The following is a 71860-nucleotide window of genomic DNA, read 5'->3' on the forward strand; positions in this document are numbered from 1 at the left end:
GGAGTTCTGATAGTAGGGATTCCTCTCCCCATACAGTGATCAGATCCTGTACCTCCCGTTTGGTCCATGCTGGAGCTCTTTTGCGATTCTGAGACTCCATCATGGTTCCTCTGCTGATGAGCTCTGCATGGTCACCTCTGCTGATGAGCTCTGGCCAGCGTGGCAAGCTGCAGGTGACCATGCAAACAGGAAATTGAAATTCAAAAGTTCACGGGCCTTTTCCTGTATACCTGGCCAGTGCATCTAAGTTGAGAGTGCTGTCCAGAGCGGTCACAATAGAGCACTCTGGGATAGCTCCTGGAGGCCAATACCATCTAATTGCGTCCACAGTACCCCAAATTCGACCCAGCAAGGCCAATTTAAGCGCTAATCCACTTATCAGAGGTGGATTAAGGAAATCGATTTTAAGAGCCCTTTAAGTCGAAAAAAAGGGCTTCATCGTGTGGACGGGTGCAGGTTTACATCGATTTAACGCTGCTAAATTTGACCTAAACTCCTAGTGTAGACCAGGGCATAGAACCATAGAATATCAGGGTTGGAAGGGACCTCAGGAGGTCATCTAGTCCAACCCCCTGCTCAAAGCAGGACTAATCCCCAACTAAATCATCCCAGCCAGGGCTTTGTCAAGCCTGACCTTAAAAACTTCTAAGGAAGGAGATTCCACCACCTTCCTAGGTAACGCAGTGTTTCACCACCCTCCTAGTGAAAACGTTTTTCCTAATATCCAACCTAAACCTCCCCCACTTCAACTTGAGACCATTACTCCTTGTTCTGTCATCTGGTACCACTGAGAATAGTCTAGATCCATCCTCTTTGGATCCACCTTTCAGGTAGTTGAAAACAGCTATCTGAACCCCCTCATTCTTCTCTTCTGCAGACTAAACAATCCCTGTTCCCTCAGTCTCTCCTCATAAGTCATTTGTTCCAGTCCCCTAATCATTTTTGTTGCCCTTCGCTGGACTCTCTCCAATTTCTCCACATCTTTCTTGTAGTGTGGGGCCCAAAACTGGACACAGTACTCCAGATGAGGCCTCACCAATGTCGAATAGAGGGGAACGATCACATCCCTTGATCTGCTCGCTATGCCCCTACTTATACATCCCAAAATGCTGTTAGCCTTCTTGGCAACAAGGGCACACTGTTGACTAATATCCAGCTTCTTGTCCACTGTAACCCCTAGGTCCTTTTCTGCAGAACTGCTGCCTAGCCATTCGGTCCCTAGTCTGTAGCGGTGCATTGGATTCTTCCATCCTAAGTGCAGGACTCTGCACTTGTCCTTGTTGAACCTCATCAGATTTCTTTTGGCCCAATCCTCTAATTTGTCTAGGTCCCTCTGTATCCTATCCCTACCCTCCAGGATATCTACCACTCCTCCCAATTTAGTGTCATCTGCAAACTTGCTGAGGGTGCAATCCACACCATCCTCCAGTGGGAAATAGTAGACATAGACACAAAGGAGTGCTCGTGGTCTTGACCATCAGACTAACTTGGTATGCCTTGCGGGTGACCCCCTGTCTCTCACCATTAGGTCTCTATGGATATTGTAATTGTGGAAGGACCCCTCATTGCACTCCAATGGCATCCTTGTTGGTTATTATTGACTAGTCACTGGGGTTTAGAATCTCACAAGGAGATTCCTTTATAAACATGTAAAGGGTGCTTTGTAAATTGAATTGTGATATAACGGTACCTGAAGTTAAAAATGGTGGCTGCACAGGGCTCGGTAATCCATACTCTGTGGTGGCAGGGGAGTTGATTAATCTCTGTTTTTTATTGCTGCCAAAAGGCTGCAGTAACTCAGAACTTGTACGGTTCAAGCTACCTTATTTCAGTTCCCTCAACTCTCCCAGCCTGTGATCAGATCAGTCTACCAGCAACCTCCCCCTTGCTGCTTGGTAGGTCCCGACTGGGTAACAACTTCTCGATCAGCCATCGAGTGAAGAGAGATGGAGCTGACCCCTCTTCTCTCTGCTGTTTCTTGGGACTTGTTTAAGTAATTATTGAAACCGATCAATGGGTTAATTATTTAAGGAGGGATGCCTCTAGGTATGTATCTCTATACACACATGTATAGCTTGAAGAGCTAATTAGACTAGCCAGCAGAATTTAATTGAGTTCATTTGAAGTAGGGAGTTGAAGATGAATTAAGTAGAGTTACCCAAAATTTCTGGAAACCCAGTTGTGGTTAATCAAAATATAGCATAAAAATACATTAAAAAATCACAAAGGAGGTTTAGTATGAATGCAATATAGCCAGGCTATTTTGTGGGGTTTGATTATATGTTTAACGTAATGTTTCATATGTAGTATGCTATGTGGGGGTTGATTTTGTTGAACCTCAGCCCCATCTGGTAAACTGCAGAAGGCAAACACAGGATGTGGGGAACTGGTTCTGCCTGAGTAAAGCTGCCGACAAAAGCCTGAAACCAGAAGCTGGGCTCACTCCTCAGGATGTGGGGGAGGTGAACGAGCGATACAGCTTGTAACAACTCTGATGCAATTAAACAGCGATCATAGGCTGAACGGTCCATGCCTCCGGAGTCGATCCTTCCTTTCTCTCTCACTTCTACCCCCCAAGATGCTATAGTCCGGGAAAGTACAGAAAACTGTACTTACAAGTATCACATACAGCTAACGCTCATCAGGGGTCATGAGAAGAGATGGAAACTGTCTATGTGCTGCTGTAAGTATGAGCCGCACTTCCACCAAAGCCGGCTGTTAACAATCCAGGAAACTAAATTGCATAGAAATGGTTAAATAAAATGTTCAAAGGGAAAAAAGAAAAACCCTTTACTTACCAAAAGTACTGAAAGCTCAGTCCCCCACCCCCACTGGTCATAGATACTGTAACCCAAATCTTGTACTCTGCCAGGCTGACAGTCACTGTGCTTTTAATTTATGATTTGTAAGCCAACAGGAAACAAAACTCACTGAATCTTTGACTAGCAGCTAAAAAATTGCTGTGGACACCATAGGGGAAATGCTTCTGAGCATTCGGGAGGGAAAAAAAAGGAGATGGGCAAAGTGGATTGCTTCTAACAGAATAATATTAAAAACCCACAGAACACCTAATTCAGCATCCTTTTAGACTCTTTGGGCTAAGTCTACACCTTAGGTAAAATTCAGGTATTAATATTGTTTTATTACTTGCATATTTGTATAAGTCAAATTGCAGTCACAAAACTTTGGGGTTTCAATCAGTTGCTGTGCATCATGATTCCAAAAACAGGTATTAAGTTAGCTGCTATTTCAGACATACCCAGCAATGTGTAATCTTTCTGCTTTACACAGGAATTATCAAAGCAAAAATGCAGCAGCCTTTGCTACCCACAATCTAAATCATAGATATTGTTACAATTCTTAATTCACTAAAAGAAAATATTCAGTTTATCTTGTAATTTTCCCTTTACCTAGCCTAAATAAATAAAGTTAATGTATGTTAATATTTTTCTCTCTCTTGCCCACTTGTGTTTTAATCTAGGGTTTAAAGATGCAAGAAAACGTATTTGGCTCCTAACTAGATCATTAGGTCTCTTTTATAGGCAAACCAAGGTGTAAACCTGGAACAGTTAATGATTTCAACCTTTAGGTTTCCTGGACCTGCTGTGAACAACATTTAATCCATTGGTGGTTTGGTTTGTTAGTATGTTGACATTACTTGTCTGTAAGTTCTATGTTTTGTGTCACGTGACTAAATTGTAGGGGGGGGGGTTGTGGAGTTTTTGTTGCAACAATATTTTTATTTATATTTTTATGCACACAAGTATGTGCAAAATGATTATACAAATATTAATAATAAAACATTTTCCTTTGTGATACCGCACTATTTATAATTAGGGTATAACCTAGACAAAGGTTTCTAACCATCAGAGGAGTGAAGTTTTGGAATAGCCTTCCAAGGGAAGCAGTGGGGGCAAAAGATCTATCTGGCTTTAAGATTAAACTGGATAAGTTTATGGAGGAGATGGTATGATGAGATAACATGGTTTTGGTAATTAAATATTCATGGTAAATAGGCAAAATGGCCTGTGATGGGATGTTAGATGGGGTGGGATCTGAGTTACCCAAGAAAGAATTTCCTGTAGTATCTGGCTGGTGAATCTTGCTCATATGCTCAGGGTTTAGCTGATCGCCATATTTGGGGTCGGGAAGGAATTTTCCTCCAAGGCAGATTGTAAGAGGCCCTGGAGGTTTTTCGTCTTCCTCTGTAGTATGGGGCACGGGTCACTTGCTGGAGGATTCTCTGCTCCTTGAAGTCTTTAAACCATGATTTGAGGACTTCAGTAGCTCAGACATAGGTGAGAGGTTTTTCGCAGACGTGGATAGGTGAAATTCTGTGGCCTGCGTTGTGCAGGAGGTCAGACTAGATGATCATAATGGTCCCTTCTGACCTTAATATCTATGCATCTATAACCCCATGGGTGTGTCCTTATAAAACATCAGTGATGGTTCAAACTTTGCAAAATCAGTCATAAATATAGGTGTGTTTGTCAACGAACAATTGTAACTAACATTTATATATATATACACTGTAATATAATAATATTGTTTGGTTCTTATAATCAAACAAAATATAAAATCAAGTTCTAGTTAAAGTAACATGGTGTTCGGATAATCATGAAGATTATCCCCTCCCATCAAAGGGGTGTGTATATGTCTCTACTAGAACAAATCTTGTTAACTATTTGATTTTGAATTTGCAGAACATGTGTCATTCTGAGGTTTTGTTTAGGAATAGTTAAAGGAATTACGTTATCAATTCAAAGCTAGTAAATGCCATAACATCAAGTCTCACGAAGTTGTACCAGGAAAGGGACATGTCTTTACAGGTACTCAGCAACAATGCAAAATCTTCAGTGGGGACCCAAGCCAAAACCAGCTTACAGCACCAGGTAGCTGACAGCATTGCTCCTCCTCTGCAGCAGCCACCATGTTCTAATATTTGGTTCGGGGAAACACCTCGCCAATTAAATGCAGACTACAAAGCTTTAGTGTTTTTTTACCATGTGAAGGAAGCTAAGAAAACAGACTCTGGCATAAACTTCCAAATGGTGAACTCTGTATGTTGTGGTCTAAAGCCAACGGTAGCCGCCCGGTGCAAGGACATCCTTTGGTGCACTGGTGCAAGGACACTCTTTTGTGCACTGGTATTATCTTCGGGGCAATGTAATCTTGTCCAGTGGACAGTATACAAAAGTTGAGGAAAACTGAACATGAACAGTATTAAGTTTATTGCCTGAACTGTTGGTGATGTGTGTGTGTGTGTGTGTGTGTGTGTGTGTGTGTGTGTGTGTGTGTGTGTGTGTGTGTGTGTGTGTGGACACAATACATTATTCCAGTCTATGCCTTCCTTTATACAATGCCAAAATGGCCTTCATGAAGAAACTCCTAAATCTGAGACTAAAGTGATTTTCGAATGATCACTTGCATCCCCTATAAGATGCAACTGTGTTTCACATATAATTCACTTTGACATGACAAGAATTGTGTAAACTAGGAATTCTTTTGATTCAAAACTGTACCATGTTGTATTATCCCCTTCAAAAAAGAAAGCACACCATCCTTAGCTGTTTCTTTTTTATGTCTGTGCTGGTGATGAGAAACCTACCTATCAGAGAGAATAGTTTATCTAAAATTTCTTTGGGATGATAAAAGTTTGAACATGGCAGGTCTGACTGCCCATCAGCATTGCCGTGCTGAGCCCCTTTCTGGAACTGAATAGTATGGAAATGAGCTGAAAGTAGCAATGTCAATCATTACATATAAGCAGCAGCTAATGATGGAGATTGATGTTTGTCCAGAAATTGAAAGAAGCAGGCAATGATCTGCCAGCAGGGTAAAATGTCTACCATGCAGCTAAGTACAGAATTTCCAAATTCTGAAGGTCATCCGGAGAGCTTCTCAATCTATTTGTGCCTAGTTCATCTCAGAAGTAGGGAGTGTTCATGATGGAAAGGCAGCTGGTTTCTCCATGCCATTCGCAAAAACGTGGGAAAAAACTGCACCCACTCAATATGGTGAAGCATCACAGGCCAAATGCAATGGCAGCAAAGCATCAAAGTTCATAAGAACTTCAGCTGATGCCAACATTTCCTTTGCTTCCTTAAATGCATGTTCACACTGTTGTACTTGTCACAGAGTACAAGGCTCTGGAACCACTCAGGATGAAGTTCAGACAGGACCCTCTTGCAGTTTGACACCCCTCAGGACACACTGTAATGAGGGCAAGATTCCTTGGCTTCAGCACCTCCTTGGGTCTGACCTTGGAGCATTCAGCACCCCTGTTTCATGTTGTGAGCTCCCCACAGTGAGTCCACCTGGATGGGACACCTGGGGAATCCTTACATGTCCCCCAAGGGGCCATGCACCCACACTTTGCATTCATTAGTGACTCTTAGCCAGTGAAGTAAAACACAAGGGTTTTTTAATCCTCAGGAACACAGCAAGAACAGATCCTGTTAGCACAGAAATTAGGCACATTCAGCAAAGTCTATCTTGGGGGTATCCAGAGCCCAGAGGACTGGGCTCTCCCCCTGAGTTCCAAAACAGGAGAGTGACTCGCCTCTAGCAGCCTAGCCTCAATCATGCCCTGTTGCCCCTCCTCCATCTTTGTCTCTTTTCCAGACAAACAAGGGTATGTCTACACTACGAAATTAGGTCGAATTTATAGAAGTCATTTTTTTAGAAATCATTTTTATGTAGTCAATTGTGTGTGTCCCCACACAAAATGCTCTAAGTGCATTAACTCGGCGGAGCGCTTCCACGGTACCGAGGCTAGCGTCGATTTCCAGAGCGTTGCACTGTGGGTAGCTATCCCACAGTTCCCGCAGTCTCCGCCGCCCATTGGAATTCTGGGTTGAGATCACAATGCCGAATGGGGCAAAAACATTGTCGCAGCTGGTTCTGGGTACATGTCATCAGGCCCTCCCTCCCTCCCTCCCTCCATGAAACCAACGGCAGACAATCATTTCACGCCTTTTTTCCTGTGCAGATGCCATACCACGGCAAGCATGGAGCCCACTCAGCTCACTGTCACCCTACGTCTCCTGGGTGCTGGCAGACGCGGTACTGCATTGCTACACAGCAGCAGCTCATTGCCTTGTGGCAGCAGATGGTGCAATAGGCCTGATAACCATCATCATCATGTCCGAGGTGCTCCTGGCCGCCTCGGAAAGGTCGGTCAGGAGCGCCTGGGCAGACATGGATGCAGGGACTGAAATAGGAGTGACTCGACCAGGTCATTCTCTTTAGTCCTGCCCGCAGTCCTATTGCACTGTTTTCTGCCAAGCAGCCAGGAGATGAGGATGGCTAGCAATCTTACTGCACCGTCTGCTGCCAGCCAAAGATGTAAAAAGATAGATGGAGTGGATTGTTAGGGGGCTTATTCCTTCACCCACTTACTTCCCTGGTCCTTCTCGCATGAACAGAGAGCAACAATACCCGAAGTCCAAAGGTGCAAACAATTCGATGTTTATTGGGGTGAACTTCCAGCAAGCATGATTCCAGTTTCCTTCCTTAGTATCCTCCTTCCCAGCTCTGACACCACAGAGCCTTACACCTGTGTCCCTGATCCCATTCCTACCCTTAGCCAAACATGATTCCAACTTCCTTACTCCCATTCCCTGTTCCCATTTCCCCCTTTAGCAAAACATGATTCCAATTTTCTTACCCCCATTCCCTGTTCCCATCTCACACACCCACATGCCCACCCCCACCCACACCCCCACCCCGTCACTTCCTCATTGACTACAGATTATATAGTAAAACTTGAGTTCTGCTTAGCTATACCTTAACCAATCATTTTCCTGAAATTTAACTAACCAATCCTAACATATTGTAACATGATTATGTAACCAATTATATCCCACCACCTTAATTAGTTTACACCCAGCAAAATTAATTATACAGCAGACAGGAACAATCACAGAACCAGACAGAGATTATACAGACAAACAACAGCAAAGTGGGAACTATAATGACAAAACAATACAGAAGTGAGGATTTCACATCCCAGCTATTGATAAGTGAGTTCTTGCCAGACAGGATGCTATCAAACTAAGTTTCCTTTTACATTTTCTAGGCACTTCCCTTTCTCTGGAGGTGATAGGAATACAATCCTGTCCTGATAGTGCCTAACAGCCCAATAGCACCTTATTTCAATGTGACTAGTTTGGAATGTGAGGATGTGACCGTTTGCTTCCCAGCTTATGGCTGCCTCTGCTGCTTAGCCAAAGGCCTGAGCCTAAGAACAGGGCCTCAGACTGTCACAGTAAGAGAAGGCCCTTACACCGGCAGACAGTGATTTTGATTCTTTCTTTTATACCTCTATCACTAGCCAAGTGATAAGAATACACCTAAATTCTTAGAGTACAGGCCTTTGCAGACAGGCCTGAATCTCTATATCCTAACATGGATCAAAACAAGAAATAGACCAGATTTGTTTTGTATTCATTTGCTCCCCTCTCCTTCTCTCCCTCCATGAAATCAACGGCAGACAATTGTTTCAGTGAGGTCTGTCGGAGGCACCTTGAAAAGTTTAATGGAGATTCAGTCCTGCCTGAAATACCAAGGGGAGGGATAGCTCAGTGGGTTGAGCATTGGATTCAGCATTGGCCTGCTAAACCCAGGGTTTTGAGTTCAGTCCTTGAGGGGGCCATTCTGTGTGACAGTTGTTTTTGTTTCTCCTTGATGTAAAGCAACCCCCTTTGTTGATTTTAATTCCCTATAAGCCAACCCTGTAAGCCATGTTGTCAGTCGCCCCTCCCTCCATCAGGGCAACCTCAGACAATCGTTCTGTGCCTTTTTTCTGAGCAGACGCCATACCACGGCAAGCATGGAGCCCGCTCAGATCACTTTGGCAATTAGGAGCACATTAAACACCACACGCATTATCCAGCAGTATATGCAGCACCAGAACCTGGCCAAGCGAAACCGGGTGAGTAGGCGACGTCAGCGCGGTGATGAGAGTGATGAGGACATGGACACAGACTTCTCTCAAAGCAGGGGCCCTGGCAATGTGGGCATCATGGTGCTAATGGGGCAGGTTCATGCCATGGAACGCCGATTCTGGGCCCGGGAAACAAGCACAGACTGGTGGGACCACATAGTGTTGCAGGTCTGGGACGATTCCCAGTGGCTGCGAAAATTTCGCATGCGTAAGGGCACTTTCATGGAACTTTGTGACTTGCTTTACCCTGCCCTGAAGCGCAAGAATACCAAGATGAGAGCAGCCCTCACAGCTGAGAAGAGAGTGGCAATAGCCCTGTGGAAGCTTGCAACGCCAGACAGCTACAGGTCAGTCGGGAATCAATTTGGAGTGGACAAATCTACTGTGGGGGCTGCTGTGATGCAAGTAGCCAACGCAATCAAAGATCTGCTGATATCAAGGGTAGTGACCCTGGGAAATGTGCAGGTCATAGTGGATGGCTTTGCTGCAATGGGATTCCCTAACTGTGGTGGGGCCATAGACGGAACCCATATCCCTATCTTGGCACTGGAGCACCAAGCCAGTGAGTACATAAACCACAAGGGGTACTTTTCAATAGTGCTGCAAGCATTGGTGGATCACAAGGGACGTTCCACCAACATCAACGTGGGGTGGCCAGGAAAGGTACGTGACACTCACATCTTCAGGAACTCTGATCTGTTTCAACAGCTGCAGGAAGGGACTTATTCCCAGAGCAGAAAATAACTGTTAGGGATGTTGAAATGCCTATATGTATCCTTGGGGACCCAGCCTACCCCTTAATGTCATGGCTCATGAAGCCGTACACAGGCAGCCTGGACAGTAGTCAGGAGCTGTTCAACTGCAGGCTGAGCAAGTGCAGAATGGTGGTAGAATGTGCATTTGGATGTTTAAAAGCGCGCTGGTGCAGCTCACTGACTTGGTCAGACCTCAGCAAAACCAATATTCCCATTGTTATTACTACTTGCTGTGCGCTCCACAATATCTGTGAGAGTAAGGGGGAGATGTTTATGGCGGGGTGGAAGGTTGAGGCAAATTGCCTGGCCGCTGGTTATGCACAGACAGACACCATGGTGGTTAGAAGAGCACAGGAGGGCGCGGTACACATCAGAGAAGCTTTGAAAACTAGTTTCATGACTGGCCAGGCTACGGTGTGAAAGTTCTGTTTGTTTCTCTTTGATGAAACCCCCCCACCAACTTGGTTCACTCTACTTCCCTGCAAGCTAACCACCCGCCCCTCCCCCATTCAATCACTGCTCACAGAGGCAATAAAGTCATTGTTGCTTCACATTCATGCATTCTTTATTAATTCATCACACAAATAGGGGGATAACTGCCAAGGTAGCCCGGGAGGCGTGGTGGAGGAGGAAAGCACTGGGTGGGGTGGTGGAGTAGGGAAGGACAAGGCCACACAGCACTTTAAAAGTTTAAAACTTTAAAACTGATTGAATGCTAGCCTTCTGTTGCTTGGGCAATCCTCTGGGGTGGAGTGGCTGGGTCGCCGGAGAACCCCCCACCGCGTTCTTGGGCATCTGGGTGAGGAGGCTATAGAACTTGGGGAGGAGGACGGTTAGTTACACAGGGTCTGTAGCGGCGGTCTGTGCTCCTGCTGCCTTTCCTGCAGCTCACCCATATGCTGGAGCATATTAGTTTGATCCTCCAGCAGCCTCAACATTGAATCCTGCCTCCTCTCATCACGCTGCCACCACCTATCAGCTTCAGCCCTGTCTTCAGCCCACCACTTACTCTCTTCAGCCCGCCACCTCTCCTCCTGGTCATTTTGTGCTTTCCTGCACTCTGACATTGTGTGCCTCCACGCATTCGTCTGTGCTCTGTCACTGTGGGAGGACAGCATGAGCTCAGAGAAGATTTCATTGCGAGTGCATTTTTTTCGCCTTCTAATCTTCCCTAGCCTCTGGGAAAGAGAAGATCCTATGATCCTTGAAACACATGCAGCTGGTGGAGAAAAAAAAAGGTGGTATTTAAAAAGACATATTTTATAGAACAATGGATACACTCTTTCATGGTAATCCTTGCTGTTAAGATTACATACATAGCACATGTGCTTTCATTACAAGGTCGCATTTTGCCTCCCCCCACCGCGTGGCTAACCCCTCCCCGCTTCCCGTGGCTAACAGCGGGGAACATTTCTGTTCAGCCACAGGCAAACAGCCCAGCAGGAACAGGCACCTCTGAATGTCCCCTTGAGAAAAGCACCCTATTTCAATGAAGTGACCATGAATGATATCACTCTCCTGAGGATAACACAGAGAGATAAAGAAAGGATGTTGTTTGAATGCCGCAAACATACACTGCAATGCTTTGTTCTACAATGATTCCCGAGTACGTGCTACTGGCCTGGAGTGGTAAAGTGTCCTACCATGGTGGACGGAATAAGGCTGCCCTCCCCAGAAACCTTTTGATAAGGCTTTGGGAGTACATCCAGGAGAGCTTTATGGAGATGTCCCTGGAGGATTTCCACTCCATCCCCAGACACATTAACAGACTTTTCCAGTAGCTGTACTGGACGCGAATGCCAGGGCAAATTAATCATTAAACACCCTTGCTTTTAAACCATGTATACTATTTAAAAAGTTACACTCACCAGAGGTCCCTTCTCCACCTGGTGGGTCCGGGAGGCAGCCTTGGGTGGGTTCGGGGGGTACTGGCTCCAGGTCCAGAGTGAGAAACAGTTCCTGGCTGTCAGGAAAACCGGTTTCTCCGCTGGTTTGCTGTGAGCTATCTACAACCTCATCATCATCATCTTCCTCGTTCCCCAAACCTGCTTCCGTGTTGCCTCCATCTCCATTGAAGGAGTCAAACAACACGGTTGGGGTAGTGGTGGCTGAACCTCCTAAAATGGCATGCAGCTCATCATAGAAGCGGCATGTTTGGGGCTCTGACCCAGAGCAGCCCTTTGCCTCTCTGGTTTTCTGGTAGGCTTACCTCAGCTCCTTAAGTTTCAGATGGCACTGCTTTGGGTCCCTGTTATGGCCTCTGTCCTTCATGAACTGGGAGATTTTGACAAATGTTTTGGCATTTCGAAAACTGGAACGGAGTTCTGATAGCACGGATTCCTCTCCCCATACAGCAATCAGATCCCATACCTCCCGTTCAGTCCATGATGGAGCTCTTTCACGATTCTGGGAGTCCATCATGGTCACCTCTGCTGATGAGCTCTGCGCTCACCTGCAGCTTGCCACACTGGCCAAACAGGAAATGAAATTCAAAAGTTCGCGGGCCTTTTCTTGTCTACCTGGCCAGTGCATCTGAGTTGAGAGTGCTGTCCAGAGCGGTCACAATGGAGCACTCTGGGATAGCTCCCGGAGGCCAGTACCTTCTAATTGCGTCCACAGTACCCCAAATTCGACCCGGCAAGGCCGATTTCAGTGCTAATCCCCTTGTCGGGGGTGGAGTAAATAAATCGATTTTAAGAGCCCTTTAAATAAAAAAAAGGGCTCTATTTTGTGGATGGATGAAGGGTTAAATCGATTTAACACTGCTAAATTCGACCTCAACTCCTAGTGTAGACCAGGTCTTGTCCTCTCCTGTGCACTAAGGGCTTTAGTTTCACTTTGATTTTTTTCATGTGTTCCTCTCACTGCTTTGTGACAAGCTGATCTCCACAAAATCAGTTCCTGTAAAACTCTGCTAGGTTGTTCTTCCCTTAATGGTGACTGACTGACCCATTTGTATGCATGCCTCCACACACACAGAAGGGGACTGAACTCATTCTTTGCTTTACTCTCATTCCTTTGCCACTCCAACACTTTGTGCAAGAGCATCTGAGACTGTTTTGTAAGCTGAAGAAAGCAGAGGAGCTCCCAACCCTCTGGGTAAAGCAGCAGCAGCAGCATCCTGGAAGGCTGTTGTAGAAGGCAGAAGGATTTGCAGCTGTAGGAGATACAATATGTCCTGTGAGCAGAGCCGGAAGGGGAGAGGTAAAGCACTGTGGGGGGTGAGGGGGAAGAAGAGGAGAGGAGAGGAGAGAGGGGAGGGGGGATGGTTCAAACTTGGCTACAACATCAGAAAAAAACTTGTATCAGTGAGCCTTGTCACTGAACATGTTTCCTGCGTTACAAGGGGCAATGGTTTTTCTCTCTTTGGGATCTAGATACACTAAAAACTCTCTGATCCCCATTTCTAAGGGGGGATGAGAACACACAGAGGCGATGATTAAAAGGTATAGCAGAGACTAATTTATAATATTGTTTGGGGGTAACTGAAACTTTCCTGAACTGATCTCAGCAGTAAATGTGTATGATAGTCTCAGCTCCACGCTACTCGCCCACTGTAAGTGATAGTCACCAGACAAACATATTTAATATACAGTTAAAATTGTGGCTTGATGATCTATGCACCCTTCCTAACTAGGAGAGCTCAAATTAAGGTGACCAGACAGCAAATGTGAAAAATTGGGACTGGGATGACACGTAATAGGAGCCTATATAAAAAAAAGACCAAAAAATCAGGACTGTCCATATAAAATCGGGACATCTGGTCACCCTAGTTCAAATGCCCCAACTGCAATGTTGGAAAACAAACAAATCTGGTAATAAGGTTGCCCCCTGCCCCAATCCCACTCCCCATATCCCTTATGTAAGTCCCAGAGCTAGAAGGTGTGAAGGGAAAAAAGACACTCTGTGATCTCTCTATAAAAGAAAGGGGAAAAGCTGGCTCTGACAGTCTTAACTTACATACATTCACCATAATGCAGGTCCATATGGTGTTGTCTATTTGGAGTTGATTTCTCATGTTTTTAAACTGTCATGTAACTTAGTTTATGAAAGGGGAATACACTAGAAATGATATACCATAGAAAACGTGGGGCACCCTGGGCTGAAGAGTAATGGGTTCAAATTGGGCAGCTATTATTTGTTTTACCAGAGTGCCTAGAAAGTCCTAGTCATAGACCAGGAACGCTTTTTGCGAGGCCCTGTATAAAAATGGTGCCTGCGATGTTGCACTCCATGTGTTTTATGGAATATGCTGATGAGTGTGAATATGATGGAGCTGGAATATGCTTTCTGCAAAAGGTCTCTTGTAAGGTATCATAACAAAGGTTATAACCTACTGAATATATTCCTCCTATTTGTATGCATGTATCATTCTTGTATCTGAAGCTAGAAATATGAAGTATAACTCTGAGGCCCTATTGTAATTATGCAAAGTGTGGGCCATTGATGGTGGTTGAGAATCTTGATGGCTCCCATAGACTAGAACAACTGGTTGTTGTCAAGGTTCCTCCCCCACCCTGAACTCTAGGGTACAGATGTGGGGACCTGCATGAAAACCTTCTAAGCTTACTTTTACCAGCTTAGGTTAAAACTTCCCCAAGGTACAAATTAATTTCATCCTTTGTCCTTGGAATATCCACTGCCACCACCAAACTAACTGGGTTTACTGGGAAATGTAGTTTGGACACATCTTTCCCCCCAAAATCCTCCCAACCCTTGCACCCCACTTCCTGGGAAAGGTTTGGTAAAAATCCTCACCAATTTGCATAGGTGACCACAGACCCAAACCCTTGGATCTGAGAACAACGAAAAAGCATTGAGTTTTCTTACAAGAAGACTTTTTATAGAAATAGAAGTAAGTAGAAGTAAAGGAATCCCCTCTGTAAAATCAGGATGGTAGATACCTTACAGGGTAATTAGATTCAAAACATAGAGAATCCCTCTAGGCAAAATCTTCAGTTACAAAAAGGACACAGACAGAAATAGTTATTCTATTCAGCACAATTCTTTTCTCAGCCATTTAAAGAAATCATAATCTAACACATACCTAGCTAGATTACTTACTAAAAGTTCTAAGACTCCATTCCTGGTCTATCCCCGGCAAAAGCAGCATATAGACAGACCCAGACCCTTTGTTTCTCTCCCTCCTCCCAGCTTTTGAAAGTATCTTGTCTCCTCATTGGTCATTTTGGTCAGGTGCCAGCAAGGTTACCTTTAGCTTCTTAACCCTTTACAGGTGAGAGGATTTTTCCTCTGGCCAGGAGGGATTTTAAAGGGGTTTATCCTTCCCTTTATATTTATGACACACACCCCCAAATCTCAGCTAGGGTGAAACACTGGCTGGGATTTCTTCCTGGAGCTCTAGGAAAAACAGAGTTAATAAAACACATGCATCTCTAAATATACTACCAAGTACATAGAATCATAGAATATCAGGGTTGGAAGGGACCCCAGAAGGTCATCTAGTCCAACCCCCTCTTCGAAGCAGGACCAATTCCCAGTTAAATCATCCCAGCCAGGGCTTTGTCAAGCCTGACCTTAAAAACCTCTAAGGAAGGAGATTCTACCACCTCCCTAGGTAACGCATTCCAGTGTTTCACCACCCTCTTAGTGAAAAAGTTTTTCCTAATATCCAATCTAAACCTCCCCCACTGCAACTTGAGACCATTACTCCTTGTCCTGTCATCTGCTACCATTGAGAACAGTCTAGAGCCATCCTCTTTGGAACCCCCTTTCAGATAGTTGAAAGCAGCTATCAAATCCCCCCTCATTCTTCTCTTCTGCAGGCTAAACAATCCCAGCTCCCTCAGCCTCTCCTCATAACTCATGTGTTCCAGTCCCCTAATCATTTTTGTAGCCCTTCGCTGGACTCTCTCCAATTTATCCACATCCTTCTTGAAGTGTGGGGCCCAAAACTGGACACAGTACTCCAGATGAGGCCTCACCAATGTCGAATAGAGGGGAACGATCACGTCCCTTGATCTGCTCGCTATGCCCCTACTTATACATCCCAAAATGCCATTGGCCTTCTTGGCAACAAGGGCACACTGCTGACTCATATCCAGCTTCTCGTCCACTGTCACCCCTAGGTCCTTTTCCGCAGAACTGCTGCCTAGCCATTCGGCCCCTAGTCTGTAGCTGTGCATTGGGTCCTTCTGACCCTGCACTTATCCTTATTGAACCTCATCAGATTTCTTTTGGCCCAATCCTCCAATTTGTCTAGGTCCTTCTGTATCCTATCCCTCCCCTCCAGCGTATCTACCACTCCTCCCAGTTTAGTATCATCCGCAAATTTGCTGAGAGTGCAATCCACACCATCCTCCAGATCATTTATGAAGATATTGAACAAAACCGGCCCCAGGACCGACCCTTGGGGCACTCCACTTGATACCGGCTGCCAACTAGACATGGAGCCATTGATCACTACCCGTTGAGCCCGACAATCTAGCCAGCTTTCTATCTACCTTATAGTGCATTCATCCAGCCCATACTTCCTTAACTTGCTGACAAGAATACTGTGGGAGACCGTGTCAAAAGCTTTGCTAAAGTCAAGAAACAATACATCCACTGCTTTCCCTTCATCCACAGAACCAGTAATCTCATCATAAAAGGCGATTAGATTAGTTAGGCATGACCTTCCCTTGGTGAAGCCATGCTGGCTGTTCCTGATCACTTTCCTCTCATGCAAGTGCTTCAGGATTGATTCTTTGAGGACCTGCTCCATGATTTTTCCAGGGACTGAGGTGAGGCTGACTGGCCTGTAGTTCCCAGGATCCTCCTTCTTCCCTTTTTTAAAGATTGGCACTACATTAGCCTTTTTCCAGTCATCCGGGACTTCCCCGGTTCGCCACGAGTTTTCAAAGATAATGGCCAATGGCTCTGCAATCACAGCCGCCAATTCCTTCAGCACTCTCGGATGCAACTCGTCCGGCCCCCATGGACTTGTGCACGTCCAGCTTTTCTAAATAGTCCCTAACCACCTCTATCTCCACAGAGGGCTGGCCATCTCTTCCCCATGTTGTGATGCCCAGCGCAGCAGTCTGGGAGCTGACCTTGTTAGTGAAAACAGAGGCAAAAAAAGCATTGAGTACATTAGCTTTTTCCACATCCTCTGTCACTAGGTTGCCTCCCTCATTCAGTAAGGGGCCCACACATTCCTTGGCTTTCTTCTTGTTGCCAACATACCTGAAGAAACCCTTCTTGTTACTCTTGACATCTCTGGCTAGCTGCAGCTCCAGGTGCGATTTGGCCCTCCTGATAACATTCCTACATGCCTGAGCAATATTTTTATACTCTTCCCTGGTCATATGTCCAACCTTCCACTTCTTGTAAGCTTCTTTTTTATGTTTAAGATCTGCTAGGATTTCACCATTAAGCCAAGCTGGTCGCCTGCCATATTTACTATTCTTTCGACTCATTGGGATGGTTTGTCCCTGTAACCTCAACAGGGATTCCTTGAAATACAGCCAGCTCTCCTGGACTCCTTTCCCCTTCAAGTTAGTCCCCCAGGGGATCCTGGCCATCCGTTCCCTGAGGGAGTCGAAGTCTGCTTTCCTGAAGTCCAGGGTCCGTATCCTGCTGCTTACCTTTCTTCCCTGCGTCAGGATCCTGAACTCAACCAACTCATGGTCACTGCCTCCCAGATTCCCATCCACTTTTGCTTCCCCCACTAATTCTACCCGGTTTGTGAGCAGCAGGTCAAGAAAAGCGCCCCCCCTAGTTGGCTCCTCTAGCACTTGCACCAGGAAATTGTCCCCTACGCTTTCCAAAAACTTCCTGGATTGTCTATGCACCGCTGTATTGCTCTCCCAGCAGATATCAGGAAAATTAAAGTCACCCATGAGAATCAGGGCATGCGATCTAGTAGCTTCCGTGAGCTGCCGGAAGAAAGCCTCATCCACCTCATCCCCCTGGTCCGGTGGTCTATAGCAGACTCCCACCACTACATCACTCTTGTTGCACACACTTCTAAACTTAATCCAGAGACACTCAGGTTTTTCTGCAGTTTCATACCGGAGCTCTGAGCAGTCATACTGCTCCCTTACATACAGTGCTACTCCCCCACCTTTTCTGCCCTGCCTGTCCTTCCTGAACAGTTTATAACCATCCATGACAGTACTACTTAAAGACCCAGATCATATCATGACTTAACTTTCTCCTGGAGGAATGAAATAGATTTAGCTCCTTCATTAAGGTGTTTTTTCCTCAAATCATTCTTGAGCTCTTTTCTGAACCCTTTCCAACTTACCCTCATCCTGTTTCAATACATATCTGGTCTTGATTTAAAGACCAACTCCCTCGGTAAATTATTTCAGTGATTAATTGGGGCTAATTCCCCAAAGTTGAAGAAAATAATGATAAAAATTATTGGGAGGAAAAATTTAGCCAGAAAACTATGAATGAAAAAGCAAAAGCAGAGCAAAGCAAAAGCTTTTGACATGGTCTCCCACAGTATTCTTGCCAGCAAGTTAAAAAAGTATGGACTGGATGAATGGACTATAAGGTGGATAGAAAGCTGTCTAGATTGTCGGGCTCAATGGTTAGTCATCAATGGCTCGATGTCTCGTTGGCAGCTGGTATCAAGCGGAGTGTCCCAGGGGTTGGTCCTGGGGCCGGTTTTGTTCAACATCTTTATTAATGATCTGGATGATGGGATTAATTGCACCCTCAGCAATTTCGCAGATGACACTAAGATGGGGGGAGAGGTAGATATGATGGAGGGTAGGAATAGGGTCCAGAGTGACCTAGACAAATTGGAAGATTGGGCCAAAAGAAATCTGAGGAGGTTTAACAAGGACAAGTGCAGAGTCCTGCACTTAGGAAGGAAGAATCCCATGCACTGTTACAGGCTGGGGACCAACTGGCTAAGCAGCAGTTCTGCAGAAAGGACATGGGGATTACAGTGGATGAGAAGCTGGACATGAGTCAGCAGTGTGCCCTTGTTGCCAAAAAGGCTAATGACATATTGGGCTGTATTAGTAGGAGCATTGCCAGCAGATCGAAGGAAGTGATTATTCCCCTCTATTTGGCACTGGTGAGGCCACACCTTCAGTATTGCGTCCAGTTTTTGTCCCCCCACTACAGAAGGTATGTGGACAAATTGGAGAGAGTCCAGCGGAGGGCAACGAAAATGATTAGGGGGCTGGGGCACATGACTTACTAGGAGAGGCTGAGGGAACTAGGGTTATTTAGCCTGCAGAAGAGAAGAGTGAGGGGGGATTTGATATCAGCCTTCAACTACCTGAAGGGGGTTCCAAAGAGGATGGAGCTTGGCTGTTCTCAATGGTGGCAAATGATAGAACAAGATGCAACGGTCTCAAGTTGCAGTGGGGGAGGTCTAGGTTGGATATTAGGAAACACTATTTCACGTGGAGGGTGGTGAAGCACTGGAATGCGTTACCTAGGGAGGTGGTGGAATCTCCATCCTTAGAGGATTTTAAGGCCCAGCTTGACAAAGCCTTGGCTGGGATGATTTAGTTGGTGTTAGTCCTGGTTTGAGCAGGGGGTTGGACTAGATGACTTCCTGACGTCTCTTCAAACCCTAATATTCTATGAAAATGTGGATGTCTTCAAGAGTAGTTTATTACATGGCCGCAAATCCTCAATTCCACAATCAAAAGAGGACAACTTTGGTTGAAAACCCAGTCTGGTTCAGTGGCAGAGTGAAAGCAGCAATTAGAAATATAAAGGCCAATATATAACAAATAGAAAAAGGGGAAAATAGAGAGCAATGAATATAAAGCAAAAGTTCTGATATTTAAAAAAAAAATGGATAAAGGAAGCCAAAGCCATTAAGGTAAAATCCATGGCTGGCAGAGCTAAAGACAAGAAGAAGGGGCGGCGGGGGGGATTATATTAAGAGTCAAAGAAATACTAACACTGGTATAGGCCCATTAATCGATGGAGACGATAAAGTTGTTAATGATACAGAAGAGGCAGAAGTTTTCAAAAACTGTTTAGTTCATCAAAAATAAGGGAAGGTTGGCAAAGTTGCTGCTCAAACATCCCCCCTCCTGGCTGGCTATGGCATTGCCTCAGTCCCCCAGTTGCCTTTTGGCCTAGGTAGGAGTGTGCTGGTACTCTTCCCGGACAACTTTGCAGGGTCTTGCCTTTCCGGAGCCACAAAGTCCTTTATCAAATTCCAACGGAAATGTAAAGAAAAACCAAACCTTCAGCCTGGCTGGGCTCGGATGGCTGCTTCTTCTTCACAAGCATGGCTCACCCATTACAATTGTCCCCACATCTTGTCTCAGGCTCCTGTCCCTTCACCAGCCCCTCTGTCTGGGGGCTGTCACATTCCTCCTTCACTCAAGGGTTCTGACAGGCTCAGGCAACTCAGGCTCCTGTCTCTAGTCAGGCTAATGTCTGTCAGTTTCCTGCCTTAGGTAAGTACCAGACTTTCAGCCACCTCAAGTCTAGGTCAATTTCATAGATGGGGAAACCAAGACACAGAGAAACTAAGTGACTTGCCCAAGTCTGGTTGTATTAATTTAGATGGAATAAATGGGCCCAAAGCCTCAAAGGTGTTTATATGACCCTATTTGTCTCCAACAGTAAATGGGGTTTGGGGTTCGGTTTACAGAGACTTCAGCCTTCTTAATACCATGGCAAACACACCATTAAACATCTTTTTAACCTTTTTATTAAAGATTAATTAAAAGGAGGGAAAAGTGTTAAAGCACATGGTCTTGTCAGCCACACTGAGACCTGGCAAACTTATACAATGATTAGGCTGTTATGGGCACTGCTTTTAGCTGCTTCTTGCTGGTCACAGCTTTACAGCAATGTTGTAAAATATGCAGTTTTGTCCGGCTAAGCCAGCTTCTTATTAGACAGAGAAAAAAGGGAAAGGATAGGAAAGAGGAGAAATAATGTAGGAAAGGGAAAAGACACATCTGGGAGAGGGGAGATGAAGTTGTACATCCCAGGCGCAGTTAGGGTGTAACGGGAGCCATTGGAGGTGGGGGTGTCATCTCTCTGGCCTGGTCTAATCAGGACAGATTAGGCTACAGACTGGCTAACCGACTGAAGAGGGCTTTGAACTAGGTTTGATGGGGGCAGGAGACAAAAGCCCACAGGTAAGTCAAAAACATGGAGACCTGGGAGAAGGGTTGGATTCGGGGGGGAGCATGGGCCATTATAGCAGGGACAAGGGAGAGACAAGAGATGTCTGTATTCTACCTTAGATGTCTGTATTCTAATGCAAGAAGTATGGGGAATAAACAAGAAGAACTAGAAATACTAGTGAAATAAACACAACTATGAGATAGTTGGAATCACAAAAACTTGGTGGGATAATATACAGGATGGGAATATTGGTATAGAAGGGTGCAGCTTCCTCAGGAAGGACAGGCAGAAAAAAAAAGGGAGGAAGTTAAATTTACCCTGCTTCGACTTCCAACCATTAGATCCTTTCATACCTTTTGTCTTCTAAACTGAAGAGCTCTCTACCTTCCTTTTCATAAGGGAACTCAAAGGCATTATTTAAGTCTCCCACTTCAGGCATGTCCTCCAGACCTTGAATCATTATTGAGGGTTTTTTCTGAACGCACTCTAATTTTTCAACACCCCCTTTAAAACATTTTTATGTGCAAACCTAGGGGTCAAACCATGGCTTAGATTCTGGTTCAAAGGCATATGCATCAGTTATTACTTCCAATCTACACCCAAATGTTTAGGAGAATGAAGAAATGAAGACACGTAGAGGGGATAAAAAAAAACAATGCTGGTAAGAAAATGATGTGAGAGAATCTGTTCTTTTTTCACTTCTGTGTGAAGAGCTGATCCAACCCCCATGTCTCCCATTGCTGTCAAAGGGACTGCTTATTAGAGCTGGGCGAATAATGGATTGTTCCACTCACTGGCGATTTTGAAAAGTGGGAAAAAACAAGTGAAATCAACATGAATTTGCAAAACTGTTTCAGTGTCGCTGAAACTGCATGTTTAGCTTGAAAAAGTTCACCTGAAAAATTTTGCTCTGCTCTACTGTTCGTACGCTGCAAGTTAAGGATTTGCTTATGTGCTTTGCTGGATCAGTGCCTGTGCTCCGCTCATAATTTCCTTTGATGTAAATGAGAATTGCACAGGGTATGTGGTGATTCACATTCCAGTTCAACCTGCTCTCACCCACATCTCTCTGCTCTGCCAATTCTCACCTCTTCCCAACCCCACTTCCTCTTCTCCTCTTTCAGAGGTTGATCCTTTGCTGCTCTCAAACCAGCTGTCTAGAATACCCTGCCCATCTCCCTTAGTCACACTGTTCTCTCAATTCACCTGTAAAATGCAGCTCAAAAAACACCTTTTCTCTACTCTGTATCCCCAGCAGGGCTAACTCATTATTTTATCATGAGTCTCATGCTATTTGGGGTTATTCTTAAAGCACTGGAGACTTGAGGTTAGGTGAGAAACTGTTTTTAAAAAAATGATAAATTTAAGTGGTAAAGGTTCTGAAGGAAACTAAGTAGCCATGGGATAAGAGGGAAAAACCTCTCATGGATCAGTAACTGGTTGAAAGGGAGGAAGCACAGAGTCGGTCAATTTTCACAATGGAGAGAGATGAAGAGAGGGGTCCCCCAAAGATCGGTACTGGGACCTGCACTGTTCAACATATTCATTAATGATCTGGAAGAAGGGATAAACTGTGAAGTGGCAAAGTTTGCACACGATACAAAATTATGCAAGATAGTTAAGTCCAAAGCAGACTGTGGGGATTTACAGAGGGAATTCACAAAATTGGGCAACAAAATGATGGGTAAAATACAATGTTATAAATTTAAAGCACTGCACATAGGGAAAACATAATCCCAATTATACAAATAGAATGATAGGGTCTAAATTAGCTATTACAACTCAAGAAAGAGACCTTGGAGTCATTGTGGATAGTCCACTCAATGGGCAGCAGGGGCAAAAAGGCTAACAGAATGTTAGGAACTAGTAGGAAAGGGATAGAAAATAAGGCAGAAAATATAATGCCACCATCAACATCCATGGTGCATCCATCCTTTGAATACTGTGTTCAGTTCTGGGCACCCCGTCCCAAAAAGATATAGTGGAAATGGAAAAGGTTCAGAAAAGGGGAACAACGATGATCAGTGGTATGGAACGGTTTCCTTATGAGAATTAATAGGCAGCAGGTTTAATATAAACAAGAGGAAATAGCTTTCACCCAACGCACAACTAATTTGTAAAACTCATTGCCATGGAATGCTGTGGTGGCCAAAATATAACAAGGTTGAAAAAAGAACTGGATAAATTCATGGAGAATAAGTCCATCAATGGCTATGAGCCAGGATGGTAAGGGATGCAACCCAGTGCTCAGGGTGACTCTAAGCCTCTGATTGCCAGAAGCTGAAAGTGGAAGACAAGGATGCATCACTCCATAATTGTTCTGTTCTGCACCCTCCCACTGAAGCTCTGGTATGGGACACTGTTGGAGATAGGACACTGGGCAAGATGGATCATGGTCTGACCCAGTATGGCAGCTCTTATAGCCCTTATGCTTGCAGAGAAGAGCTTGAGAACTTGAACCAAATGTTCCGTAAAGAGCCAAAAACCTAATCGCACCTCCAGCTTTCTGTGGGGGGTTCCACAGGGCTCTGTTCTTGGTCCCCTTCTCCTTGCCCTCTCCACCTTATCTCCAGGTAATCTCATCCACAAACACAGATTCAATTACCATCACTATGCTGACAGCTCTCAGATCTACCTCTCTACTCCAGACCTGACTCCATCTGTCCAAACTAAATGCTCAGCCTGTCTCATAACATCTCCTCATGGATGTCTGTCATCTCAAGCTAAACATGGTAGAACAGAGCTCTTAACTTCCCCTCCAAAAAACCCTCCCCACTACCTCCTTTCTTGATCACCCTGGACACCACCACCATTCTCCCTGTCACTCAGGCCTGCAACCTAAGAATCATCTTCAACACAGATCATAGAATCATAGAATCATAGAATATCAGGGTTAGAAAGGACCTCAGGAGGTCATCTAGTCCAACCCCCTGCTCAAAGTAGGACCAATCCCCAACTAAATCATCCCAGCCAGGGCTTTGTCAAGCCTGACCTTAAAAACTTATAAGGAAGGAGATTCCACCACCTCCCTAGGTGTTTCACCACCCTCCTTGTGAAAAAGTTTTTCCTAATATCCAACCTAAATCTCCCCCACTGCAACTTGAGACCATTATTCCTCATTATGCCATCTGCTACAACTGAGAACAGTCTAGATCCATTGTCTTTGGAACCCCCTTTCAGGTAGTTGAAAGCAGCTAGCAAATCCCCCCTCATTGTTCTCTTCCGCAGACTAAACATCCCCAGTTCCCTCAGCCTCTCCTCATAAGTCATGTGTTCCTGTCCCCTAATTGCTTTTGTTGCCCTCCACTGGACGTTTTCCAATTTTTCCACATCCTTCTTGTAGTGTGGGGCCCAAAACTGGACACAGTACTCCAGATGAGGCCTCACCAATGTCGAATAGAGGGGAATGATCACGTCCCTCAATCTGCTAGCAATGCCCCTATTTATACATTCCAAAATGCCATTGGCCTTCTTGGCAACAATGGCACACTGTTGACTCATATCCAGCTTCTTGTCCACTGAAACCCCTAGCTCCTTTTCTAGAGAACTGCTGCCTAGCCATTCGGTCCCTAGTCTGTAGCAGTGCATTGGATTCTTTCATCCTAAGTGCAGGAATCTGCACTTGTCCTTGTTGAACCTCGTCAGATTTCCTTTGGCCCAATCCTCTAATATGTCTAGGTCCCTCTGTATCCTATCCCTACCCTCCAGCGTATCTACCTCTCCTCCCAGTTTAGTGTCATCTGCAAACTTGCTGAGGGTGCAATATACACCATCCTCGAGATCATTAAGGAAGATATTGAACAAAACAGGCCCCAGGACCGAACCTTGGGGCACTCCACTTGATTCTGGCTGCCAACTAGACATGGAGCCATTGATCACTACCCGTTGAGCCCGACAATCTAGCCAGCTTTCTATCCGCCTTATTGTCCATTCATGCAGCCCATACTTCTTTAACTTGTTGGCAAGAATACTGTGGGAGACCGTGTCAAAAGCTTTGCTAAAGTCAAGGAACAATACGTCCACTGCTTTCCCTTCATCCACAGAGCCAGTTATCTCATCATAGAAAGCTATTAGATTAGTCAGGCATGACTTGCCCTTGGTGAATCCATGCTGACTGTTCCTGATCACTTTCCTCTCCTCTAAGTGCTTCACAATTGATTCCTTGAGGACCTGCTCCATGATTTTTCCGGGGACTGAGGTGAGGCTGACTGGCCTGTTGTTCCCAGGATCCTCTTTCTTCCCTTTTTTAAAGATGGGCACTACATTAGCCTTTTTCCAGTCGTCCGGGACTTCCCCCGATCACCATGAGTTTTCAAAGATAATGGCCAATGGCTCTGCAATCACATCCGCCAACTCCTTTAGCACTCTTGGATGCAGCGCATCCATCCCCATGGACTTGTGCTCATCCAGCTTTTCTAAATAGTCCCGAACCACTTCTTTCTTCACAGAGGGCTGGTCACCTCCTCCCCATGCTGTGCTGCCCAGTGCAGTAGTCTGGGAGCTGACCTTGTTAGTGAAGACAGAGGCAAAAAAAGCATTGAGTACATTAGCTTTTTCCACATCCTCTGTCACTAGGTTGCTTCCCTCATTCAGTCAGGGGCCCACACTTTCCTTGACTTTCTTCTTGTTGCTAACATACCTGAAGAAACCCTTCTTGTTACTCTTAACATCTCTTGCTAGCTGCAACTCCAGATGTGATTTGGTCTTCCTGATTTCAGGATTTCAGGATTTCCTGACTCTCAGGTTTTTCTACAGTTTCATACTTGAGCTCTGAGCAGTCATACTGCTCCCTTACATACAGTGCAACTCCCCCACCTTTTCTGCCCTGCCTGTCCTTCCTGAACAGTTTATAACCATCCGTGACAGTACTCCAGTCATGTGAGTAATCCCACCAAGTCTCTGTTATTCCAATCACATCATAATTCCTTGTCTGTGCCAGGACCTCTGATTCTCCCTGCTTGTTTCCCAGGCTGCTTGCATTCATGTATAGGCACTTGAGATAACTTACTGTTTTCCTGCTTTCTTAGTATGAGGCAGGAGCCCTCCCTTCTCATGCTTTCCTGTTTGTTCTTCCTCCCAGTATCCCACATCCCCACTTACCTCAGGACTTTGTTCTCCTTCCCCCAGTGAACCTAGTTTAAAGCCCTCCTCACTAGGTTAGCCAGCCTGCTTGCGAAGATGCTCTTCCCTCTCTTCGTTAGGTGGAGCCCGTCTCTGCCTAGCACTCCTCCTTCTTGGAACACCATCCCATGGTCAAAGAATCCAAAGCCTTCTCTCCCACACCACCTGCATAGCCATTCGTTGACTTCCACCATTCGACGGTCTCTACCCAGGCCTTTTCCTTCCAAGGGGAGGATGGACGTGAACACCACTTGCACCTCAAACTCCTTTATCCTTCTTCCCAGAGTCTGCAGTGATCCGCTCAAGGTCATTCTTGGCAGTATCATTGGTGCCCATGTGGAGAAGCAGGAAGGGGTAGCGATCCGAGGGCTTGATGAGTCTCGGCAGTCTCTCCATCGCATCGTGAATCCTAGCTCCTGGCAAGCAGCAGACTTCTTGGTTTTCCCGGTCGGGTGGCAGATAGATGACTCAGTCCCCCTGAGGAGAGAGTCACCGACCACCAACATCTGCCTCCTTCTCTTGGGAGCGGTGGTCGTGGAACCCCCATCCCTAGGACAGTGCATCTCATGCCTTCCAGTCGGTGGAGTTTCCTTCTGTTCCCGTCCCTCAGATGTATCATCTAGTCCACTCTCCGCATTAGTACCTGTGGAGAGAACATGAAAACTGTTACTTTACCTGTATCTGCGTTGCTGGTACATGGACGCTCCCCTTTCTTCTTCTGGAGGTCACATGCTGCCAAATTTCTTCACCGTCCTCCTGTCCCCGCAGTGCAGCCTGCTCTGAATCTTCAGAACATTGTGCCCGTAGAAGCATATCCTGACGTCTGTCCAGGAAATCTTCAGTTTCTCTTATGCAACGCAGGGTCGATACCTGTTGCTCCAGACCTTGAACCTTCTCTTCCAATATGGAGACCAGCTTGCACTTTGTACAGACAAACATGGCACATCCAGTGCAGGTCACAACAGCTGAACGCTCCCCATCCATATTACCTTCCTTCTACGAGCTTCCTCAGGAGTTGTAGTGACTACTCAGAGAAGCCGGCAAGATGTCAGCCTCAGTGGGCTCTCCCCGGGCGAACTCCCAGGCAAACTCCCTCTGTTAGCCTCTCTGCTGTTCACCACTCAGCTGGTTCACAGCTGACTGGCTTTTTATAACAGTCAGGCCCACTCAAGGCTCACCTGGAACAAAGCACTCCCAATTCACACTTTTCAAGCAACCAATCAAGCACATGGTCAAACTGTCAAACTGTCCCCACAACAGACACTCAGATACTCACCAACACAGCCTCCCTAATGCAGTCCTTAGCGTACCTCTTCTCAGACAGATCCCAGGCAGGATCTCTCTCTAGGTCCTCACACCTAGGCTGTGTCTAAGTCTTACTGAATCTTTCTGTGTAATATCTCTAAGACACTTCCTTTCCTGTCCATCCACACAGCTAAAATGCTCATCCAAGCTCTAGCATCTCATGTCCCAGTTACTCCAACAGCTTTTTTATCTGGCCTTGACAAATGCAACTTTGCCTTCCTCATATCCGTTCAGAATGTCATGCTCCTAGCCTATCACTGTGACCATGTCAGCTCTCTCTTTGCATCCCAACACTGGCATCTCCATGTCTATCATACCAGACATACGCTACTTGTCTTCACTTTCAAGGCCCTTCATGACCTATCCACTCCCCACCTATCATCTCTCATTTACTGTCAAGAAGTCAACTCCCATCCCCAAAGTGGGCCATGACGCCAGCCTCCATAGTCCCCTTTGTGCTTTCTCTAGTGCTGCCCCTCACATTCAGGAGGGGCTCCCTGAAAACACCTGCCAAGCTACCTTATTATCCACCTTCAAATCCCTCCTTAAAAATCTCTTTGCCACGTTGCCCACAAAAATTTCACAATGGCAAGGCTGCTGGTGCGTAGAGACCACTGCCTTCCATGCTAGCCATTATTGTCACTCCTCGCTCTGCCTGTACCCATCTATTGTTTCTTAATTCATACATATATTGCAAGATCTTTGGGGCAAGGACCACCATTTTGTACTGTTTGTATAGTGCCTATAACAAGGGGCTCTTGGGATATGGTTGGAGCTCCAAGGTGCTACAATAACACAAATAATAATAATAATAATAATTAATAATTAAACCCAGAAAGGAAATAAAAAGAACCCAAAATGTTTTCATCTTTACAAATCTCATAATTTTTAGGGCCTGACTCCTGGTGTTTGATGCTTGAGGTTGGAGATACTGTGTCTGTGAGTTCCCCACATTGCTACCTACCTCACTTTATCTACACGTAACCATTCTGCCCGTCAGAGTCGGCAGCAACAAGGGATGGGTTCAGTATCTAGGGGTTCCGTTTCCATAACACAATGCAAAACCGGCTCGAGCCTCCACCCAGTGACCTGGGACAATTACACATGACCCCCTGGGCACCTTTAAGAGGCGATACTTCCCCTCTCTCAAACACAGAGTCTGAGTGTAGCAAAACCTTTTAATAAATGGAGGGAAACAATGTGGCATTATTTTGGGAAACCAGATTCATAAACACAGATCAAGAGCCAAGAATTCCAGCAACCCAAAAGTCCCACTAATATGCCTGTCCTTTCCCTGCACCTCACTCACTGATGCTGTCCTTGGATAGTGCAGACCCAGAGTTTAGAGGTATACTCAGTTGCTGTCCCACTACATACTGGCCACATCACTCCACCAGCGATCCCACTGGCCACACCAAGATATCTTCAGGTCCCCCGACTTATCACAGCTCTCAGTGATTTCAGCTGTTAATGGGGAAAGCCTCATTGCTCATGCACACTGGGAAGTCTCTTGCATCAGAGATACTTCCCAAAGCAAGTATAATACTTAAACTTAGGTGTCAGGGGTTACTGCTCTGCAACATGTAACAATACTCTCCACTGAGTCTAAATTAGCTCTGTTATTACACAGTGGAGAGCAAAAGAGTCAAGTCAGAGTCAAGCATCCCTATCCCAGTACATAACCCCACCATCTCTCACTCACTGGGCTTTGGAACCCATGTCCCTTGCCTAGTGAGTGCCATTTAGTTGAGGGTGAGCCCCTCAATTGGAAAATACCAAGTGCAGTTCTGCTGTCCTTGGTTCCCACAACCAGGATAACAACTCCTTATTGCCCCAGCCCCAATAACAAAGAAACTGGGGATCCCACACAAGCCAAAAGTGACCATTTGGGCAAGCAATCCTATAATGCTGAACACCCAGGCAGGGTGGATGTGCCCATGCAAATGAGATCAGCCCATGAAGTCCTTTTCCACCGCTCACCACCCAATGTCAGGGGAGAGCCCATTCGGACTCTGCTTACATCCACGTCCCACCCAGAATCACACCACAGTCCTGCACCATTCCCACTATTCTAACTGCCATGCATTGTGAGATGGCTGCATGAACAACACCCCATACCAGGGGCCGGCAACCTTTCGGAAGTGGTGTGCCGAGTCTTCATTTATTCACTCTAATTTAAGGTTTCACGCGCCAGTCATACATTTTAACGTTTTTAGAAGGTCTCTTTCTAGAAGTCTATAAAATATAACTAAACTATTGTTGTATGTAAAGTAAATAAGGTTTTTTAAATATTTAGGAAGCTTCATTTAAAGTTAAATTAAAATGCAGAGCCCTCTGGACCAGTGGCCAGGAGTTGGGCAGCGTGAGTGTCACTGAAAATCAGCTCGCGTGCTGCCTTTGACATGTGCCATAGGTTGCCTAACCCTGACCTATATGATATCATTGTATTATATGAAATACATTTGCATGATCTTGTTTCCTGGGGCAGCTAAAAAGCATCCTAAGGCACTTTAAGAATCTCGTGCATAAATAAACGTAGCTAAATATTCTGGTCTTTCCTGTCCCTATAGCTGCAATGTGCTAACTGAAGGGTGCTGGTTAACTACACTGTGCTACTTTCTCGCTCCTTTCCTGTTTTTGTATCTGTATCATGCACGTACACGTCTCTGGGTGGCTGTGGTCACCAACCACACTCTGATGAGGTTTCTGTTCCCTCTCCCGTCCAGTGTCTTCCTGAGCAGCAGCTGCAGGTCTCTCTGTTTCCCACACTCAGACTAGTTTCTTTTTCCCTTCCTGTCTCTAGCTGCAGCTTTTGCAGAACATGTAGGGTGTGTGTATGCGTGCGTATGTGAGAGCGAAAGACAGCCCATGTAGGGTGTGTGTGTGTGTGTGAAAGAGAGAGAGAGAGAGAGAGAGAGAGGGAGAGAGAGAGAGCCCAGCTCCTTCATTTCTGCCCAAGGCATGAGTGTGTCGTTTGTTTTCTAGTCAGTTCAGGAACTGTCTCTTTGGTGGCTCTAACTTAGTTCTGCAAGAAATTTAGCTCTAAACAAGAGCTTTACCGTGACCATAGCCCAGTGGTCCTGAGGCCTGCACCTGACAGGCCCCCTGACTGCCCTCTGCTACTGAAACCTTCCCACCCTTAGTGAAAAGCAGCCTCACCTCTGCCAAATCTTTTCTCATCTCCCTTACAACAATCACCCCACCCCTCAAACATACCCCCTCCCTCATACACACACACACACACACACTCCAAGGGACAAGTGTCCTGACAGGCTGCAGATTTCCTACCTCAGCTCAGCTTGTGGTCCCTCGTTCTCCGGTACTGTTCCATGTGTAGGAAGTTATGTAGGAAGGAGTCGCGCTACTGTGTGTAAGGGAGTGTCTCAGAGTTTGGGCAGAAAGCTGTCGAGCCATTGATAAAAGAATGGGGCTAAACATTAGGGCCGGGGTTACAAAGCCATCTTGACTCTGGTGTATGAAGCATAAACCATTGGGAGTTTGAGGTTTAGCAGGTCATTTTCAGACATGTCCTTATGAAATTGAGAGACTTCCATGGGTTCCTGTAGAAAGAAAAGGTCACACAGCACACGGGATTTGGTCTGGGATTTTATGGTTAACTAACTAGCTCTCATTATATTTGGATTTAATATGAAGCTTCTGCAGCTGGGACATAGTCACTCAGCAGTGTCCACACGGGGCGCGAGATGCAGTCATCAGCTGCCTCGTGAGGAAGGAGGGGCAGCCAAGGCCAGCGACCAAGAACTGGTGAAATGAGTCCGTCTGGCACAGCCAGGACGGTGAAGGATCCAGTGAGCTCTACTGTGAAAAACCACAAAAATCTATTGTGCTGCAAAAAATGGATTAACACCAGTGATGTGTGTCCAGGAAGGTCTTTGGACTTTGCACTGCAGGGCCCGATTCATGAGAACCCCTTCCAGGGGATTCACCCAATGTAGGAGGCGTTTCCCACCAGAGCACAGCCAGCAGCCCTGATGTGATAATTGGGCTGACACATTTGCCCTAATTGTCAGCTCAGCTGTGAGATGTGAATGAAAGGTCACAGAAAGTCGCAATAACCAATTGTTCATAGAAAAGTTGCAAAAGCGAGACACAGACTGAATTAGAACAAACAAAAAAAGCCTCCTGATATAATTCAAGGACTGTGTAAAGATCATGCCTGGTAATCAAGAGGATCAGAAGACCGGAAATCAATAAACCAAAATTGGTATGTTGTAAATTAGGCCTAACTGGTGGACAAAGTAATGAGGGGACGGGCAGTTCCATCCATTGCTCCCTTTTGGGGTCCTTAAAGAAAGAAGACTTTGGGAGAAAAATTGGCAACTGGATGAGCTTCACCTGCATGGCGGCCGCCCGCACCATCTCCTGGGACCCCGCACCATTGTCATTGTGATCCCGAGAGTCATCCTGACCAGGCCAGGCCAGAGCCAGGGACCCAGATACCCTCACCAGCTCCACCAGCTCCAGCTGAATTCCAAACACCACTTGCTGGTCTTTTCTCTCCCCTTTGGTGTGTATTTATCTTGTTTTGTTTGCTAGGAAATGGGAGGTGATTTCTTTACCCAGTGCCCTCCTCTCTCTCCTTTGCTCTGCCAGGAATGGGAATGTGCGTCTCAGCTGTGTGTGACTATCTCAGCCCACTCACCCACTGGGGAGGATTTGCATACAAACTGAAAGCACATCACTCCCTTGAGTGAGTGGCATTGCCACCTGGCACATAGGGTCACAAAACCATTCATTCCAATTTGGCCTGGCTGCTCCTCATCAGGAGGAAGGGACTGCAGGGACAAATGTCAGTGGTGTTACAACTGTGAGTGCCAGGCCGCAACGCTGCTCATTCCACTAAATGACACGCTCTCAGTTTGTGAGCAACTCCATATCAGTTACAGAAAATGGCCTCATCACAAATGTCTAGAGTGCCTGTGCATTGATCTGCCCTGCCCACAACCCACCCCTACACTAGGCTCTACTCCAATGGAGGAGAATTCAGCACCAGATGTTTTTGTAGAACCTTCTGGGAGAGGCTCTGGGTCAAAAAATGGTGCATTTGGGGGAGTTTGCCACACATGTTTGTTGTTTGATAGTAAAGATTTGGGTAATGGGTGAGCTGGTTCTATGGCGGTATGTGTTTGGGGTTATTGGGTGTGCTGGTTTTATGGCAATGTACATTCGGAGTTATTAGGAGTTCTGGTTTTATGGTAACGTGTGTCTGGGGTTATTGGATGTGCTGGTTTTATGGTGATGTACATTTGGGGTTATTGCGAGTTCTGGTTTTATGGCGGTGTGAGTTCAGGGTTATTGGGTGTGCTGGTTTTAAGATGACATGTGTTTGGGGTTATTGGTTGGGGGGGTTATTGAGTATGCTCGTTTTGTGCCGATGTATGTTTGGGGTTATTGGATGTGCTGTTTTGGGGGGTTATTGGGTGTGCTGGTTTTATGGCAGTGTGCTATCAGGGTTATTGGGTGTGCTGGTTTTATGGTGCTGTGTGTTCAGGGGTTATTGGGTGTGCTGGTTTTAGGGCGGTATGAGATCAGGGTTATTGGGTGTGCTGGTTTTATGGTGCTGTGTGTTTGTGTTGTTGGGTGTGCTTTTTATGGTGGTGTGTTTGGGGTTATCGAGTGTGCTGGTTTTAGGGTGGTGAGCATTCAGGGTTTTGGGGTTTGCTGGTTTTATGGTGCTGTGTGTTTGGGTTATTGGGTGTGCTGGTTGGTGATTTGTGTCAGGTGGCTCCCCAGACAGGAATCTCTAAGAAACTATAAATGGATGAAAGGGGTGAATGAGTGTGTTGGGTTGTGTGTTCTTCAGGTGATGAATGAGATGTGCCTGCTGCAGTGAGGGGCTCTGGGTGTCTGGGGTTACTGGTTGTGTTGTAGTGGTTCTGAAGAATTGTGGCAGTTTGGGCCAAGTATCCACCCTCTGTGCAGTCTCCCTCATACAACGAAGGAAATTATTGTATGAAAATTAGCTATACAATAGGGGTGGGACTGGTTATGAGAGATCATAGAATCATAGAATCATAGAATATCAGGGTTGGAAGGGACCCCAGAAGGTCATCTAGTCCAACCCCCTGCTCGAAGCAGGACCAATTCCCAGTTAAATCATCCCAGCCAGGGCTTTGTCAAGCCTGACCTTAAAAACCTCTAAGGAAGGAGATTCTACCACCTCCCTAGGTAACGCATTCCAGTGTTTCACCACCCTCTTAGTGAAAAAGTTTTTCCTAATATCCAATCTAAACCTCCCCCACTGCAACTTGAGACCATTACTCCTCGTTCTGTCATCTGCTACCATTGAGAACAGTCTAGAGCCATCCTCTTTGGAACCCCCTTTCAGGCAGTTGAAAGCAGCTATCAAATCCCCCCTCATTCTTCTCTTCTGCAGGCTAAACAATCCCAGCTCCCTCAGCCTCTCCTCATAAGTCATGTGTTCCAGTCCCCTAATCATTTTTGTTGCCCTTCGCTGGACTCTCTCCAATTTATCCACATCCTTCTTGAAGTGTGGGGCCCAAAACTGGACACAGTACTCCAGATGAGGCCTCACCAATGTCGAATAGAGGGGAACGATCACGTCCCTCGATCTGCTCGCTATGCCCCTACTTATACATCCCAAAATGCCATTGGCCTTCTTGGCAACAAGGGCACACTGCTGACTCATATCCAGCTTCTCGTCCACTGTCACCCCTAGGTCCTTTTCTGCAGAACTGCTGCCTAGCCATTCGGTCCCTAGTCTGTAGCTGTGCATTGGGTTCTTCCGTCCTAAGTGCAGGACCCTGCACTTATCCTTATTGAACCTCATCAGATTCCTTTTGGCCCAATCTTCCAATTGGTCTAGGTCCTTCTGTATCCTATCCCTCCCCTCCAGCGTATCTACCACTCCTCCCAGTTTAGTATCATCCGCAAATTTGCTGAGAGTGCAATCCACACCATCCTCCAGATCATTTATGAAGATATTGAATAAAACCGGCCCCAGGACCGACCCTTGGGGCACTCCACTTGATACCGGCTGCCAACTAGACATGGAGCCATTGATCACTACCCGTTGAGCCCGACAATTTAGCCAGCTTTCTACCCAGCTTATAGTGCATTCATCCAGCCCATACTTCCTTAACTTGCTGACAAGAATACTATGGGAGACCGTGTCAAAAGCTTTGCTAAAGTCAAGAAACAATACATCCACTGCTTTCCCTTCATCCACAGAACCAGTAATCTCATCATAAAAGGCGATTAGATTAGTCAGGCATGACCTTCCCTTGGTGAATCCATGCTGGCTGTTCCTGATGTACCCAGATAATCCTCCCAAGTGACCTGCTCCCACATGCTAGAGAGGAAGGTGAAAAAACCCCAAGGTCTCTGCCAATCCGAATGCACCCTAGGATTGCATTTGCCTCTTTCACAGCCACTTAGCTTGGTGGCTCATAGTCAACCTCGGATCAATGAACACACCCAGGTGTCTCTCCTCCTCTGTCACTTCCAACTGATGAGTGCCCAGCTCGTCGCAGAAATTCTTATTAGTAGACCTTTAGTGTATAACTTTGCACTTTGTAATATACAATTTGTCACTCCAGTCTTCAAGGTCATCAGGCTTTCCTGCATAATATTCTCATCCTGCTCTGAATTGACAATGCACCCCAACTTTGTATCATCAGAAAATTACATTAGCACACTCCTACTTTTTGTGCTAAGCTCATTAATAAAAACATTGACTGATTTGTGCCAAGACTGATCCTTGAGGAACTCCACTAGTGACCTCCTTCCAGTCCAATAGTTCACCTTTCAGCATAACCTTCTCCCCTTTCTCCCAGTTTCTTACCCACCCATGCATCAATCTCTTATCTCACCCAACGGTCACTTTGACATTTACCAGGATAATGATGCTGAGCCACCTGGCTGCAGGAAGGACTCTAGGAGGGATTGTTCCTCCAACTGTCTTGGGTGCAGGGGGAATGTACACACTGTACCATCTCTTTCGATGCTAATGCCTGCTATCTCTTGTATCCCCAGTTAGGTAGTTGGGTTGGTGAGGAGGTGTACGGGGCTAGGCTCTCCCTTCTCTCTGTCTGCTTTGTAGTGACTGAGTGGCTCTAGAAAGAAGTGTCTATGCTTCGCATGTAAAGGGACTGCCATTGTGCCTGGGCCTTGAACAGCAGATGTGGGGCAGTTAGACTCCTCGCACCATCCCTCTCTTCATGCCCTAGACCCTTCATGCGAAAGGTCTAGGGAATACCTGCACTTAATCTTTGGAGACAGTTTTAACATCAGCAAACCCAGACATGATTTTAATAATAGCAAAACATTTATTGTTATCAGCAAAGTATGAAAGCAGCAGGGACCATCTATATCACCATTTGCATCTAGATCCCAGCCAGTGTCAACGTATCACTAGAAGCAGTCTGTATACACAACCAAATGTATGTACATCTTTACTTTGCGGTAACAGGTGGCAGTAAACACATTTCACAAGTACAAAAACATGCTTTGTAGGATGGTACGTGCTTTGGCAAAGGAAAAACAGCATGAAAAATAAAAATAAAATCAAAAGCAATTATTTCTGCACCTTCAGTTCTAGATGTCTATTACTCACAAACCTCACCACAAAACCTTGCATAGAATGCACACAGATGTCACATAGTAAGCTAACTAAACCCTTGGCACTCCTACCTAGCCCAATTTTGCAATAGTAAGTAATACAGCTGAATTGTTATCTAACTCCTTAATTGACTAGTGAAAGATAAATCAGAAAGAATCAGGTTTAACTTTCAGTTCCCCGGTTGGGTTTGCAGTACTAACAATGGAAAAAAATACCTAGAGTGAGCAAATTTGATCTGGAGATACGGCGAGACAAAAACATGAAACCTACAATGCGATTTTCACAGGAATTTTTAAAAAAGGGAACAAAACCTATAAATGAATTTAAATTTACTCTGATTGAAATGATTCAATTTTATACTATTGAGTACTTCACTGCAGAAAAGAGTAACAGCTTTCCATTTTTTCTGCTTTAAAAAACAAACTAACAAAGCCTTCTCAAGTATTTCCATATAAATACATTATGCAAATTGGAGTCAACCAACCACCACCTGTAATAATAGTGAGGGAAAACAATGAGTCCCAGGCACTCATGTCTAAAGGAATGTATGTAAGGGGAGTTCACACTGTGCTCTGCCTTCCCCCGGGGCCCAGCACTGGAGAGGGAGTCTTGGGCTATGTCTAACCTGCGGAGCTAGGGGTGTGATTCCCAGTTTGCACTGGCAGACTCATGCTAGCTCTCGTGCAGCTAGCGTGCTCAAAATAGTCACGACTGCATGGGCAGCAGCAGCGGGACAGGCTAGCCACCCTGAGTGCACCCCAGCGGGGTTCAGGCGGGTTTATACTCAGAGAGGCTAGCGTATGCCGCTGCTCATGCTGACATGGCTACAGTACTATTTTTAGTGTGTTAGCTCAAGGAGAGCTAGCGCGAGTATGTCTACGCAAGCTGGGAATCACACCCCAGCTCATAATATAGACATAGCCTCACTCTGAGCCTCTCATGCTGGATGGGCTGCCAAAAAACTGCTTCAGGTCTTGTGGAGTAGTGAAGAAACTCTTTCTCCCATCATACTAAGGAATGACTTTTGCAGGGTACCACACCCTTGGATTAAGTCCCTTTCTGGTAAGCAGGCGTCTATATTTATTCCACTCTGCACTTGCACTAGGTTCTGGTCTAAGCAAACACATATCTGCTCACCTTGGAATAGCAGTTTACTTGTTTATAGTTTCTCCCAGCACAAATTCTCTTTTTTGGAATCTTGTAAAGGTTATAACTAAAGTCACAGTGTCTTTTCCTTTCCATTCCATTCCATTCCTCTTCCTCATTCTCCTTCATGATTAGAAACTAATGTACAAAAACTGTGGTAATTCCTTTCCAGGCTGTTCTTCACCTGTATGATTCTCAGACTGGGTCTCCTGTTTCTATTTCCCAAATTTTCTGTTTATCTACCAAGGAATCTACAAGTCAACTATTTCTTTATTAGCTTCCTGAAGTGTTCCTGGAGCAGGAGCCCAGCAGTGCATAGTGCATAGCAGATGCGTACATGGCAATATATATTGCTTCTACCATGTATGTATATTGTTCATGTTTATACTAAGTCATGTAATTACATTGCACACATTGAATTCATGCATTATAACGGTGATAGCAATTAGCCTTTGGAACAGATTATCAAAGCATGTGATAGATTCACTAGCACAAGGGAGAAAGTATCTTAGCAATTAAGGGCCCATTTCATTCCTTGTGTAGCTCTACTGGCTTCAGTGGAGCTACATCAGGGATGAATTTGGTCCTAAAATGCAGAATGTTGGGGTCCGTACGTGTAACAAGCAGTGAAACTTCATTTGTGACTTTTATAGACTCAGAATAACAGGATAAAGAAGATAAATGTAGCTCAGTCATCATTAAACCAACGCATAATTACTGCAAAAGCAAGTGTAAAAGAATCCAAAAGCATTTTCCATATTATATCACTTTCAGCTTCTTCCCTGGCTCCTGCTTGTTTTGCAGCATAATCTCTCTCTTTTTCTCCTAAAAGTCTCAATTTTTGTTGTTGCAAAACCATCTCCTTTTCTGCCATGTCTTTCTCCCACATTATCCTCTCCTTTTCATCTGGATACTGCTTTTGTTCTTCATCCCTTATTTTTAATTCTTCCTTGAGTTGTTTTATTTGCTTCTCATAATCACGTTTTATTTTCTCTGTCTCTCTTTCCAGCTGCTCTGCATAGGCTTTTTTCAGCTCCTCTATTTTCTCTTGAAGCTTCTTCTCAGCATAGTTATACATCTCATTCGTGTGATATGTGCCTCCGTTCTCCTGCACCATCTTATCTACCATCTCCAGCAGCTCATTAACCTGGGCATCCCGTTCTTCTCCGGTTGTTCTGTTGTTGAATGCACAGTATCGTTTTCCAAATTTTCCTACCAGCTCACAAAGGCCTTGGGCAACAGAGTCTTTTATGAACTCTTCTAATTCGGTACCATCTAAATCATCTTTCCGAGTGAATAACAGGATCATGTACCTCATGGACTCAGCTCCAAAAATATCTTGTATTCGTTTGACTGCTTTTTTTTCCTCCTCAGTGTAACGGCTCAGTGGCACCACTAGAACGATGGCATGGGGCCCTGGGGAGGAGGCTACAATACAGCGACTGATCTCTCGACAAGTTTCTTCCACTGGTACATGCGTGTCAAAAATGCCAGGAGTATCAACCACCACCACATTCCTCTCATTCCAGATTCTTGCCCCCTTACTGCAGTTTGCAGTTACAGACTTTGGTGAGAGTTTGGACTCAAACACTTTCTTGCCAAGGATGGTGTTTCCTGTTGCACTTTTCCCAGCTCCAGTTTTACCTACAAGGATGATTCTCAGTTCTGATTCCCCAGTGTAGCGGCCGACATCCCCTGGGGCTGTTGGAACACGTGTGAGATATTCATGACATTACAAAGAAAACCAAGTAGAGATGGGTAGCTTTGAGGATTTCTGCCTATACAACTATAGACATTTGAATGTGCAAAGGTTAAGACGTTTTCACTTTAGAACTGAATGGCACAGTAATTGATGGCCTGATCCAGCTCCCATTCAAGTCACTCCACATTGGGAATCTTTCCACTGACTTCACTAAGAGTTGGATCAGGATCTATGGGCACTAACTTCTCACCTCTGAGGGTTTAGCTTCAGAACTAGTGATCATTGGTTTACTGGCCTCAGAGTCACTCGTGGACACTGGTCCACATCCCAGAAGACAAAGCAGTCTGGGCCATCTCTACACTTGGGAGACACAGGATTGGAAGAGCAGTGTTCCTGGCAGGTCAGGAATGTGGTGCACTGACAGTCTGGGTTAGGAGGGAATATCTTTCAGAGTGGCTGCATGCACTGTCCTTGGCTCTTCAGCCTTTATACTCATGGGCAGTAATGATTATAAAAAGTCGCCAACTATAAAAACCCATTTTAAAACCTCTTTTGTCATGAGCCCCTGCTACACTTCTGACCTTGTTCCTGGGGGGTTCTTACCCTTATTTAAGATATTTCCATCAACACTCAGTGCAGAACATTAATCTCAAATGGGAAGGAGCTCACCTACAGACAATAAACCTTTAAGTATTTATACTTATATTAATTAAGGGCAAAGAAGGGACAGGATAGAGTCCCAACTGTTATTTCCTTACCATCGGTTTGTTCTTTCTGTATCCAGCTTTCCATTTTTACTTGAAATATCTGTTGAAAAACAATTTTATTTAAAACCTAGAAGAGCCTTCACACAGAAGAACGTACTACAGATATTCAGATAAAAGAGAAACTTCAACAACCATCTATGAATACTTTTGTGTCATATATGAAGTCACCCCTCTGTCTTTCAACTGGAAAGGATTATGGCAGAAAATTAAATGCAAAAGAAGCTAAATGTGAATGACACATTTTGAAGACCCTTTACTAAAAATTGTGAAGAAAATCTGGACCTGATTTTGAATACTGGCCTCTAATTTAGCACCTGAATTTTTATAGGCATATTTAATTCATAGAATCATAGAATATCAGGGTTGGAAGGGACCTCAGGAGGTCATCTAGTCCAACCCCTTGCTCAAAGCAGGACCAATCCCCAACTAAATCATCCCAGCCAGGGCTTTCTCAAGCCTGACCTTAGAAACCTCTAAGGAAGGAGATTCTACCACCTCCCTAGGTAACCCATTCCAGTGTTTCACCACCCTCCTAGTGAAAAAGTTTTTCCTAACATCCAATCTAAACCTCCCCCACTGCAACTTGAGACCATTACTCCTTGTCCTGTCATCTTCTACCACTGAGAACAGTCTAGATCCATCCTCTTTGGAACCCCCTTTTAGGTAGTTGAAAGCAGCTATCAAATCCCCCCTCATTCTTCTCTTCTACAGACTAAACAATCCCAGTTCCCTCAGCCACTCCTCATAAGTCATGTGTTCCAGTCCCCTCATCATTTTTGTTGCCCTTCGCTGGACTCTCTCCAATTTATCCACATCCTTCTTGTAGTGTGGGGCCCAAAACTGGACACAGTACTCCAGATGAGGCCTCACCAATGCCGAATAGAGGGAAATGATCACATCCCTCGAACTGCTGGCAATGCTCCTACTTGTACAGCCCAAAATGCCATTGGCCTTCTTGGCAACAAGGGCACACTGTTGACTAATATCCAGCTTCTTGTCCACTGTAACCCCTAGGTCCTTTTCTGCAGAACTGCTGCCTAGCCATTCGGTCCCTAGTCTGTAGCAGTGCATGGGATTCTTCCTTCCTAAGTGCAGGACTCTGCACTTGTCCTTGTTGAACCTCATCAGATTTCTTTTGGCCCAATCCTCTAATTTGTCTAGGTCCCTCTGTATCCTATCCCTACTCTCCAGCGTATCTACCTCTCCTCCCAGTTTACTGTCCTCTGCAAACTTGCTGAGGGTGCAATCCATGCCATCCTCCAGATCATTAATGAAGATATTGAACAAAACAGCCCCAGGACCAACCCTTGGGGCACTCCGCTTGATACTGGCTGCCAACTAGATATGGAGCCATTGATCACTACCCTACGAACCGACTAGCAAAGGGAAGGGGAGGCACCACCTAGATCCAAGTGCTCCTTACCCCAGAGGGAGGGCTGTCTCCTCTGCACACATCTGAGTCTAGGGGAATGATGGGGGCAGGGGTGGCCTCAGCTCAGCACCATTTTATGCCCTCCCATCAGAGGGCAGGAGCCAATTTATATGATATCACAAACCTAACCATTCAAAAATCCTGAGTAAGACAGAAAACCCACAAGATTGGCTTAAGAATCTCAGGATTTTTACAACTAATAAATTTGGGGTTATTTTTAGTTGCCTTCTGGTTTTTGAGCCTTTAGGGTACAATCTCCTCACATTTGCAAGCTTTTCTCTCCAACTATGAGGGCTAGAAACTTAATAAGAAACTGAGAGTCAGATGTATTCACAAGACTCCATGAGCTGAAGCTTTAGGAAAAACACCAATTACCATGAGAGTCATGATCAAATCATAAAAGTTGGCAACACTGCTTACAATTCAATGTTCAGCCTGAAACAAACACGGACAATGGTAAATAAATAAATAAGGAGACAGGCAAGAAAACAATATCTCACTTTTTAAAGTCTCACGAAATTTAAGCCAACGTCAGAAGTTTAGGGGGTCCGGCTTGTGATTTTTGAACTCCTCAGTCTTGGCTATATTGACAAGAAGGGTTTCTTCAGGTATGTTGGCAACAAGAAGAAAGCCAAGGAAAGTGTGGGCCCCTTAATGAATGAGGGAGGCAACCTAGTGACAGAGGATGTGGAAAAAGCTAATGTACTCAATGCTTTTTTTTGCCTCTGTCTTCACGAACAAGGTCAGCTCCAAGACTGCTGCGCTGGGCATCACAACATGGGGAAGAGATGGCCAGCCCTCTGTGGAGATAGAGGTGGTTAGGGACTATTTAGAAAAGCTGGACATGCACAAGTCCATGGGGCCGGACGAGTTGCATCCGAGAGTGCTGAAGGAATTGGCAGCTGTGATTGCAGAGCCATTGGCCATTATCTTTGAAAACTCGTGGCGAACCGGGGAAGTCCCGGATGACTGGAAAAAGGCTAATGTAGTGCCAATCTTTAAAAAAGGGAAGAAGGAGGATCCTGGGAACTACAGGCCAGTCAGCCTCACCTCAGTCCCTGGAAAAATCATGGAGCAGGTCCTCAAAGAATCAATCCTGAAGCACTTGCATGAGAGGAAAGTGATCAGGAACAGCCAGCATGGATTCACCAAGGGAAGGTCATGCCTGACTAATCTAATCGCCTTTTATGATGAGATTACTGGTTCTGTGGATGAAGGGAAAGCAGTGGATGTATTGTTTCTTGACTTTAGCAAAGCTTTTGACACGGTCTCCCACAGTATTCTTGTCAGCAAGTTAAGGTAGTATGGGCTGGATGAATGCACTATAAGGTGGGTAGAAAGCTGGCTAGATTGTCGGGCTCAACGGGTAGTGATCAATGGCTCCATGTCTAGTTGGCAGCCGGTGTCAAGTGGAGTGCCCCAGGGGTCGGTCCTGGGGCCGGTTTTGTTCAATATCTTCATAAATGATCTGGAGGATGGTGTGGATTGCACTCTCAGCAAATTTGCGGATGATACTAAACTGGGAGGAGTGGTAGATAAGCTGGAGGGGAGGGATAGGATACAGAAGGACCTAGACAAATTGGAGGATTGGGCCAAAAGAAATCTGATGAGGTTCAATAAGGATAAGTGCAGGGTCCTGCACTTAGGACGGAAGAATCCAATGCACCGCTACAGACTAGGGACCGAATGGCTAGGCAGCAGTTCTGCGGAAAAGGACCTAGGGGTGACAGTGGACGAGAAGCTGGATATGAGTCAGCAGTGTGCCCTTGTTGCCAAGAAGGCCAATGGCATTTTGGGATGTATAAGTAGGGGCATAGCAAGCAGATCGAGGGACGTGATCGTTCCCCTCTATTCGACATTGGTGAGGCCTCATCTGGAGTACTGTGTCCAGTTTTGGGCCCCACACTACAAGAAGGATGTGGATAAATTGGAGAGAGTCCAGCGAAGGGCAACAAAAATGATTCGGGGTCTAGAACACAAGAGTTATGAGGAGAGGCTGAGGGAACTGGCATTGTTTAGCCTGCAGAAGAGAAGAATGAGGGGGGATTTGATAGCTGCTTTCAACTACCTGAAAGGGGGTTCCAAAGAGGATGGCTCTAGACAGTTCTCAATGGTAGCAGATGACAGAACAAGGAGTAATGGTCTCAAGTTGCAGTGGGGGAGGTTTAGATTGGATATTAGGAAAAACTTTTTCACTATGAGGGTGGTGAAACAATGGAATGCGTTACCTAGGAAGGTGGTAGAATCTCCTTCCTTAGAGGTTTTTAAGGTCAGGCTTGACAAAGCCCTGGCTGGGATGATTTAACTGGGAATTGGTCCTGCTTCAAGCAGGGGGTTGGACTAGATGACCTTCTGGGGTCCCTTCCAACCCTGATATTCTATGATTCTATGACTCTCTCCCCACACCCCATTCCTCCTTCTACCTGGAGAGGAAAGGGATGGCAAGCCGGGGAATTGAGACTTACTACTGCTCAGCATAGAGGACTCTGCCTAGCCCGTAGGCTATGTCCACCCTTGTGGCAGTGGGTAGCATACAGAGACTGTATGCCCAGCTAGCATGGGTGTAACTAGCAGTGTAGATGGTGAGGCGCACCTTAGGCAAGTATCAGAGTAGCAGCCGTGTTAATCTGTATTTGCAAAAAGAAAAGGAGGACTTGTGGCACCTTAGAGACTAACCAATTTATTTGAGCATAAGCTTTCGTGAGCTACAGCCCACTTCATCGGCTGCAACGATGAAGTGAGCTGTAGCTCACGAAAGCTCATGCTCAAATAAATTGGTTAGTCTCTAAGGTGCCACAAGTACTCCTTTCCTTAGGCAAGTAGAGTGCCCTACATGCCTGAACCCCAGTGTTTTACACCAAGGGTGGGCAAACTTTTTCGCCCCAGGGCCACGTTGGGGTTGCAAAATTGTACGGAGGACCGGGTAGGGAAGGCTGTGCCTCCCTAAACAGACTGGCCCCGCCCCCATCCGACCCCCACCCACTTCCCGCCCCCTGACTACCCTCCTCAGAACCATCGACACCTCCAAACCACCCCTGCTCCTTGTCCCCTGACCACCTCCTCCCGAGACTCCCCTGACCCTAACCGCCCGGGACCCCAGCCCCTATCCAACCCACCCTACTCCCTGTCCCCTGACCACTCCCTCCAGAGACCCTCCCAGACCCCACCCCCTACCCAACCCACCCCCCTCCCTATCCCCTGATTGCCCCAGCCTCTATCCACAGCCCTGCCCCCTGACTGCCCCCCGGGACTCCCTGCCCCTTATCCAACCACCCCTCCCCAGCTCCAGCCCCCATCCCTTGACTGCTCCCCTAGAACCTTCACCCTATCCAACCCCCACCCCATTCCCTGTCCCCTGACTGCCCCAACCCCTATCCACAGCCCAGCCCCCGACTTCCCCCCAGGACTCCCTGCCCCTTATCCAACCGCCCCCCCAACCCCCATCCCCTGACCGCCCCCCTAGAACCTTTGCCCCATCCAACCCCCACCCCACTCCCTGTCCCCTAACTGCCCCAACCCCTACCTACAGCCCCGCCCCCTGACTGCCCCCCGGCTGAGATGGTCAGCGTGTGCACTGGAGCTCTCAGAGCTGACCAGAGATTCAAGTTTGCAGTTAGTGCTCAAATACCTGTAGCAGGCATGACTGGCATGTGTGTGTTCTTGATGCCCATCCTTGTCTCCATATCAACATTCCCCTATCTGGGTGTGTGGCTTAACCCAGTCCCCCAGGCCAAGTCATTCCTCACTCCAAACCATCCCCTAGCTAAAGTGTTGTGTAACAGGAGACTCTGTTGTGTCATAAAGAAGGTGCTTGTGTTGCTGAAACCTCGGCCATACTTCAGCTCCCTGTCCTCGGCAGGAGTGTTCCCCCTCCACGCCGCTGAGCTCCCTTAGTGTTTGTTATTTTCCTAGGGCTCACTCCGGCCTGTAGCCCAGAGTCGCTTGGTGGCCAGGAGGCAACGTTCTTGTGACTGCCAGAGTGGATTCCCTTAAACTACCCATCCTGCTCAACAGCCTTTTACCTGCACCTCTTTGTGCAACCCTCCAAACTTCTGCTGTGCTGCATCCAGCCCATTATTGGAGGAGTTGTGAAGAGCAGTGAGGAGAGAAATAATACAAAGGGATTGTCAAGGTTCCTTCCCCACTCTGAACTCTAGGGTACAGATGTGGGGACCTGTATGAAAACCTCCTAAGCTTACTTTTACCCGCTTAGGTTAAAACTTCCCCAAGATACAAACTATTTTACCCTTTGCCCTTGGACTTCCACTGACACCACCAAACATTTATCTGGGCTTACTGGGAAAACGTGGTTTGGAAACGTCTTTCCCCCAAAATCCTCCCAACACTTGCACCCCACTTCCTGGGAAAGGTTTGGTAAAAATCCTCACCAATTTGCATAGGTGACCACAGACCCAAGCCCTTGGATCTTAGAACAATGAAAAAGCATTCAGTTTCCTTACAAGAAGACTTTTAATAGAAGAAACAGTAAAAAGAAAAGGATCACCTCTGTAAAATCAGGATGGTGAATACCTTACAGGGTAATTAGATTCAAAACATAGAGAATTCCTCTAGGCAAAATCTTAAGTTACAAAAAGACACACAGACAGAAATAGTTATTCTATTCAGCACAATTCTTTTCTCAGCCATTTAAAGAAATCATAATCTAAAGCATATCTAGCTAGATTACTTACTAAGTTCTAAGACTCCATTCTTGTTCCATCCCCGGCAAAAGCCTCTCCCAGACAGACACAGACCCCTTTGATGTTCTCCCTCTTCCCAGCTTTTGAAAGTATCTTGTCTCCTCATTGGTCATTTTGGTCAGGTGCCAGCGAGGTTATCCTAGCTTCTTAACCCTTTACAGGTGAAAGGGTTTTTCCTCTGGCCAGGAGGAATTTTAAAGGTGTGTACCCTTCCCTTTATATTTATGACAGGGATCCAGAGAGATTCTAACAGAAAATGAGAAATGAGAATCATCTTGAAAAAATGCATCTCTGGAAAATAATCCAAACTACTGACTGAGTAGAAAGGAGAAACTTGGGAAGCACTGCTACAGAGAGAAACGTGGGGGGGAACTACAGTGGGGAGCAAGGCCAGGTTTTTTTGGGAGCTGCAGATACAAAGGCATCACATGAGAGAACAAGGAATAATAACCCTAATATATGGCTCTGTTGATACTGCACCATCAATATTGCATTTAATTCTGGGCACCACCTTTCCAAAGAGCTATTGACAAAATGAAGAGAGTTCACAGAAGTGCAAAAATTATCCAAGGGCTGAACGGACTGGGGAAGATTAAAAGAGCTACACATGTATGGCTACGATGCATCACAACTAAGGGCACAAAATAACTGTCTAGCAATATCTAAGTGTTTTAACACCAAGAAGGGAGAGACATTAGTTATGGTGGTACAAGGGAGTATAACAGCAGTAACAGAATAAAGCTACACCAAGAGAAAACTTAGGCTGGACCTGAAGAAAAATTTCCTGAGCGTGAGATGCATTTTACTAGACTGCAAACTATTTTCCTCAAGGGAAGAGATGGGAACCCTGCCACTTGGGACATTTAAAACTAGACTGAAAAAATTCCTATAAATGTCCTTTCTGGAACAACTCTGCATTCATGGGGAGATAGAGTGGATGATCCACGAGGCCTTTTCCATCTCTAACTGCTGTGACTTTACAACTGGAGGGTTTTAAATCACCCCGAAGCATGCCTGAACACTGGAGACCTGCAGACTCTGAGGGACAGGAAGTTTCCTGTGTTTATGTGAAGGTTACTAGCATATGGTCTGATATTACACACACACGCAACCCCACATTAACTGTAGTTTCAATCAGGTTATGAGACATCAGAATCTAATCTGGTCTAGAAAAGATTTGGAAACCTCATATAGAAAAGCTGTCATCTCACTGCCTATCGCTGTGCCTGCAGGCATGGTCGAGCTATCTTCTCTGCTGGTTAAACGTAGAGAGGAATAGCAGCCTGTTACTTGGGTTTTCTCCCTTTGACTCCAGCATTTTCACAAACCTTTTTCCTTTAAACATATCACAGGAGTTTAAAACAAATTTGCCCTCCCCCATACACATACACACACCTGTGTGCTGCTTTCTTAGCCTGAGGAACAACAGTGTGGTCTTCCTGCAGATCTGGCCAACTTCTCCACTGCTCTTCCAAGCTGCGGCTGCTCCTGTTTTATTGGGGAAGAGGATGTTCTCTTCTGGCGTCTGTTGAATAAGCTCAGTCAGAGAAAAAAGTTCAGTTTCACTATGAGTATGTGCTGGGGGTGGGGAGAAAGGAGGAGGGGTTAGCAATCAGCCAATTGCCTTTGCCAGAAAGCCTCTCAGAGAGTTTTACAGACACTGAGCGATGTGCCCCTGTTTCAGAGAGGAAGAAAGCATCCCATAAGCATTCAAAAAATAATCCCACTGTCCAATAGAGTCCTCCGTCCCACTGTCAGTGGATAGATCAGGGAAATCATTATTTTTATAAAGATCGTCCATCTTCTTTAGCCGAACAGCTCCAAATCACTGACCCACTTCTCAGTTCCAGTGTTTCTGGCACTTAGTACTCTAGGTTCTCCTCACCCAATGCCTGACCTTAAGGGTGGACCTCTGTGTTTATCCCCAGAGCACCCCCACTACCACCTGCTATTCCAAGCTGTGTGCTCTAACCTGCCAGAGAGCTCATGTTTCTCCAAACTCGAGTGCCCTGACTTTGAGCAGCCAAATCTCGACGGCAGGCTGGAGCACAAACACGAGAATGAGAGGCAGTCGGCACTGGCTAAGACAGCCATATATCATGGAAAGCATTTGGCTTCATAGAATCATAGAATATCAGAGTTGGAAGGGACCTCTGGAGGTCATCTAGTCCAACCCCCTGCCCAGAGCAGGACCAATCCCCAACTAAATCAGCCCAGCCAGGGCTTTGTCAAGACTGACCTTAAAAACTTCTAAGGAAGGGGATTCCACCACCTCCCTAGGTAACGCATTCTAGTGTTTCACCACCCTCCTAGTGAAAAAGCTTTTCCTAATATCCAACCTAAATCTCCCCCACTGCAATCTGAGACCATTACTCCTTGTCCTGTCATCTGCTATCACTGAGAATAGTCTAGAACCATCCTCTTTGGATCCACCTTTCAGGTAGTTAAAAGCAGCTATCAAATCCCCCCTCATTCTTCTCTTCCGTAGACTAAACAATCCCAGTTCCCTCAGCCTCTCCTCATAAGTCATGTGTTCCAGTCCCCTAATCATTTTTGTTGCCCTTCGCTGGACTCTCTCCAATTTATCCACATCCTTCTTGTAGTGTGGGGCCCAAAACTGGACACAGTACTCCAGATGAGGCCTCACCAATGTCAAATAGAGGGGAACAATCACGTCCCTCGATCTGCTGGCAATGCCCCTTCTTATACACCCCAAAATGCCATTGGCCTTCTTGGCAACAAGGGCACACTGTTGACTCATATCCAGCTTCTCGTCCACTGTCACCCCTAGGTCCTTCTCTGCAGAACTGCTGCCTAGCCATTCGGTCCCTAGTCCGTAGTGGTGCATTGGATTCTTCCATCCTAAGTGCAGGACTCTGCACTTATCCTTGTTGAACCTCATCAGATTTCTTTTGGCCCAATCCTCCAATTTGTCTAGGGCCCTCTGTATCCTATCCCTACCCTCCAGCGTATCTACCACTTCTCCCAGTTTAGTGTCATCTGCAAACTTGCTGAGGGTGCAATCCACACCATCCTCCAGATCATTTATGAAGATATTGAACAAAACCAGCCCCAGGACCGACCCTTGGGGCACTCCGCTAGATACCGTCTGCCAACTAGACATTGAGCCATTGATCACTACCCATTGAGCCTGACAATCTAGCCAACTTTCTACCCACCTTGTAGTGCATCCATCCAGCCCATACTTCTTTAACTTCATCTGCCAGTCATTGGATCTCATTCTGCCTTTGTCTACTAGATCAAAGATCCATCTACTATCAGAAATCATCTCCCAGGTAGGCACTTACACACCACGATAAAGCTGCCTCAGCCGTCCCTTTGCTAAACTCAATAGACTGAGTCCCCTCAGTCGTTCCCTGTAAGGCAGGCTTTCCAAACCTTGAATTATGGTTGTAGCTCTTTTCTGAATGGTTTCCAGTTTTACAACATCCTTTTTGAAGTGTGGATACCATAATGGGACACAGTCTCCATGAATGGTCTCACTAATTTTGTATATAGAACGAATGCAACCTCCTCACTTCTTCTTGATAATCCTTTGCTCATACATCCAAGGACCAGCTTAGCCCTCCTAGCTACAGCATTGCCCGGGGAGCTCATGGTCAGTTAAGGGTCATGGTAGGAACTAATTTCTTTTCAGAGTCAGCCTCCTGACTCCCTGATTAACCTGCCCGCCCTGTCAATCAGGCTGACCTGGAGCATTGGCCTCTCCCCATTGCCCCTGGGGACTGTCAGTCTCAGGGTCCTGGTTTCCCATCCACCCTTCCCCTTTTGGTACTGGGAGCTAGCAACCAAAACACCCCCGCTGAGTGTTAGTAAGGGGACAACAGCCCCCTTACATTAAAAAGGATCCGTCAGTGAGGGGCGCGCAAGGAGCTGAGAGTGAGAGGGCGCGCTGCTGGAGGACTGAGGAGGACAAACGCTCTCTGGCATCAGGGGGAAGGTCCTGTGGTGAGTATAAGAAGGTGTTGGGAGGCGGCCATGGGGAAGTAGCCCAGGGAGTTGGAACTGTCATACAGCTGGTACAGGAGATGTTGTAGACACCTGCTATCCCCAGGGCCCTGGGCTGGAACCCGGAGTAGAGAGCAGGCCCGGGTTCCCCCCATCTCCACCCCCCGCCCAACTCCTTACTTTACACAAGGGGAGTTGACCTCGACTGTGAGTCACATCAGATGGGGAAGGTCTTTGGCCTGTCCCCGACCCACTAGGTAGGACAAGAGACCGCAGGGTTTCTTCTCCTCCCTTTCCCCATGCTGGCCAGTGATGAGGTTACCTGGGCAAACAGCAGGTTTGAGCCACTGGCAAAAGTGGCCTAACGGAGGGCTGCCGTGGACCTCTGAGGCGAGCAAATCTTCCAGAAAGCACAGGACCCGCCAAGGCAGAGGATTCAGAGTAGCAGCCATGTTAGTCTGTATTTGCAAAAAGAAAAGGAGTACTTGTGGCACCTTAGAGACTAACCAATTTATTTGAGCATAAGCTTTCGGGAGCTACAGCTCACTTCATCGGATGCATAAAGTGGAAAATGCAGTGAGGATGTTTTATACACACAGACCATGAAAAAATGGGTGTTTATCACTTCAAAAGGTTTTCTCTCCCCCCACCCCACTCTCCTGCTGGTAATAGCGTATCTAAAGTGATCACTCTCCTTACAATGTGTATGATAATCAAGGTGGGCCATTTCCAGCACAAATCCAGGGTTTAACAAGAACGTCTGAGGAACGGGGGAGGTGGGGGTAGGAAAAAACAAGGGGAAATAGGTTACCTTGCATAATGACTTAGCCAATCCCAGTCTCTATTCAAGCCTAAGTTAATTGTATCCAATTTGCAAATGAATTCCAATTCAGCAGTCTCTCGCTGGAGTCTGATTTTGAAGTTTTTCTGTTGTAATATCACAACTTTCATGTCTGTAATCGCGTGACCAGAGAGATTGAAGTGTTCTCCGATTGGTTTATGAATGTTATAATTCTTGATATCTAATTTGTGTCCATTTATTCTTTTACGTAGAGACTGTCCAGTTTGACCAATGTACATGGCAGAGGGGCATTGCTTGCACATGATGGCATAGATCACATTGGTAGATGTGCTGGTGAACAAGCATCTGATAGTGTGGCTGATGTTATTAGGCCCTGTGATGGTGTCCCCTGAATAGATATGTGGGCACAATTGGCAACGGGCTTTGTTGCAAGGATAGGTTCCTGGGTTAGTGGTTCTGTTGTGTGGTATGTAGTTGCTGGTGAGTATTTGCTTCAGGTTGGGGAGCTGTCTGTAAGCAAGGACTGGCCTGTCTCCCAAGATTTGTGAGAGAGATGGGTCGTCCTTCAGGATAGGTTGTAGATCCTTGATAATGCGTTGGAGAGGTTTTAGTTGGGGGCTGAAGGTGACGGCTAGTGGCGTTCTGTTATTTTCTTTGTTAGGCCTGTCCTGTAGTAGGTGACTTCTGGGTACTCTTCTGGCTCTGTCAATCTGTTTCTTCACTTCAGCAGGTGGGTATTGTAGTTGGAAGAATGCTTGATAGAGATCTTGTAGGTGTTTGTCTCTGTCTGAGGGGTTGGAGCAAATGCGGTTGTATCGTAGAGCTTGGCTGTAGACAATGGATCATGTGATGTGGTCTGGATGAAAGCTGGAGGCATGTAGGTAGGAATAGCGGTCAGTAGGTTTCTGGTATAGGGTGGTGTTTATGTGACCATCGCTTCTTAGCACTGTAGTGTCCAGGAAGTGGATCTCTTGTGTGGACTGGTCCAGGCTGAGGTTGATGGTGGGATGGAAATTGTTGAAATCATGGTGGAATTCCTCAAGGGCTTCTTTTCCATGGGTCCAGATGATGAAGATATCATCAATATAGCGCAAGCAGAGTAGGGGCATTAGGGGATGAGAGCTGAGGAAGCGTTGTTCTAAGTCAGCCATAAAAATGTTGGCATACTGTAGGGCCATGCGGGTACCCATAGCAGTGCCGCTGATTTGAAGGTATACATTGTCCCCAAATGTGAACTCTGACATCATAATCAAAAAGGCTGACAAAGGAGGTGCTGTTGTCATCATGAATAGGTCGGAATATGAACAAGAGGCTGCTCGGCAGCTCTCCAACACCACTTTCTACAAGCCATTACCCTCTGATCCCACTGAGGGTTACCAAAAGAAACTACAGAATTTGCTCAAGAAACTCCCTGAAAAAGCACAAGATCAAATCCACACAGACACACCCCTGGAACCCCGACCTGGGATATTCTATCTACTACCCAAGATCCATAAACCTGGAAATCCTGGGCGCCCCATCATCTCAGGCATTGGCACCCTGACAGCAGGATTGTCTGGCTATGTAGACTCCCTCCTCAGGCCCTACGCTACCAGCACTCCCAGCTACCTTCAAGACACCACTGTCTTCCTGAGGAAACTACAATCCATCAGTGATCTTCCTGATAACACCATCCTGGACACTAGGGATGTAGAAGCCCTCTACACCAACATTCCACACAAAGATGGACTACAAGCTGTCAGGAACACTATCCCCGATAATGTCACGGCAAGCCTGGTGGCTGAACTTTGTGACTTTGTCCTTACCCATAACTATTTCACCCCAGTCAGATGTGATAAGGGAGCAGGTGCAACCAGCATTCTTTCCGGTCCATTACATGGGTGGTGCACCCCAGAGAATGGTGGGTGGACCAGGTACACCCCAACTGCAGCACATACAGAGAAGGGTTGAAGCAACAATTTGATTGAGCAGTGAGAAGACGCACATAGAAAGGTCGCTGGAGAAGGGATGTGTGGGCAGAAGAAGAAAGAACGGGGTGGAGGGTTAGCATATAAGCCTGTTTGTTAGCCTGAGCTACAATTTTGGGTTTGGCTTTTGATACTCTTACATCCTTCCTAATGTGTGAAGAACAAAGAAACTGTGCTTCATTTTCCACAGCCAGCTGCGTTTGTCAGTATAATGGGAAGAGAAAAGGGATGGAGCAGGGTACGGTGGGAATGCAATGTAGAGGCGCACACTGTCTCAGCTCCTATCTTGAGGCAAGGTCAAGCAACCAGTCAGGAGGGGCAAGAGGGATTAGGGGGTGGTACAACACACTAAAAGACCAGAGAAATGCCTGCCCCTGACTGGAGTATAACCTCACGCCTGACTCCTCCCGTGGGGTACAAAAGAGGTGGGACAAAGACCCCAATTCACGACTTTCCAGAACAGAACATGACCAGAAGTGGTAAGGGGTGTGACTAGGGGTGTACAGTACAGGTATATTTGAGCCTGCTAAGAAGGAGGAGAGGGGAGTGGGAAGGGGAATGGTAATGGGGCAGTTGGGAGTTGGGAACAGGGGAAGTGGGCCATGGGGTAAAGGCCTGTGGTGTCAGAGCTGGGAACAGAACACTGGGGAACAGACTCAATCAGCGTATAGAGATAAGCCCGACAGGTGTGAAGGGCTTCAGAATATGCTTGCTTGGAAACTAAACCCCAATAAACATTGCATTGTCTGCACTTGGACTTCTGGTCTTTTGCTGCTTGCTGTCTGCATGAGAAGAACCAGGGGAGGGGGTGAGGGAAAGCCCTCCGATAGCAAGCAGTCAGAGCAGCTGCTTTACTAAGGGCCATGTGTCTTGTGTCAGTTGTAAGAAGCAGAGCTTAGGAGCAGAAAGCAGGCTGTGTTCCCTAACGCCGAAGCATTTTTGCAGCAGGTTAGTTATACTGTTAACCATCTCCCAGGGAAGCATGGGCAATGCTAATGATAGCAAGGAGAAATTGGGAGGGAAAAATAACTTCTTCTATTTTAATTGTATGCATTGAATGTTTTGATTGTAGCCAAATGGTTCTAGTGACTTTCTCAACCAGTCTGATTCTCCAACTCTTCTTTAAATGTAGTAATGGGGAAAGAGTCATTTATATTTTGTTATTCTCCGTTTTTGTATTTTCTTGTGACCGTTTTTTAAAAAATCTATAGACTTAACCTACTGGTTGGTTAATCCGTTAGCTGACTGGCTAGCAGTGATTTCAGCGGAGGAAGAGGAAGAGTCTATGTGGATTCCAGCGGAAGATTCTGTTTGAGACTCAGCAGACTGTACAGATTTGGTGATCAAAGACTCCAGCTGAGACTTAGATGAACTAAACCTAAGCTTTTGGGGCTCTCAGTTTCTTCTCACTGTGTGTTTCTGTGGGGACTGAACGGTTCAGATTTTAATTTGTTTTCTGAAGATAATGTCTGTGGGTTATAAAATAGTCGTGCTGTAAAAATTAGTATTATTTGTTTCTTCATCAAAAGATTTTATAAAGTTATTTAATTAAATTAATTTCTTTAGTTCCTTTTGGGACTTGAATGTGGGAAGGTTGACCCTGTGCAATCCTTGCTGAAAATCCTGAGACTGAACTCTGGGTCTACAGCTACTATTCTGTAGGAGTTGGAGTTTCTTTTAGGCACTGGAGAAGGGCAATGAAATGAACTCTAGCCCACCCAAAGGTTACATATGCATGCATCATTTTTGTATCTGAAGTTAGGAATATTGACTATGTATCTGTATTTCAAATGTGCTACTTTGGGTGACACCCACAGCTAACCCTTCAGGTACAGCAAAGAAAAAGTCAGACAGGGCTGATGGCCCATCTGCAAGGACAATGGACTGTGAAAGAGCGTAGTCTTCCTGTTGACACTCTAACAGCCTCTGCCTCATAGCGGCCGTGACACTACAGATGCAAGTGACCATGTCACCTGGTCCTAAACTCCATCTTGAACTGCTGGTATTTTTCCTCTAGCAAGAGTGAGGATCAAACAGGGAAACAAAGAGTTTCCATTTTATGGAAATCCTTTCTATTTCTTTGGCTGTAGTATATTATTTCTACTTTTCTTAACTGATAAATTCTGCAACAGAGGGAGGAATATGTCATAGGGTATGTCTTCACTACGAAATTAGGTCGAATTTACAGAAGTCGGTTTTGTAGAAAGCGGTTTTATACAGTTGATTGTGTGTGTCCCCACACAAATGCTCTAAGTGCATGTAGTCAGCGGAGTGTGTCCACAGTACCGAGGCAATCATCGACTTCCGGAGCGTTGCACTGTTGGTAGCTATCCCACAGTTCCCGCAGTCTCCGCCACCCATCTGAATTCTGGGTAGAAATCCCAGTGCCTGATGGGGCTAAAACATTGTCGCGGGTGGTTCTAGGTACATATCGTCAGGCCCCCGTTCCTTCCCTCCCTCCGTGAAAGCAAGGGCAGACAATCGTTTTGCACCTTTTTTCTTGAGTTACCTGTGCAGATGCCATACCATAGCAAGCATGGAGCCCGCTCAGCTCACGGTCACTGTATGTCTCCTAGGTGCTGGCAGACGTGGGACTGCATTGCTACACAGCAGCAGTTTATTGCCTTTTGGCAGCAGACAGTGCAGTATGACTGGTAGCCGTCATCGACGTAGTCCTGGGTGTTCTTTTAATTGGGCACCTAGGCAAACATGGGAGTGACTCAGCCAGGTCATTTCCCTTGTTTTGTCTTGTGGCGATTGAGTCCTACCGGCAGTGCACTGTCTTTTAACCTCCAGCCAGCAGAAGATGATGGCTAGTTGTCATACTGTGCGATCTTCTGCCGAGCACCCAGGAGATGATGACGGCCAGTGGTCGTACTGCACAGTCTGCTGCCAGCAAGATGTATAAAGATAGATGAAGTGGCTCAAAACAAGAAATAGACCAGATTTGTTTTGTATTCATTTTCTCCTCCTTCCCTCTGTGAAATCAACAGCCTGCCAAACCCAGTTTTGAGTTCTATCCTTGAGGTTTTGAGTTCTATCCTTGAGGGGGCCATTCAGTTTCTCGCAAAGCCACCCCCTTTGTTGATTTTAATTTCCTGTAAGCCAACCCTGTAAGCCATGTTGTCAGTCACCCCTCCCTCCGTCAGGGCAACGGCAGACAATCGTTCCACGCTTTATTTCTGTGCAGATGCCATACGACAGCAAGCATGGAGCCCGCTCAGCTCACTTTGGCAATTAGGAGCACATTAAACACCACATGCGTTATCCAGCAGTACATGCAGCACTGGAACCTGGCAAAGCGATACCGGGCGAGTAGGCGACATCAGCGGGGTAATGTGAGTGATGAGGACATGGACACTGCCTTCTCTCAAAGCAGGGGCCCTGGCAATGTGGGCATCATGGTGCTAATGGGCCAGGTTCATGCGGTGGAACGCCAATTCTGGGTTCGGGAAACAAGCACATAGAATCATAGAATCATAGAATATCAGGGTTGGAAGGGACCTCAGGAGGTCATCTAGTCCAATCCCCTGCTCAAAGCAGGACCAATCCCCAATTAAATCATCCCAGCCAGGGCTTTGTCAAGCCTGACCTTAAAAACTTCTAAGGAAGGAGATTCTACCACCTCCCTAGGTAACGCATTCCAGTGTTTCACCACCCTCTTAGTGAAAAAGTTTTTCCTAATATCCAACCTAAACCTCCCCCACTTCAACTTGAGACCATTACTCTTCGTTCTGTCCTCTTCTACCACTGAGAATAGTCTAGAACCATCCTCTCTGGAACCACCTCTCAGGTAGTTGAAAGCAGCTATCAAATCCCCCCTCATTCTTCTCTTCTGCAGACTAAACAATCCCAGTTCCCTCAGCCTCTCCTCATACGTCATGTGTTCCAGACCCCTAATCATTTTTGTTGCCCTTCACTGGACTCTCTCCAGTTTATTGCCCTTCGCTGGACTCTCTCCCACAGACTGGTGGGACCGCATAGTGTTGCAGATCTGGGACGATTCCCAGTGGTTGCAAAATTTTTGCATGCGTAAGGGCACTTTTATGGAACTTTGTGACTTGCTTTCCACTGCCCTGAGGTGCAAGAATACCAAGATGAGAGCAGCCCTCACAGTTGAGAAGTGAGTGGCAATAGCCCTGTGGAAGCTTGCAACGCCAGACAGCTACCGGTCAGTCGGGAATCAATTTGGAGTGGGCAAATCTACTGTGGGGGCTGCTGTGATGCAAGTAGCCAACGCAATCAAAGATCTGCTGATATCAAGGGTAGTGACCCTGGGAAATGTGCAGGTCATAGTGGATGGCTTTGCTGCAATGGGATTCCCTAACTGTGGTGGGGCCATAGACGGAACCCATATCCCTATCTTGGCACTGGAGTACCAAGCCAGAGAGTACATAAACCACAAGGGGTACTTTTCAATAGTGCTGAAAGCACTGGTGGATCAGAAGGGACGTTTCACCAACATCAGTGTGGGATGGCCGGGAAAGGTACATGACGCTCGCATCTTCAGGAACTCTGGTCTGTTTCAAAAGCTGCAAGAAGGGACTTTATTCCCAGACCAGAAAATAACTGTTGGGGATGTTGAAATGCCTATAGTTATCCTTGGGGACCCAGCCTACCCCTTAATGCCAGGGCTCATGAAGCCATACACAGGTAGCCTGGACAGTAATCAGGAGCTGTTCAACTACAGGCTGAGCAAGTGCAGAATGGTGGTAGAATGTGCATTTGGACATTTAAAAGTGCGCTGGCGCAGTTTACTGACTCGGTTAGACCTCAGCAAAACCAATATTCCCACTGTTATTACTGCTTGCTGTGCGCGCCACAATATCTGTGAGAGTAAGGGGAGACGTTTATGGCGGGCAGGAGGTTGAGGCAAATCGCCTGGCTGCTGGTTTCGCACAGCCAGACACCAGGGCAGTTAGAAGAGCACAGGAGGGCGTGGTGCATATCAGAGAAGCTTTGAAAAACAGTTTCATGACTGGAAGGGCTACGGTGTGAAAGTTCTGTTTGTTTCTCCATGATGAAACCCACCGTCCCTTGGTTCACTCTACTTCCCTGTAAGCTAACCACCCTCCCCTCCTCCCTTCGATCACCACTGTCAGAGGCAATAAAGTCATTGTTGCTTCACATTCATGCATTCTTTATTCATTCATCACACAAATAGGGGAATAACTACCAAGGTACCCCAGGAGCGGTGATGGAGGAGAGAAGCACCAGGAGGGGTGATGGAGTAGGGAAGGACAAGGCCACACAGCACTATGAAAGTTTAAAACTTTAGAACTTATTGAATGCCAGCCTTCTGTTGCTTGGGCAATCCTCTGGGGTGGAGTGGCCGGAGGCCCCCCCACCGCGTTCTTGGGCGTCTGAGTGAGGAGGCTATGGAACTTGGGGAGAAGGGCGGTTGGTTCCACAGGGGCTGTAGCGGCGGTCTGTGCTCCTGCTGCCTTTCCTGCAGGTCAACCATACGCTGGAGCATACTGGTTTGATCCTCCAGCAGCCTCAGCATTGAATCCTGCCTCCTCTCATCACGCTGCCACCACATTTGAGCTTCAGCTCTCTCTTCAGCCCACCACTTACTCTCTTCAGCCTGCCACCTCTCCTCCCGGTCATATTGTGCTTTCCTGCACTCTGACATTGTCTCCCTCCATGTAGTCGTCTGTGCTATGTCAGTGTGGGAGGACACCATGAGCTCAGAGAACATTTCTTCATGAGTGCGTTTTTTTCGCCCTCTAATCTTCACTAGCCTCTGGGAAAGAGAAGATCCTGTGATCATTGAAACACATGCAGCTGGTGGAGAAAAAAAAAGAGGCAGTAGTATTTAAAAAGACACATTTTCTAGAACAATGGGTACACTCTTTCATGGTAAACCTTGCTGTTAACATTACATACATAGCACATGTGCTTTCGTTCCAAGGTCGCATTTTGCCTCCCCCCACCACGTGGCTACCCCCCCTCCCCCTGGCTAACAGCGGGGAACATTTCTGTTCAGCCACAGGCAAACAGCCCAGCAGGAACAGGCACCTCTGAATGTCCCCTTGAGAAAAGCACCCTATTTCAATGAAGTGACCATGAATGATATCACTCTCCTGAGGATAACACAGAGAGATAAAGAACGGATGTTGTTTGAATGCCAGCAAACATACACTGCAATGCTTTGTTCTACAATGATTCCCGAGTATGTGCTACTGGCCTGGAGTGGTAAAGTGTCCTACCATGGTGGACGGAATAAGGCTGCCCTCCCCAGAAACCTTTTGCAAAGGCTTTGGGAGTACATCCAGGAGAGCTGCAAATGCCAGTGCAAATTAATCATTAAACATGCTTGCTTTTAAACCATGTATATTATTTTAAAAGGTACACTCACCAGAGGTCCCTTCTCCGCCTGGCGGGTCCGGGAGGCAGTCTTGGGTGGGTCCGGGGGGGCATTGCCTCCAGGTCCAGGGTGAGAAACTATTCCTGGCTGTCGGGAAAACCGGTTTCGCCGCTTGCTTGCTGTGAGCTATCTTCAACTTCATCATCATCATCTTCCTCGTCCCCAAAACCTGCTTCTGTGCTGCCTCCATCTCCATTGAAGGAGTCAAACAACATGGCTGGAGTAGTGGTGGCTGAACCCACTAAAATGGCATGCAGCTCATCATAGAAGCGGCATGTTTGGGGCTCTGACCCGGAGAGGCCGTTCGCCTCTCTGTTTTTCTGGTAGGCTTGCCTCAGCTCCTTAAGTTTCACGCGGCATTGCTTCTGGTCCCTGTTATGTCCTCTGTCCTTCATGCCCTGGAGATTTTGACAAATGTTTTGGCATTTTGAAAACTGGAATGGAGTTCTGATAGCACAGATTCCTCTCCCCATACAGCGATCAGATCCTGTACCTCCCGTTTGGTCCATGGTGGAGCTCTTTTGTGATTCTGGGAGTCCATCATGGTCACCTCTGCTGATGAGCTCTGCACTCACCTGCAGCTTGCCACGCTGGCCAAATGGGAAATGAAATTCAAAAGTTTGCGGGTCTTTTCCTGTCTACCTGGCCAGTGCATCTGAGTTGAGAGTGCTGTCCAGAGCGGTCACAATGGAGCACTCTGGGATAGCTCCCAGAGGCCAATACCGTCTAATTGCTTCCACAGTACCCCAAATTCGACCCGGCAAGGCTGATTTCAATGCTAATCCCCTTGTCGGGGGTGGAGTAAGGAAATCAATTTTAAGAGCCCTTTAAGTTGGGAAAAAGGGCTTCATCATGTGGGTGGGTGCAGGGTTAAATCGATTTAATGCTGCTAAATTCGACCTCAACTTCTAGTGTAGACCAGGGCTAAGTCACCTGGCCTCCACCTATTGCTTTGTTCTCCAACACGACTGTCTGGCTCTTTCAGAGAATGGGCATTGGTCATCAGTTGCCAGGATACAGAGTGTCAGGAATTACCTGGGACCAGGAAACCATATGGCAGTCACACCAGCCCTCTAGGCGGTCTCTGTAATGATTACACACCCTTGGCCCACCACCTAGAAACTTGAGTAACACATAAGGGAAAGTGAGTTAATTTGCAAACATCTAGCAGATAATAAGGTGACAAGTAATAGCATGGATTTGTCAAGAGCAAATCATGTCAAACCAACCTGATAGCTTTCCTTGACAGGGTAACAAGCCTTGTGGATAGAGGATAAGCTCTAGATATGGTATATCTAGACTTTAGTAAGGCTTTTGATACTGTCTCACATGACATTCTCATTGAAAACTAGGGAAATACAACTTAGATGGAGTTACTATAAGGTGGGTGCATAACTGGTTGGAAAACCATTCCCAGAGAGTAGTTATCAGTGGTTCACAGTCATGCTGGAAGGGCATAACTAGTAGGGTCCTACAGGGATCAATTCTGGATCTGGTTCTGTTCAATATCTTCATCAATGATTCAGATAAAGGCATAGATAATTTGCTTATAAAGTTTGTGGATGATACCAAGCTGGGGGATGTTGTAAATGCTTTGGAGGACAGGATTAAAATTCAAAGTGATCTGGACAAACTGGAGAAATGGTCTGAGGTAAATAGGATGAAATTCAGTAAGAAGAAATACAAAGTCCTCCACTTAGGAAGGAACAATCAGTTGCACACACACAAAATGTGGAATGACTGCCTAGGAAGGAGTATTGCAGAAAGGGATCTGGGGGTCATAGTGGACCACTAGCTAAATATGAGTCAACAGTGTAATACTGTTGCAAAAAAGCAAACATAATCCTGGTATGTATTAGCAGGAGTGTTGTGAGCAAGAAACAAGAAGTAATTCTTCCCTTCTACTCTGTGCTGATTAGGCCTCAACTGGAGTATTGTGTCCAGTTCTGGATGCCCCATTTCAGGAAAGATGTGGCCAAATTGGAGAGAGTCCAGAGAAGAGCAACAAAAATGATTAAAGGTCTAGAAAGGTCTATGTGGGAAGATAGAAAGAATTGGGATTGTTTAGTATGGAAAAGAGAACACTGAGGGGAGGACAAGATAACAATTTTAAATTACATAAAAGGTTGTTACAAGAAGGAGGGAGACAAATTGTTATCCTTAACCTCTGAGGATAGGACAATAAACAATGGGCGTAAATTGCAGCAAGGGAGGTTTAGGTTGGATATTAGAAAAAAAACTTCAGGGTAATTAAGCATTGGAATAAATTGCCTAGGGAGGTTGTGGAATCTCTATTTATGGAGATTTTTAATAGCAGCTTAGACAAACACCTGTCATGCATGGATGATCTACATAGCACTTAGTCATGTCTTGAATGCACAGGACTAGACTAAAAGACCTCTTGAAGTCCCTTCCAGTCCTTTGATTTTATGATTCTGTGAAACGATGTATGTTCATGAGCAGATTCAAGTTTTTGTTGTGATCTTTTTGGACATTTTGGACTGAACTAAGTAGTTAACTGGTGTTCAGCAGCATTCTCAAAGGAGAAACATGAACTTGTTGACAACTTCCCACAGTGCTTCATGGTACTCCCTCCAAACCCTCACTTGAACCTCAATCTCTTTTGCACATGCAGCCACCAACAAGTCACAAGTTGTACATCTCTCTGATCCATCCACCTCTCCAATAAAACAGACTCAGACTGCTTGAACTAATGTCTCCAGACACCCAAGGCGGCAATGTGTCCTTCCCTCAACAATACCATTCTCTTGTCTCCCCAGCAGCCATGCTGCCAATCATGTCCCTTCCTTCCCACACTTCTACCTCATTCTCTTACGCACCCATTCATCCCCAGCCTATGGCCATGGGTCATCAATCATAGAATCATAGAATCATAGAATATCAGGGTTGGAAGGGACCTCAGGAGGTCATCTAGTCCAACCCCCTGCTCAAAAGCAGGACCCATCCCCAATTAAATCATCCCAGCCAGGGCTTTGTCAAGCCTGACCTTAAAAACTTCTAAGGAAGGAGATTCCAATGAAGTGACCAACATGGGAGGTCTTCAGACAAGTTTCCCCCTGAATTGGCATGTTATAGTGAAGCTCCTGACAGCAAGTTATACTGCATCCTTCACTCGTCAGCAAAACTGTGGCCCAGTCATTATGCATATTTTAAAATTTATTCAGTACCTGTGACTGTGTAGGGAAGCAGCCATCAGCGTCTGGTCAGCATCTTTTAAAGTCACTGTGCAGTAACAGGACTTCGGTGTGTGTGGAGCGTTATTTCTTACATGCACAAAGCAGGGGTCTTCTGGATCATAACCATGTTGGGCTTCCTATGGAGAACTGTGGGAATGTTGGTGCTACTGTTGGCATTCTTGCTTTGCCTCATCCATCCTTCTACTTGCCCAGACATTTTGCAGGGTGATGAGACAGTCTCCCCTCCTTCTGAGCCAGTTTGCTAGTGTTTACCCTTTAATCCCCTGAGTATATGCATGACTATGAATATACTACATATGGTTTTACACAGTCAAATCAAAGCCATGCTGAAACCCTTGCTGGCACATCAGGCAAACTAGAAGGGTTTGATTCCTGGCATCAGTGAAGAAATACTCCCACCCCCATGACAGCAGAGCATTCTCTGGGAGGGGCTCTGAGCTTTGGAATGTCACCTTCTGCACGCTGGTCTGACACAGCCTGACGCTGCTCACCTTCTGCACACCCTGCAAAGTTCACATTCTAAAAGACGGAAGCAGTTGTAGGGGGCGGCTCTATTGGGAAGAGAGTGTCTGGTGTGAGGGGAGAGTTTAAATCTACACTGGGCGTGCTGACTCTTCATCGCTATAAATTACGTATTGTTTGAAATGACCAAAATTTGATACAATGAGATTTTAATGGAAATGCCGCCATGTTTATTATATTGCCATCATTTGGTTTTCCGTAAAAAAGTACAGATTTGACACATCTGTATACAATCTCTTGCGTGAAGTTATTGTAAAACAAATCTAAATGACTTCATCTAATCATAATTTGCATGTTTGTCTTTTGCTGTACTCGTGGTAAGAAGCTGAGCTATAGAACATAGGAAGCTGTAGAATTAGAATGAAGAGAAATTCTGTCCATGATTATTAATAAACTACATTTCAACTCCAAGAGGAAAACAGATAGGAAACTGAGTTATCATCATTAACCAAACCAGTAATTATACAATGAAAGAATGCACCTCCATCCTCTCCTACATATAGCATATATCACAAATATCACAGGTCTCCATAGATAAACTGGAATTATACGACAACATACTTTCCTAATTCTGTTTAATACCCAGTGATGCTCAGCTTCTGCTATGTCTTTTTGGTTTGTGATGTGCTGTTTCACTTTTTCTCCAAAGTTTCTGCATTTGTCTTCAAAGTTTCCATTATCATCACTGAGCACCACCTCTGCCTTGAAATATAATTCACTAGTATAATATGAGTTTCCGTTCTCCCACACCATTCTCTCAGCTATTTCTATCAGCTTACTAACCTGCTCTTTCTGTTCTGCTCCAGTTGCTTTGTTATTGAAAGCACAGTATCGGTCCCCACACTTTTGAATCAGCGTCTGGAGATCTCTGTTATCCGAGTGTCTCACATAGTCACTCAGTGAACCATCCCCTAAATCTTCTTTTCGGGTGAACAAGACGATCATGTACCTCATGGCCTCAACTCCAAAAATCTCCTCTACTCTCCTCACTGCATCCTTGTCTTCTTCAGTGTAACGGCCCAGCTGGGTCACCAGCACCAGAGAGTGCAGGCCTGGGACAGAGAGCACGATACAGCGACTGATCTCTTGGTAAGTGTCTGTGCTACAGATCTTTGGATCAAAAATTGCAGGAGTATCAAGCACTCGAACTGTCTTCCCATTCCAGATCCTACTGCCAGCTTTACAAATCTTAGTTACTGTCTGTGCTCCCAGTATGGATGCAAACACTCTCTCACCAAGGATGGTGTTTCCTGTTGCACTTTTCCCAGCTCCTGTTTTACCTACAAGGACGATTCTCAGTTCTGATTCCCCGTATTGGCTGTGGTAACACGAATCTGTTCAGAACAAAAATAGTAATGTCACTTCAGAGATAACAAAGTTCAGCCATGGGGGAGAGATTGATGTTTTGACATTACAGAAACGACAGGGATTTTTTGGGTGCAATCTTGCCTCCCGCTGCTTTGCTGTGTGGCCTCCCTGTGTCTCAGTACCACCACCCCGTAATGGAGTCGCAGTACTGCTATAGTTAGGGCTGAGAATCACTTATTGTTTAAAGGATGACTTTTCTAAATCCTCTAAAACCTGCTTGGATTGTCTCCACATTTGTTGTGCCTCCTGGAGATCTAGGGCAGGGTCATTGATCTACATTTGGGGTAATTTGAGCCAGGAGTTCCTGACAGAAAGCCCCCCTAAAAATATCATGTGACATCAACACTTTTTGATTCTTCTAAGATTTGTTTTGCCTGCAGCTGGGGCTCCGACTGTGATGCTGATCCTCCCTAAACGGGGATATAACCCATTCAGGATTGATCTCGGCTAGTGCACCCACCCAGGTCTCCTTTGGGGAAGGAATACTGAACCAGCTATTGTGGCTAAAGTGTAGAACTCCAATAGGGGTTGACTCAAACTGATGCTCTCGAGAGAGTGAAATGGGCATGTGCGGCAGCAATGGGGCTCTGTTGCAAGCCAGAAGCTTGCAGGCTCTGTAGTCACTGCAGCTTGATGGCTCCAGGTGACATGCTGTGGTCATTGAATCTGAACACTTCTGGTTTAAGAAGATATTTTAAAGTGCTCTAAAATCCATGTGCAGACTCCAATTTTAGGGCATGTTTTTGCAGCAAAATTAAGTTGACCTAACTTACATTGGCATAAGCGGCTACAGTAATTAGATCTCTTGTGCGTGTCTATACTTAGCCCCTTGTGTTGGCGATGTACGTCCTCACTAAGAGCGCTTGCACCAAGTGAACTGTCAGTGAGGGGCATTGTGGGACGGATTCCGAAAGCCAACAACAGTCAATGTGAGCAAAGCAGCTTCTACACTGATACTGCATCAACCTAACTACGTCGATTTTAACTCTACGCTGCTCATGGAGGTGGAGTTATTAAATCAGTGTAGTGGGAGAGTTTCTATCAGTGAGAGTGAAATGTTAGTGTAGACACTTACAGAATTAGTCGACGTAAGATGCCTTGCATCAACCTAACTCTAATGTAGACCAGGGCTTACTTTGGAAGTTTTGTAAAGGAAAACAGCATTGATTTACTAGAGGGAAGATAAAAGATTCTGGAGACCAGTTAGGCTCATACAATCATGACTCATGCTCCTCACCTGATTCTGAAAGGGCCAGGGTTCTGTGGCTGGAAGGAGCTGACGCAGGCCAGAACAATGGAGGAGAGAGACAATTTTCAAAAGAGGATATACAAATGCCCACAACTATGCATAGCCACCCATTAGCATTTCATTATCATAAGGAAATAGTCATATGTTAGTGATGTCTTCATGATCAGGGAACTGCTTGGAACCCAAAGAGAGTTGTTTCCAGAGATGTGTTCAGTGTCCTACAACACACACACATATATACACAAAGACACAGCTTGATGCACCAGGTGCTGGAAGTGCTGTGTAACAACCTCAGGGTAAGGATGGGTCTGAACTAGTGGGGTGGAAAGAAAGGGGAGAAAATTCAGTTTGTTTTTTAATTTTAAATTTTTGAAACATTCCAACCAGGTCTTGTCTGGCCAGCACAAGAGCAGAAGGAACAAGAAGAGAAGGGGAACCTCTCGGAGGATGATATTCCTGTATGAGACTTATAGGCTTTAAGACCTGAAGGGACCATCACAATCATTTAGTCTGACTTCCTGCACATTGCAGGCAACAGACCTCATCATCCACTCTCCAGTTTAAACCTACAAGTGATGCAGGTCCCATGCTGCAGAGGAAGGCTAAAAACCCACCAGGGTCTCTGCCAATCTGACCTGGGGGAACATTCCTTCCTGACCCCAAATATGGCGATCAGTTGGCCCCTGAACATGTCAGCAAGACCCACTGGCCGGACAACTGGAAAAGAATTCACTGTAGTAACTCAGAGCTTTCCCCATCTAGTACCCCATCTCCGGCCATTGGGGATCATAGAATCATAGAATATCAGGGTTGGAAGGGACCCCAGAAGGTCATCTAGTCCAACCCCCTGCTCGAAGCAGGACCAATTCCCAGTTAAATCATCATTGTTCATTTTGGTCAGGTACCAGCGAGGTTATCCTAGCTTCTTAACCCTTTACAGGTGAAAGGGTATTTCCTCTGGCCAGGAGGAATTTTAAAGGGGTTTACCCTTCCCTTTAATATTATGACATGCCCCCCAAATCACAGATAGGGTGAAACGCTGGCTGGGATTTCTTCCTGGAGCTCTAGGAGAAAACAGAGTTAATCAGACACATGCACTTCTAAATATACTACCAAGAATATAAAGACTAACAATCTTTTCCACATCTCAAGGACAATTTTAACCAGTTGATTCTGGGAAACTTTCACGGGAGAGTGCATCAGCCATTTTGTTAGAAGCTCCTGAGATGTGTTGGAGACCTAAACTCCACCGAATAAATTTTTTGTTAATTCCCATGGCGGTATGAAGCCACTGTAGCGCAGCATGGTCTGTTTGCAGGTGGAAATGCCACTTTCCCTCTCAGACAGTTTTTTGCTGAGAAACACTACAGGGTGGAATTCTTGATCTGGTCTTTTCTGCATTAAAACTGCTCCCACACCACGCTCGGATGCATCTGTGGTTACTAGGAATGGTTTGTCAAAGTCTGGGGCCCTTAGTACAGGGTCAGACATGAGTGTCGCTTTAAGCTGGTAAACGCCTTCTGACACTCTTCGGTCCACTGAACGGCATTTGGTTGTTTCTTTTTGGTTAGGTCTGTCAGTGGGGCGGCAATCTGGCTGTATTGTGGTACAAATCGTCTGTAATAACCAGCCAAACCAAAGAAGGATTGAACCTGTTTCTTTGACTTTGGGACAGGCCATTTTTGGATAGCATCCACTTTGGCCTGTAGGGGGTTGATAGTTCCTTGACCCACCTGGTATCCAAGGTAAGTCACTCTGTTTAGGCCTATTTGACACTTCATAGCCTTAACAGTTAGTTCTGCCTCCCTTATGCGCCCAAAGACTTTTTGTAGATGTTCCAGGTGTTCTGCCCAGGAATCCGAAAATATGGCCACATCGTCAAGGTGGGCGACTGCATATTCTCCTAATCCCACTAGGAGACCATCTACAAGTCTTTGGAAGGTGGCGGGTGCATTTCGCAGCCCAAAAGGGAGTACATTAAATTCATACAGCCCGACATGGGTGGTGAAGACTGACCTTTCCTTGGCGGATTCATCTAGCGGTACCTGCCAGTACCCCTTGGTTAAATCCAAGGTAGAGATGAACTGGGCCTGTCCCAGTTTCTCTAATAGTTCATCTGTGCGTGGCATTGGATAGTTGTCTGGGTGAATTACGGCATTTAGCTTACGGTAGTCCACGCAAAAACGTATTTCCCTATCTGGTTTGGGAACTAGAACCACTGGAGATGCCCATGCACTTCCAGAGGGGTGGATTACACCCACCTGTAACATATCCTGGATCTCCCGTTCTACAGCAGTTTTAGCTTGAGGAGACACCTGGTAAAGTTGGACTTTAATTGTGTGAACATTACCTGTGTCAATGGAGTGGTATGCCCGTTCAGTCAGTCCTGGGGTGGCTGAGAATGTCAGCGTGTAGCTAGTGCACAGCTCCTGGATCTGCTGTCGCTGTATACGCCCAAGGGTCATGGAGAGGTTCACCTCTTCCACACCACCAGCACTTTTCCTTTCGTAGTAGACACCTTCAGGCCACTCAGCGTCATCTCCTCCCTGGGCTGTAAACTGACAAATCTTTAATTCTCAGGAATAAAAGGGCTTTAGAGAATTAATATGGTACATCTTAGGCTTTCGGTTGGCTTTTTGCTCTTTTTGAGCATCCTGTAAGTTTTCTTTATCAAGGGCTAAAGAGGTTCAGAGGGTGTTTTGTACCTCATGGCCATATACAAGTTCAAATGGGGAAAACCCTAAACTGGGGTGTGGTACAGGTCTGTAGGCAAAGAGCAACTGCTGCAACACTAGGTCCCAATCATTGGAGTGCTCATTTACGAATTTACGTATCATGGCCCCCAAAGTCCCATTAAACTTCTCCACCATGCCATTTGTTTGATGGTGGTAAGGAGTGGCAACCAAGTGATTTACCCCATGAGCTTTCCAAAGGCTTTCCATAGTTTCTGCCAGGAAATTAGTTCCTGCATCTGTGAGGATGTCAGAGGGCCAACTTACCCTGGCAAAAATGTCTGCTGGAGCCTGGCACACACTTTTAGCCCTGGGGTTGCTTAGAGCTACTGCTTCCGGCCATCGGGTGGCAAAATCCATGAAAGTCAGTATGCACTGCTTCCTTCTGGGTGTCTTTTTCGGAAAAGGACCCAGAATATCCACAGCTACTCGCTGAAATGGAACTTCAATGATGGGGAGTGGCTGGAGAGGGGCTTTGACCTGGTCTTGGGGTTTTCCCACTCTTTGCCACACCTCACAAGACCGGACATAGGTAGAAACATCCTTGCCCATTCCCTCCCAGTGGAAAGACCTCCCCAAATGGGCCTTGGTCCTGTTCACCCCAGCATGGCCACTAGTATGATCGTGGGCTAAGCTCAAGAGCTTGACCCGGTACTTAGTTGGAACTACCAACTGTCTCTGAGGATGCCAGTCTTCCTGGTGTCCACCAGAAAGAGTTTCCTTGTATAGAAGTCCTCTTTCTACAACAAACTTGGATCAATTAGAAGAGCTGAGAGGTGGTGGGTTGCTCCATGCTGCCGTCCAAGCTCTCTGGAGACTTTCATCTGCTTCCTGTTCGGTCTGGAACTGTTCCCTTGATGCTGGAGACATCAGTTCCTCATTGGATCGTGGACCTATGCTTGGTCCCTCTGGAAGCGATGTAGGGGATGGGGCTGTTTCCGTTGACTGTGAACCGCTCTCCGCTGGGGCACTATGTTGGTGTTCAGGCTCCGGCTGAGCCTCTTGTGTAGGGTTATAGGCTGCTGCCGGTTCAGGTTCGGTGGGGCCCTCTGGTGTTGGTGTTGCAAGTACTGGATTCAGTGCTGGCAATGGGTCTGGTGCTGGTTGTTCCGCCGGTTCTGGTTCTGGGACTGGCTCTGTCTGGGTGTCTGAGACTGGATCCACTACTGCTGTTGCAGACATTGGCCTGGGGTCCAGATCCATCACCTCTGACCGGATCCTGGTAGAAGTTTCCAGAACAGAGCTAGGCATGACGGCCTGTTTAGCCTGGCTGCTGGTGACCATTCCCACCCTCTTGGTTCGCATCACATGATTGGCCAAGTGTTCCCCCAACAGCATGGGGATGGGATAATCATCAGCCAAATCGCCGCCCCACTGAGAGATCTAACCAAAAAGAAACAGCCAAATACCGTTCAGTGGACCGAAGAGTGTCAGCAGTCCTTTAACCAGCTTAAAGCAACACTGATGTCTGACCCTGTACTAAGGCCCCAGACTTTGGCAAACCGTTCCTAATAACCACAGATGCATCCAAGTGTGGTGTGGGAGCAGTTTTAATGCAGGAAAGACCGGACCAAGAATTCCACCCTGTAGTGTTTCTCAGCAAGAAGTTGTCTGAGAGGGAAAGCAACTGGTCAGTCAGTGAAAAAGAATGTTACGCCTTTGTCTACGCTCTGGAAAAGTTATGCCCATATGTTTGGGGACGGCGTTTCCACCTGCAAACCGACCATGCTGTGCTACAGTGGCTTCACACCGCCATGGGAAATAACAAAAAACTTATTCGGTGGAGTTTAGCTCTCCAAGATTTTGATTTCGACATCCAACACATCTCAGAAGCTTCTAACAAAGTGGCTGATGCACTCTCCCGTGAAAGTTTCCCAGAATCCACTGGTTAAAATCGTCCTTGAGATGTGGAAAATATTGTTAGTCTTTATGTACTTAGTAGTATATTTAGTGGTGCATGTGTCTTATTAATTCTGTTTTCCTAGAGCTCCAGGAAGAAATCCCAGCCAGCGTTTCACCCTATATGTGATTTTGGGGGGCATGTCATAAATATAAAGGGAAGGGTAAACCCCTTTAAAATTCCTCCTGGCCAGAGGAAAAATCCTTGCACCTGTAAAGGGTTAAGAAGCTAGGATAACCTTGCTGGCACCTGACCAAAATGACCAATGAGGAGACAAGATACTTTCAAAAGCTGGGAGGAGGGAGAACATCAAAGGGATCTGTGTCTGACTGTGTGATGCTTTTTGTGGAGAAAAGGAATGGAGTCTTAGAACTTAGTAATTAATCTAGCTTTATAGGCATTAGATTATGATTTCTTTAAATGGCTGAGAAAATAAGTTGTGCTGAATAGAATGCATATTTCTGTCTGTGTGTCTTTTTGTAATCTAAGGTTTTGCCTAGAGGGATTCTCTATGTTTTGAATCTAATTACCCTGTAAGGTATTTACCATCCTGATTTTACAGAGGTGATTCCTTTACTTCTATTAAAAGTCTTCTTGTAAGAAAACTGAATGCTTTTTCATTGTTCTAAGATCCAAGGGTTTGGGTCTGTGGTCACCTGTGCAAATTGGTGAGGATTTTTACCAAACCTTCCCCAGGAAGTGGGGTGCAAGGGTTGGGAGGATTTTGGGGGGAAAGACGTTTCCAAACTATGCTTTCCCAGTAATCCAGATAAACGTTTGGTTTTGGCAGTGGAAGTCCAAGGGCAAAGGATAAAAATAGTTTGTATCTTGGGGAAGTTTTAACCTAAGCTGGTAAAAGTAAGCTTAGGAGGTTTTTCATGGAGGTCCCCACATCTGTACCCTAGAGTTCAGAGTGGGGAAGGAACCTTGACAGGCCGCATGTGGCTCATTAGGGTAAGCCACTGGCTGGCCACAGGAGTTTGTTGATATTGAGCGTCCACAGGCACGGTCAACTGCAGCTCCTACTAGCCATGGTTCACCGATCCCGGTGAATAGGAGTTGTGGGAACCGGCGACCAACACGTCCCTGTGGCTTGTGCCACTTCCCACAACCCAGCTGCCACTTCCTGCAGCTCCCATTGGCTGGAAAGAGTGAACCGTGGCCAATGGGAGCTGCGGGCAGCCATGCCTGCTGACGCTCAACATCAGCAAACTCCCACGGCCAGTCAGCGGCTTACCATGATGAACCGCAGGTGGCCCACTGGCCGCACAATAAATACTACAGATCTAGATGATCCCCAAGAGGTGTTTGGCTAACCTGCTCTTAAAAATCGCCAATGATGAGGATTCCACAACCTCCCTAGGCAATTTATTCCAGTGGTTAACCACCTTGACAGTTAGAAAGTTTTTCCTAATATCCAACCTAAATCTCCCTTGCTGCAATTTAAGCCCATTACTTCTTGTCCTGTCATCAGAGGTTAAGGAGAATATTTTTCTCCCTTGTCCTTGTAACAACCTTTTATGGACTTTTCTCCCTCATCCTTGTAACAACCTTTTATGGACTTTTTCACGAGGAGGGTGGTGAAGCACTAGAATGGGTTACATAGGGAGGTGGTGGAATCTCCTTCCTTAGAGGTTTTTAAGGTCAGGCTTGACAGAGCCCTGGCTGGGATAATTTAGTTGGTGTTGGTCCTGATTTGAGTAAGGGATTGGACTAGATGACCTCCTGAGGTCTCTTCCAGCCCTAATATTCTATGATTCTATGATTGTATGTTCAATGGTTGGGTTATCGGTCTGGCTACACACGCAGGCAGAGGAGACAGGAACAGCTTTGGCCCTGGCAATGTGTCCCTTCCTAACCCTACTGATTTATTATGACTCCCTCTCACAAATTCCCTCTCAATCTCCCCTGTTTGTGGTTCCCTGTTCGTTAGCTCCCCCTGGTTGTTTAGCCTCTGGCTTTTAAGGCCTTCTCTCCTAGGTCAGCCCCACGCCTTCATTAATCACACTGGGGGAGGGTGAGCACACGGCTGATTGCGGCTTATCAAAGATGATTAAGGATGATCAATGTAACAAAGGCTCAAACAGTCCCCAGACATACAATCCCAACTGATCCAGTAACTTACTGACCTGTAGTTGCCCGGGTCACCTCTGAATGACCGCTAGGTGAAATCCTAGCGGATCTTAAGCATAAAAAAGAAGCTTACAAGAAGTGGAAGG

The 71860-nt window shown here is 46.1% G+C and overlaps 2 protein-coding genes across 3 annotated transcripts; both read right to left on the bottom strand.

The window, feature by feature from the left end:
- Nucleotides 1-37071: 37071 nt before the first annotated feature.
- LOC140905790 (GTPase IMAP family member 9-like) lies at nt 37072-47085 on the bottom strand. Of its 2 annotated transcripts, XM_073329273.1 has the most exons (4): nt 46940-47085; nt 45536-45790; nt 39404-39452; nt 37072-38644 (listed from the first exon to the last, which is right to left on the bottom strand). In XM_073329273.1, the coding sequence occupies exons 3-4, from the start codon at nt 39435-39437 to the stop codon at nt 37632-37634; spliced, it is 1047 nt and encodes a 348-aa protein (XP_073185374.1). In that variant the 5' UTR covers nt 39438-39452; nt 45536-45790; nt 46940-47085; the 3' UTR covers nt 37072-37631. The 2 variants fall into 2 exon arrangements, with proteins under 2 accessions (XP_073185374.1, XP_073185372.1); XM_073329271.1 differs by lacking the exon at nt 45536-45790.
- An 8010-nt stretch (nt 47086-55095) lies between these two features.
- LOC140906202 (GTPase IMAP family member 3-like) lies at nt 55096-67044 on the bottom strand. The gene is made up of 3 exons (XM_073329694.1): nt 67026-67044; nt 62975-63726; nt 55096-55119 (listed from the first exon to the last, which is right to left on the bottom strand). The coding sequence occupies exons 1-3, from the start codon at nt 67042-67044 to the stop codon at nt 55096-55098; spliced, it is 795 nt and encodes a 264-aa protein (XP_073185795.1).
- Nucleotides 67045-71860: the final 4816 nt, after the last annotated feature.

Source organism: Lepidochelys kempii, chromosome 2, assembly GCF_965140265.1.
Source record: "Lepidochelys kempii isolate rLepKem1 chromosome 2, rLepKem1.hap2, whole genome shotgun sequence".
In the NCBI taxonomy this organism is placed as follows: domain Eukaryota; kingdom Metazoa; phylum Chordata; order Testudines; family Cheloniidae; genus Lepidochelys; species Lepidochelys kempii.

Coding starts and splice junctions, on each gene's coding strand:
- LOC140905790 (XM_073329271.1), bottom strand. CDS start 39,437: ATGGAAAGCTGGATACAGAAAGAACAAACCGATG. Junction 38,645..39,403: donor ACAGAAAGAACAAACCGATG/GTAAGGAAATAA, acceptor GTGTTCCAACAG/CCCCAGGGGATGTCGGCCGC.
- LOC140906202 (XM_073329694.1), bottom strand. Junction 55,120..62,974: donor CAGAAGCTGAGCATCACTGG/GTATTAAACAGA, acceptor GGTGCTCGGCAG/AAGATCGCACAGTATGACAA.